At 25.6% G+C, this 72,089-nt stretch overlaps 7 protein-coding genes and 1 pseudogene across 13 annotated transcripts; 7 read left to right on the forward strand and 1 right to left on the reverse strand.

Moving 5' to 3' along the window:
- The first annotated feature begins 750 nt into the window (after positions 1-750).
- On the forward strand, positions 751-4,715 carry LOC112598515 (annotated as a pseudogene).
- A 2,771-nt stretch (positions 4,716-7,486) lies between these two features.
- On the forward strand, positions 7,487-15,299 carry LOC112596769 (facilitated trehalose transporter Tret1-like). 2 transcript variants are annotated; one of them, XM_025342562.1, is made up of 8 exons: positions 7,487-7,604; positions 9,137-9,220; positions 10,301-10,445; positions 12,958-13,346; positions 13,646-13,817; positions 14,133-14,311; positions 14,439-14,704; positions 14,788-15,299. In XM_025342562.1, the coding sequence occupies exons 2-8, from the start codon at positions 9,149-9,151 to the stop codon at positions 15,002-15,004; spliced, it is 1,440 nt and encodes a 479-aa protein (XP_025198347.1). In that variant the 5' UTR covers positions 7,487-7,604; positions 9,137-9,148; the 3' UTR covers positions 15,005-15,299. The 2 variants fall into 2 exon arrangements, with proteins under 2 accessions (XP_025198347.1, XP_025198339.1); XM_025342554.1 differs by lacking the exon at positions 7,487-7,604 and adding an exon at positions 8,159-8,178.
- Positions 15,300-17,394: 2,095 nt separating this feature from the next.
- LOC112597808 (prostatic acid phosphatase-like) lies at positions 17,395-22,611 on the reverse strand. Its single transcript, XM_025344033.1, has 7 exons — positions 22,196-22,611; positions 21,979-22,077; positions 18,562-18,801; positions 18,298-18,483; positions 18,030-18,153; positions 17,764-17,969; positions 17,395-17,665 (listed from the first exon to the last, which is right to left on the reverse strand). Exons 1-7 carry the CDS (start codon positions 22,355-22,357, stop codon positions 17,477-17,479), a joined length of 1,206 nt encoding a protein of 401 aa, XP_025199818.1. The 5' UTR covers positions 22,358-22,611; the 3' UTR covers positions 17,395-17,476.
- A 3,108-nt stretch (positions 22,612-25,719) lies between these two features.
- On the forward strand, positions 25,720-33,059 carry LOC112591619 (facilitated trehalose transporter Tret1-like). 3 transcript variants are annotated; one of them, XM_025335488.1, is made up of 9 exons: positions 25,720-25,838; positions 27,440-27,528; positions 28,745-28,834; positions 29,097-29,241; positions 29,762-30,150; positions 31,492-31,645; positions 31,774-31,964; positions 32,086-32,351; positions 32,785-33,059. In XM_025335488.1, the coding sequence occupies exons 3-9, from the start codon at positions 28,784-28,786 to the stop codon at positions 32,999-33,001; spliced, it is 1,413 nt and encodes a 470-aa protein (XP_025191273.1). In that variant the 5' UTR covers positions 25,720-25,838; positions 27,440-27,528; positions 28,745-28,783; the 3' UTR covers positions 33,002-33,059. The 3 variants fall into 3 exon arrangements, with proteins under 3 accessions (XP_025191273.1, XP_025191282.1, XP_025191290.1); XM_025335497.1 differs by lacking the exon at positions 25,720-25,838 and adding an exon at positions 27,092-27,233; XM_025335505.1 differs by lacking the exon at positions 25,720-25,838 and adding an exon at positions 27,092-27,216.
- Positions 33,060-34,986: 1,927 nt separating this feature from the next.
- On the forward strand, positions 34,987-41,993 carry LOC112591219 (facilitated trehalose transporter Tret1-2 homolog). The gene is made up of 6 exons (XM_025334974.1): positions 34,987-35,309; positions 38,246-38,800; positions 40,078-40,318; positions 40,481-40,686; positions 40,855-41,120; positions 41,223-41,993. The coding sequence occupies exons 1-6, from the start codon at positions 35,223-35,225 to the stop codon at positions 41,476-41,478; spliced, it is 1,611 nt and encodes a 536-aa protein (XP_025190759.1). The 5' UTR covers positions 34,987-35,222; the 3' UTR covers positions 41,479-41,993.
- Positions 41,994-43,637: 1,644 nt separating this feature from the next.
- Positions 43,638-51,243, forward strand: LOC112603854 (pancreatic triacylglycerol lipase-like). The gene is made up of 8 exons (XM_025352647.1): positions 43,638-44,475; positions 46,892-47,310; positions 48,325-48,574; positions 48,728-48,999; positions 49,070-49,220; positions 49,609-49,738; positions 49,915-50,100; positions 51,072-51,243. Exons 1-8 carry the CDS (start codon positions 44,355-44,357, stop codon positions 51,139-51,141), a joined length of 1,599 nt encoding a protein of 532 aa, XP_025208432.1. The 5' UTR covers positions 43,638-44,354; the 3' UTR covers positions 51,142-51,243.
- A 2,973-nt stretch (positions 51,244-54,216) lies between these two features.
- On the forward strand, positions 54,217-59,447 carry LOC112591840 (TATA box-binding protein-associated factor RNA polymerase I subunit B). The gene is made up of 10 exons (XM_025335780.1): positions 54,217-54,391; positions 54,785-55,089; positions 55,355-55,517; positions 55,576-55,691; positions 55,756-55,983; positions 56,075-56,295; positions 56,410-56,593; positions 56,862-57,049; positions 57,356-57,587; positions 58,958-59,447. The coding sequence occupies exons 1-10, from the start codon at positions 54,299-54,301 to the stop codon at positions 59,445-59,447; spliced, it is 2,220 nt and encodes a 739-aa protein (XP_025191565.1). The 5' UTR covers positions 54,217-54,298.
- Positions 59,448-61,448: 2,001 nt separating this feature from the next.
- LOC112591552 (MATH and LRR domain-containing protein PFE0570w-like) lies at positions 61,449-69,820 on the forward strand. 4 transcript variants are annotated; one of them, XR_003114513.1, is made up of 9 exons: positions 61,449-61,569; positions 61,681-61,785; positions 61,866-62,023; positions 62,421-62,548; positions 63,196-63,347; positions 65,734-65,808; positions 65,881-68,784; positions 68,858-68,972; positions 69,694-69,820. XR_003114513.1 is itself a non-coding variant. In XM_025335406.1 (7 exons), exons 2-7 carry the CDS (start codon positions 61,901-61,903, stop codon positions 69,717-69,719), a joined length of 3,408 nt encoding a protein of 1,135 aa, XP_025191191.1. In that variant the 5' UTR covers positions 61,582-61,785; positions 61,866-61,900; the 3' UTR covers positions 69,720-69,820. The 4 variants fall into 4 exon arrangements, 1 of the variants encoding a protein (XP_025191191.1); XR_003114514.1 differs by lacking the exon at positions 61,681-61,785; XR_003114512.1 differs by lacking the exon at positions 61,449-61,569 and having other exon boundaries at positions 61,582-61,785.
- Positions 69,821-72,089: the final 2,269 nt, after the last annotated feature.

Raw genomic sequence — 72,089 nt, forward strand, 5'->3', positions numbered from 1 at the left:
TCTCATCTATCACTTCGGAAACGCAGCGGCAATCGACGGTGTTCGGAAAAACCCAACGAAACGCAGAGGCGTCGACATCGATTCTCGGTTGTTATTTTTGTCAGTGGTGATTGTTCTTGACGGTTTGTACCTTTTGATTCTGTTGATACTCCCTTGATTGGTTTTGATTAACTTTCGTCTAGTTTTGTATTAATAATCCAAGATGTGTTGTTTTAGTTCATACTTATATTCAGTGTTGTTAAGTCCATAACAAACATTACGATGTAAATAATCATTTATTATTATTACCGAATGTCCGCATGGTTATCATGAATAAATCGATTGAGTAAGTTTTCACATAATGTGACTTATCGCAACAGTGAATTCCGCTGATCAGACCTGTGCCATTACCGGACAAACGTGATTCAACATTAACCAATATTTACGTTGTATATAATAGTAATAGATAATACTTACAGTACTTAATCACGTGATAGCTGATAAAAATAGTAATGTTGTTTTAACAATTTAAATATGTTTGTAAATAATTATATGATCAAAAAACGTATTTTAAACCAATGCAAATTGAATTATACTCCCATAAACTGATTCGATTAAACGTGTTAACATTATAATTAACATTCCATAAGTTTATTTCAAACAATACTATTTTCAATTAAAAACTCCATTTTAAAGATTAATGAATTACATTTTTAATATTTAACACAAGTTCCTATTTAACAATATATATTATATTTTTAACTACAAAATATGTCGTTAAATACTTGTATGTCAGTTTACTAAATATGTTTATTAATGGTAGAAAAGAACGCATTCATATTATGTGAACTTGACCTGAACGAGTTCAATTTTCAAGAAATGAACTTTAACGTGAACTAAGTTTTTATTTATTATGATCTTGAGCGTTTTCGGTTCGTTTATTGATCATTTAATTTTCATGAAACATATTATATTTATAACGTTTAATACTCTTTAGTCTTTGGTCTTTATCATGGCTATAGTCGTTTATTAATAACACAAAAACATAGACAAATCCATAGACCTTTTACTTAGTTTAAGGTCTATAGACAAATCATACTTAAACAATAATTTCTATTTTCACATCTAAATTTTAATTTTATATTATTAATTATAGTTCGGGTCACAAAAACTAGCCTCTGACCGCCACTAACCATACTCTGTTTCAAATAAAAAGGCATCAGACGGTGGACGAAAACTGGCCGAAACTTACGTATGTCTCCCCATTACCAACAGTTTCTGCCGTCATCCGTTCCGGCTGCAGTTCATAGATACCTATTGGCTATTCACTATTTACTAATTATTATTTAGTACTATTTAGTATTAACCTATTTGGCTATTTATTTTATTTATTAAAATAATTAAATGCCAAGCAATAATGATACTGTCGATATTGATGACTATACAGAAATTGAATGTGATTCATTTCGTGGTTATTCGATATATTTCAATTTAAAATCGAAAAAAAAAATCAAATAATTCAGTTGATTTATATTTCGTATATTTTCAATATAGTTCAAGAAGTTAACTTAATAGTGCATTTTTTAACACATTTTCTTTAGTAACTTTTTATGATTCTTGATAATAACATAAACTAGTTCACTTTAAAAACTATCAATTACTTCATATTTATTAATGTCTTAAATTTGAATTTGAACTAATTCATTTTTAAAAACTTCCCATCACTGGTGTCGATATATTTGAAAATACGCTTTATAAACTAGAAAATTATTTACTGATCGACATAAGTACACTGAATATAAATAATCTAAAATATAGTAAGAAAGTAATGTAATGAAACTTACAGAGTATAACTAAAATTATTTAACCATATTATTTGTTTAAAAAAAAAAAAAAGTACTTACAAACAAAATATGCAAAAGTGAGTTGAATACATTAAATATAATAATACTCTATTTAGTAGAATAATTACTAAAAATATTTCATCATTATTAATTTATTATTAAATAGTATTTAATTTTAATTAATTTCAAATTTCATCAATACAAAACATTTTCATTTTTAATTCTAACAAGCACTTTAACATAACTACTACTTTTTCTTAAAATATTTTAAAATAAATTATTTATTTAATTGATAATTATTCTTCATTCGTAGAGCTAAAAAATAGCGCAAAACAATACGGAAGAAAGTAATAATTGTAAACATGTAAATCAACATTAGCTCAAGTAATTTTTTTCAATTTATTCAAATCACGCTACTAAGATTAGTGATTTGAAAAAAAATAGTAGACATATATCATTTAATATATTTAGTAAGTAGATATAATAATAAATTACATTTAAACGATGTACCATTTGTGATTATAGTCCTAGACAATGCCAGAAACATATGGATATTACAAATTGAACTAGGTATACAAATTCTAACATCCACTATATAGTTATAGGTGTCCTTAGAAAATAATGCATCTAGAAACAAAAATAATTATTTTACTATAACAAGCGAAGAAGCATCTTGGTGCGGTAAGCATATCAGCACTACTGAAAATAAATACACAAAATGTATTTTCGGTTATTGCCTAAATAATAAATAAGTATATTAAATTTTAAAATTATTAAACACTGAACAACATTTCAGGTAGTTTGTCATATTAGTTCATACCTTTAAGAAATGTTTTATCGTCGCTTTTACTGGGCCGTCTTGGTCACAAGAAATGTAGGATACTGACAAATATATCACACCTAGTAGCTCAAATTATGTTGTATTTTGCTAAAAACATAGAATTCTATATGTCTGTTCAATTCTAATGACACTAAGTGTAGGGTTGCTGAGCCCCCCGAGTCGGGGTATGCCAGTGAAGTGTATGAGCCGAAAAGAAATACCTTGACATCGGCAATGACCATATTTTATTATACGTGAACTATAATATTGACCATGATGTATAACTATACATTGTATAGTATTACTATGTAAATGTAATGAAAATGACGGTGCTAGGACCACAGTATTTCTAATTTTGAACATTGTTAAATTATTAACAATAATTAAATACGCAATTGATATTGCTAACCACTCAATAACAAATAATAAAAAATTATATGTTTTAAACGCCAGATTCTCCGATATGATTATTTACCAAAGGAAAACATTTAAAAGCACATCGAAACCTCAACAAATTGAGAGCAAAATGTTTGTATGATTAATGTGAAAACGAATTCCAAAAAATAGTTAGATACAATATGCCCACTAATGATGACGAACCGCGTAATATTATTATGTTATTACATAGATTATTTTTTTCTAAAACAGCAAATTTAACAAGTCGTTACATTTTTTTAATAGATCACAAAAAGAAAATACAAATATTTGGAAACAAATTGTCGAGCCTGAAATACTAAGACCTTTTCATCTAATGATGATATACTTCTTCTACCTACATGAATTTAATGTCTGTATTACCATTTATGTCATATTTAGTACCAATACTTAATAAATTTGCTACACCTGTTAACGCCGAATGGAAAATAGTAAGTTATTTACAAACTACTTAGTTTATGGTATTTGAGTTTATTGTATTTTGATTTTACTCGAAAACATTATTAAAATGTATTTATTTATTTTTAAATAATTTTAATTGTATTTTCAGTCATTTGCAATGTTCCTTGCTATAATAAGAAGTTTAGTGGCAGTTTTTCTAATACGTACCCTAGGCAAATGATTTCTTACATTATTTACGTTGTCGGTTTGCTCCATTTGCTATATTCTTATCGGATTAGTTTGTGTTTATTAGAAAAATGCAAAACTAATAACCTCTTGGACAGTACCTACTTTTACCTTTTCTTTCTACAATTTTAATTTCATCAATTGGAATAACGCCAATTGCATGGATACTTATTTCTGAAGTATTTACTGCAAAGTGAAGTTAAAATGTTTATATTTTAAATAAAATGTTATCTTTATTTAATAGTTTTATACTTAATAATAACTTAGAATTTAAAAAACCATTATTAAGAATGTATTTGTATACCTTAATGAATTTTTAAATTGAATCTTAATAAATAACAATGCATATTTAATTGCTTATTTAAGTATTTTATAAAACTATAATAACTATAATGGAACATAACCAAACTTTACTTTTAATATTTAATAAATTGTTTTCTTGATAATTATTAAAATTAAATATCATCAAAATATTATTTAAAAAGTTTTAAGTATAAGTTGTTATTATAAATATTATATTATTATTATTTTTATGTATTACGTTCTTTAACAATTTATCTATTATTTTACATGTAATATTTTATTTAATTGAACTATAATTTTTGTATGAATGTCTAAGTTTACAATAGGTACTATACAAATTGCGCTACTACTTAAAATTAGGTAATTCAATTTTTATTTAAGTATTGACAATTTAAAATGTCTAGTATTAAGTAATATTATTTAGAAAATATTTAATTTAAATTTTATTTAGTTTAGTTTTTTATTATCAATCTTTAAAATATATTACATTTTTTATTTTGATTTCAGATGTAGATACATTTTATGTAACATTAATACAGCATCATTTTATGTAATCACCTTCTTTATGACAAAATATTATCTAGATTATTCTAATTTAGTGGACTTTTATAACGTATTTACTATAAATGGTATTTTTGGTTTATTTGGCTGTATATATTTTTGTTTGCCAGAAACCAAAAAATAAAATATTACAAAAAATTATTGATTTTTTTAATAGATTTTAACATTCAAATATACAGAATATTTTTTTAGTTCATAAATTTATTGATTTTATCATGATATTTTTTACTTTTTTTGTAGAAGAGTACATTATAAGTTTGATGATTAATACTTTGATTTCAAATAATGGGGATGGTTTTGGATATCAAATTGGATCTAGTTCGTGCTTGAATTAAATTTGTCTAATATTTTTTTTTGGGAAAAACAAATAAAATATTAAGGAAAATAGGAATCTTGAACTAATCCAATTTATGACAGAATAAATTTTACTTTTTTTTGTGTAACTCAAAAATGAATAATTATAGATACTTAAATTTTTTGTTAAATGTTTATATTTTCGTTTTTTAATTACGATAAAATTATCAAAATATTATTAATTTGTGATAGTTAAGTTAAATTTTATAAGATTCCGGAAAGCTCATACATTATATAGCAAATGTTGGCCGAGTGCTTAAAATAACCTCTAATAACTTATAAACACTATATACCTATAAATAATTACGTATTACTATAATAGCAAAATATAGCATTGTACATTTTAGACATAAAAACGTTTCTAGTGGAGAGTTTGACACTGCTTTTGAAATGGAAAATTTAAAATTTTATATATCTATAATCGTTGTTGTTAAAATCTGCAAATAACTGTACACGCTAACTCAATTTTATGTTTTCCTCTAATATTGTACAAGACATAGATAATATTAACAAACTTATGCTCTTTACAATGTGTAAATAATTTATAATTTAGTCATCTAAAACTTACTAATTATGATTAGGTAATTAAAAAAAAATAGTTTTTACTTTATTTTAGTAAATTTTTTTCGTAAAAATACATAAATGTAATCCGGTATAATTTTAAATCGCATTGCTATTATTATAAATTTATCTTTATGTAGTGGCAGCTATCATGCACCTAAAAATGTGATTAAACACCCCTTTCATAATAATTAAGATAAATGAGTTGGAACCGTTAGAGTCGGAAATTCAGACCCTAATATTAACTCATAAGACTCTTATTTTTTTTAACAAGCTGGTTTATAAAGCTAAGAGTTGAGAATAACTCATATGGTAGTGACTAGTGGATAATAAAATGTATTCATACATACTTAAACTTGGTGCATAGTATGTGTGAAGTGAATGCATTTTAAAACCCAAAAATTTTTAAATGAATAATTCTATAAAAATTAAGAACCATATTAAAATAAACTTAAAATGTTGGCAGGTTAAACAGTTCTTTATGAAATTAATATTTTTTGAGTTACCCGAAATGCTGGTAAGAGGTACAAATTCTTTTAAGCTTTTAATGTTACCATTAATGTGATTTATCACTTTAAATTAGCTTAAATGCACCACATAATCTCAGTAGATGATAATAAAAATTATCAATGGACAATTTATACAATTTTTTTTTTTTTTTTTTAATATTTATTAGATTATTTACAATCTTTAATGGTTTTTACAATAAGCATATTATGTGCAAAAAAAATTATATATAATATATAAACTATAAGACATGAATACGTGGAGAGTGGAGTCACTCAACAGTAACACTCATATACACAAAATGTTGTAATTAGACAATATTATACATATATATATATAATAATTTCTTTAATTTAATGAGCAAGGTTATGACACCAGCGCCTTTTTAGTGGATTTCCGTGGATTTCCGTGGATATTAGGTAAGTTAAGTTCAGCAATAAGTGGATTAGGATGGTTTGCTAGTTGACAGCGGAAATTATACAATAATTTAAATATTAAATATCAATAAAGTGATCTATATAATTCTTGTATATTTAAGTTGGCTTTTATCACGGTTTTTTTTTCATTGGTTTTTATAAATATTAATTACTATTGTGCTTATAAACAAATAGACTTGAGTTCATAATCAATGATTTATATATTACATTATTAGGTGGTTTATTTCAAAATATTATTAATGTTGCAAGTATATATATTATATTTGTATTATATTAACTTAGATATTTTACTTGTCGTTTTAAAATTCACTTTTACTTCAACATTTTTTTTTTTTTTTAGTTTCTGGATTAACTGACATTAATTAAATAATTAAATAGATGGGTAAATATAGTGAATAAAAATAACTTATTATTTTCTTAAGAAACATTTTATTTATAACATAATGTTTGCTATGTGTGTGTACATAAAGACAAAGCATAATATTGTATAGTATATGTTAAGTTATAGACATTAACATAATTAGTATAACGTTCAATAATTAATAAAATGTATCTTAAATAGTTGTTTTTAATTGAGACGCATATTTGTTTATTTTTGTATTTCTAAAACGTTAAATACGAAAACAAAATTTGCTACCTACTGCAGTATAAATAAGATACTATTTTTATATAACTCGATAGAATTTTGTAATGATGTGCTCCAAGCAATCATAATTAAATATTTATATAATAAAATAAATAATTATGACCTTTAGCTATAAGTAATTTATCAATATGACAAAAATCAAATATTTAATTACTGTATAACCTTTAGCTATAAGTCATCTATTAATATAATCATGTAAAACAATAAAATTACCTATAGTCGGATCAAACACACACACAGGACATCCGATATAAGAGGGCCGGTCCAGGTATAGTGCTCTTCCCGTCTTTTTGTGTAAATGATCATAAGTGAGTGTAAAAGACTAAGCAGATCAGATATACAAAAAGACGTAAGTGTTAAAATAAATTTATGTTAAAGTCAAATGTATTAAATAGTTCATGTATTAAAGAAAATTTATAATAAAAATAATAAGTGTATTTAAATGAAAAAAGTCTTATAATTATTCAACGTGCACTAGTCACCTTATTCACAACAGCATTAACAAAGAAGTCATTGCCAAGAGAAGAAAGGTAATGTAATGATTTATAATTGATCTAAAGGTGTATAGTCAATAACCCCTGATAAATATTACCCCTTCATTAACCTTGACTTTCTAAATCATTACAATTTCATAACTGATTTTAATCAATAATACATATGTTGCAATTTAGTATTTATTTTACACAATTTTAAAATTAAATGAGGCATCAACAATAGATACTCGAATATCAAAAATATAATTTTAACGATATTAATCTAATTAACAAATATAACATTTAAAATATTATAAATATTACGATAAGATTTTACCTTCTAAAACACTTAATAATAATTACTGTGAAAAAACGTGTACCTGTTTAGTGTGAATTGAGTGATAATCACATGCACATAAACTAGAGCAATTACATAAAAGAATAAACTTATAGGAATACATTTTTGTTTGACGATAATATTTTCTTATAAATATTCCAAAAATTAAAAATTTGAAAGTATAATATTTTTTGTATTTTATAGTGTTCATTTAAAATCAATATGATTAATTAATTAATTAATTAATTGTTTTTTATTGCTTTTAAAAGAAAAACATTAATTATAAGTAAAAGGGTAAATATGAATATTATTTTATATGTTATACATTTTAGTCTCATAATTAGTTACTGCATTTTAATTAATAGTTATTTTATTTCTTTTTACGAATAATAAAATAAGAATAAAATTAATTACTTGAAGATTCTTATTATTTATATGATGAAAAACATTTTTTAGACTTCACTTAATTATGCCAAAGTTAAAGAATTTAGGTACTTAGAAAATATATACAATACATAATTACTCATTAGATCGTTCATTTTTCTAATTTATATTTAATTTAATATAATATCCATCGGATTTTTTAAATGAATTATTTTATATTTTAATAACCTATGCCTCTACTGAAAGAAAATATTAAAGACGAATCTTTATTTTAGTCATTTTGTTAAAATATTTCTAAAAAACCACATATATTTTAAAAATATAAGGATTAAAATAAATTATTAATCTATTTGTGGAGTATTAAAACATAAATTTATATATTGGAATTTTTATAATGAATGTAGATTTTAAATATGTGTGCATTATCTAAAAAAAACACATAATTTTAAAAGCAGTAACAACACTTGTTTTAGTATACTATCTTATCATATAAAGAGAAAAATGTAATTAAGGTATAAGAAAGCTGTGATGGAATCACAATATTGGTTTATATTGGTTATACCTTGTATCTGGAAATATAAAATTTTCGTTTCATAGATTAAATTGGAAACAGTAGTTTCAATTAATTTATAGTTTAAAAAGATTATTGTTTTAAATGTGTTTATAATTTTTTCTTTTAGGGAGCATCAGCTATTTATTTTTTTTTTTTTTTTTACTTATATAGTTATAGTTTAAATTTTCTTTTTTTATTTAAATAAGCATTTTATTGTTTTTTTTTCATTTAAATGAATATTAAAATATCAATGATTATAAGGTTTAATTAGCTGATATTACTAAAAAAAATTATTCTATCAAATTTATTTTACAGAAAAATCAAAATATGACTAATCTAAAAAAAGAAATGGAGTCAAATATTAACTATGAATACAGCTTTAAATCCATTTTCGCTCAAGTAAGTTATCTTTTAAACATTTATAAAAGATGAATAACTAAGACGCAATTAATTTATATAGTGATGTTATTATATGGTTGTAATTTTTATTTAGATTCATACGATTTTTTTAAGTTAGACAGATATATTGTTATTTGTGCTTAACATTTAAAAAATGATAACTCTTATTTATATCTTACAAAACGTATTTACTTACAGTATCAATTCCATGTATAATAGGATTATTATACCACTTGTATAACGTTGATCCGACAAAATCGTATACTCGTGTTATTAATAAATATTAATACATAAGCCAATAATTTTTTTTTTAATATGTTGACTAACAGTACTTATGGTACTAAGTTATATTTTGATTTACGTATATTAAAACACTGATTTTAATATTTTGACTATTGTAACTTCATTTAACTTTGTATATGGTTTAATGATTTAATATATATTTCCAAGTATGAGAAAAAAACAAATTTGAACTTTGAAAACGTTTAATGTTATATAGGTAGTAGATACCGTAACATCTTGGAAAAAATAATAATTTAAAAAGTACTTAAAAGTGGTACAAATGGGTTATGATTCTTCATAATCAGTAATATATTTCTAAAATATACATTGAAATGAAATTACCATTACACTGACGATTATTTTATGTAAGTTACATAAAACACCTTCTAATTAAATATGTGTATTAAATTTATTTATGCTATGCTGTTTTCCAGGAAGAAAGTGTACGGTTTATTGGCCGCATAAATTTGTTATAATATCACACAAAATCTAATAATAATTTACTATTCACATTAAAGTCAAAGATATAAATGTATTCTGGGTATACTACTCGTATAACTAGTGTTTTCATTCTTGCCGTATTAAAAATATATATATATATGTACTAATATTTAAAACGAGTGCACTTATTTGTGGACTTCACTAATAACTTGCGAGTAAATAATATGTACATTATAGTTGATACGAAAAAAATACAACCCGTTTTAATATTACTATGTATAATTATTATGTAGAATGTAGATGTAACTTTTAATGATGGCATTTCAACATTAAACTCACCATTGTATTGTATTGCAGAGTTTGGCATTGGCTGGACCGTGTTTCATACAGATTGGGATCGGTATAGAACTCACATGTTCTACAATAATTATTGGAGCCTTAGCGAACGATAAGAACAACAGTGGTTTGCAACCCTTAACGGATGAACAAGCGTCTTGGTTTGGTAAGACGACCTATTCTTATACGAAATTATTTGAATTTAACATGTCTATTACATTGTGTTTAATAACAATAAATTCATGATAATAGTTAGAAGGTCGATCTTAGTACAAAACGTCAGTGAAATGTGAATAATATAATAAATCAGTGGTTGGTCTTTATAAGTTTTACTTTTACACGCAACCCTAAACCTGAAATTCTTGCAAACGGGTAGACGTGTTTCATAAAACCGAAAGTGATGAGGCTCGTATATACTCGTATTTATATATAAGGACTCATTTCACTGGAATATTAACAAACCTTACGCAGTAATGAATGGAGACTCGAAAATATTTACAAACGGGCAACGATAATGACAAGAAAAAACGGTCGGTGATTACCTTTTCATTTAACGAATTATTAAAAAAAAATATATCATAGTTATCCGCTCGAGATTACTCACAGACTAACTTTAAAACTGGATTTTCACTACACCGTGTCGTATTATTTTCGAAATTTAAGTAACACGTTAGGCACCTAAAATTTGAATGTATTCGAGTTTATAAGAAACGGTGTAATGAAAGCTCTATTTAACTTAAACTTTATGAACTGATGCAAATTCTATCACCCAGATCTTGGTATAAATACATCGATCGTAATTCTCACATTGGTTGCGGTATATACACTAAAAGGTAACGGTGATATTTTCTGTTATTAATTAGTCAAGCTGTTAATTACTACGTTTCTACTGTAAACTCGTACCATTTGAATCTCAATTGAGTCATTTTCGCATCGTTGTCTCCGAGTGCATATAAAGAAACGATTGACCTAATGTAATATAACGAAATTCCGACAGAACAAGTCTTATACCAATATTTTCAATTTCTACATATACTGTTCGATGGAACATTTCACTGATTTTCCGATAATTACGAGAAGATGTTAGATGCACATAATGTCATCTATATTATTTATAAGTTCTTTTTTAGGGCGGACAGTTATTATGCTGCAGTGTACTACTAAGATCGTCACGGTGTAATAAAACAAATTGTATTTGTGTAATATTATAATATGAGTGCACTTTAATACATTTTTAAAACTTAAGTTAAATCTCTGCGAAAAAATCACATACTAACACGCTATAATATGCTGATTTTTAGAATCGTGTATAAATGTGAAGTATTAATTATTATTGTGGATTAACGTCATTTCGTTTATTGTATTAATATATTTAAATATGTCTATAATATAATAAAACGTTTATAAAATCCAACTTAAATCTCAGTGAAATAGTCACGTAATGATTATGCTTCGTTCATTAATATTTAGCGGATTTATAGTATATAATGGGATTTAATAAAGTGTAGTATTTAGTATGTTTATATAACATCAATTTTATTTCATAATATGATAAAATTGTATATAATTAAAACCACTCAAGGATTAACGCTAAACCATATATATTATAATTTTGGTTAACCGACGTATCTACACTAGATAGCTATAGTTAATAGAGTACTCGAAAACCAATTACTCAAAAACGTATTCAGAATATTTGGTGCTAATTTTTTTCTCACCCTTCTCTGTGTTAGTATCAATTTTCGACATAAAAAATCAAATTTATAAATAAAAACAAATTAATTCTGAAAAATAAACTGTTTTTTACAAAATTTCATAAAGCAATAGTAATTAATACATGATATTAAATATATTTTATATCATATTTAACGATATTAAATATAAAATATTAGTAATGGATAGGGCTCGGAAGTTGTAGGAGTTAAAAAAGGCAAAATATGCATTAAAATGATGATAAATGTGCAAAATAATTATTCTGAATTGTAAAAAAAAAAATACATCAGATGTTAATAAATTAATAAAATAATAATATGCATAAAATTTGTTTATAATTGAAACAAATTTATCACTGGTCGGAATTTTGACATCTTATTGAGCTAAAAATATAATTAAAAATATTTTTTCAGCATTTTTGAAATTACGATAAATTTGTTGAAAATTTTGAGTTTTATATACAATATTAATTGAATTATACAGATTATGAAGAAAAAATCAATATTTTTAGAAAAATATGAAATATGCATAATATACGTATAAAATCAATCAATGAAATATGCACTTTTTTTAGCTAAATTACAAAATATGTATTTTCAATTTTCAATTTTTTAACTCTCCGTTATACAGTTCAGATTTCTAACTGGTCTGCTATAAATTAAGAGCATAGGTACAAAACAATATGCAATTCCTACAACTTATACGTTGTAAGTATTTAATTTCTAGTGATTACAAAATAAATGTAGGTATATCATGATAACGGTGAATAACTAAGATGTGTATTAATGTAAATATTATACAAATTTAATAATTATATGAAAATACTAGCTATATATTTTTTTTAAAGTATACCATCCCAAAAGTCTTGCCATCGCAATTGTACACGTCTTCCGCAACTAATCCCGTCTCGCGCATTACATTTAAAACACGTAGTACCCACTCACTCACGCTCGGTATCTTTTCAGGTAGTCTTCTGTTCTTGTTTACACCATTGGGCAGCGCACTATCTTCGTTAACGTTGGGCTGGTTCGGTCACAAAACGTGCATGATAATAACCAATATACCGTTCATAGCGTCGCAGATCATATTCTTCTACGCCAACAGCGTCGAGACGTTATATGCTTGTTCAATGCTGATGGGGCTTAGCGTCGGATACTCAGGCGGCCCGTCTTCCGCCTACATCGGTGAAGTGTGTGAGCCCAAACTGAGGGGCACGCTCATGTCAGCGACGAACGTCTTCTACTATGTTGGCTCGTTGCTGTTCACGTTGATATACGCGATAACATTGGAATGGAGGCTGACCGTGCTCATTGGCATGTCGATCCCAATCGCGACCGTCGCTTTATTGTTTATGGTTAGATGAATATTTAATAATATTACGACTTACTAATATAATATTATGATTGTGATTGATGTGATCTAAATACTAGGTTCCTTTTGATTCCATGCAAAAAAAAATGTGTTTTTACCACTAGTTTTGAAAAATTTAGATTTTAATTTTCATTAGTGGTTATACGTATATCATGATATAGAACCAAATAAACACGTTTAGAAATATATCTTCAACAATTTTTTTTTATGAGAAAAATTATTATTTTTCACCTCACCGAATAATAATTATATTGTTTATAAGCATTTAATCTTACATTTTAGACGCCACAATCTCCAATGTGGTTGTTGACCAAAGGTGAATCTTTAAAGGCACAGCGGACGCTTGCAAAATTAAGGGGATGGCCGTCGCAAGAAACGTGTGCAAGCAAAGAGTTCAGAGAAATGATAGCTTATACGTCTTCTGTGATACACGACAACGACGACATTGAGACAGGTAGGTATCTCTTTATTATATTATTATAGGTACCTATATAGTTTAAAAACCAGGACGAGATAACTATATATGCAAATATTTAAAACAGGCAGTCGGGTTATTCGCATAAGCAATATAATAAATGTGTTAAGTACTTAAGTTCATAAGTTTAACTAATGCTCGTTAAATACGTATTAAAGCTGAGATGATTCAGTATCAAAAAAGTAATTTTATTCATCTTAAGAAAAATTAATAATTTTTGATTTTTTTTTTTTTCATTTGAGATACTAAATTATACAGATATGTATTAAGTATATTTATATTATTGTTTTCTAGATCAGAATGATGAAACAAGTTCTTGGGGACAACTCCTTCAGCCTGAAGTTTACAGACCGTTCCGTCTATTGCTAGTTTACATCTTTTTTGCGAATTTATTGTCTGGAATACAGTACGGGCCATATTTAGTATCAGTATTTAATGAATTTGGCGCACCCGTTAACATCGAGTTTACATTAGTAAGTAACATTAAGTACCTATATTATTTAAAATACAAGTATTAAAGAAACATGAAAACCATATGTCATTTTACTGATATATATTTATTATTTTTATAACATATTTTGATTATTTACAATGTTATAGGCGTTTTCGGTGTTTTTATCAACAATTGGTGGAATTATGACAATATTTTTGATAAGTAAACTCGGCAAACGATTCCTTACGTTTTCGACGTTATCAATTTGCTCAATTTGTTACATATTAATCGGAGTAATCGGTGTGTATTGGACTAACTCAAAACCTACTACTTCTTGGTTGGTATTAATACTCTTTCTAACTACTACTTTCGCATCATCGCTTGGGATAATGCCTATTGCATGGGTACTTCTAACCGAAATATTTCCAATGAAGTAAGTGTACAAAACAAAAAAATATTATTTTTATTTGATTTGGTTTTAATTCAAAATATTTCATTTTTTTTAATCAATTTCAGGAGCAGAAACATAACCTGTAGCGTAGGTGCATCAATGGGTTACTTAATATCTTTTTTCATGATCAAGTATTATCTTGAATTGTCCAATTTTGTGAACTTTTACAATACTTTTACTTTATTTGGAATTTCGGGTTTAGTTGGTACTGTATATTTCTATTTTTATCTACCAGAAACTGAAAATAAAACATTACAAGAAATATCTGAATTTTTTAAATAGAATGTTTATTATTATGATTTAATTACGAATGAAATGTACTGCATCAATAAACTCAACAAGGAAGGTAGTTGAAAATAAAAGCAAGCTACAAGAGACTTGATAACGCTATATCCGAACTAATTACATTTATGTTTCTTGTAAGAGATCGTGATTTCTGCACTGTTGGTATTTACACTTGAGTGGTCTAGGCCTAACGTTTAAATTAAATTGAATTCTTAATAAACCACAGTAATACAGTTTGTATTAATTAAGTTATTATTTATTCATTATACCCAGTTATAACTAATAATATGTGTTCATCAAATATCTTGTTAACATAATATATGACTGGAAAAAAATAAATATTTAATTTAGCGCATAAATGAATAATTACCTACATACTTTTATGTAAGCAATATTTATATTATATTGTGTCCAACGCATATTTTCTGAAAATACCTAAATGTTTATTATTATTTATTATTCATGTAATTATTAGTATTATTATAGTATTATTTAATACTTTGGTCTCAATCGTTAGTATTATCTTTGAAGACGTATTTATTGTTACTAACTAATATAGTATTATAAACTAAAATAATAGTATTCGTCATGCTTAATATAAAATCATTTTGTAAAATCAATAATTTAAATCTTAAACACTTTAATGTCTTTCTAAACATTTCTAAAATATAATTTATTTATCTAGATTTATCCATGCCATAATATAAGAGTTATTCATTGTTTAGTATAATTATATATTTATATGTTACTGTTTATAAATTTTATTTACATTTCACAAGTTTTTTGTACAAAAAATGTAAATAAATAAATATCAAAAAAAAAAAGTGTACTTTTATATTTTAAATAATTTTGATTGTCACCTATTATTTTTATCAAACTAAAATAATTTTGTATTGAATGGAAATCTAACAGTGGCGAGTATGTATATTCACACAAATACAATATTTACTTTTCTCTTCATTACATATATGACTTAACAATAAAATTTTAGACACATTGAATAAAATTACACACGACAAAACACCAATATTAGTGAAGAAACTAAAATGCAATTAAAAACTATCAGGCGGATGATTATATATACATAAGAAGCCATAACTATATTAAAATCAGTCGAACACGCAATTTCCAATAATGAGGTTGGAGACAAACTATTTCATAATATATTCAATGAATCGGTTAGGGCGAGTCATACTAATTTATAGTTCAACAGATTTTTTTTCTGTACTACAAATGCCCAATAAAAACGAGTGGCTTACAAGTGGGTTGATGGTCATTTTCATACCATAGGAAGCAACTAAAAAATAAACAAAGCCGTACGTCATACTGTACACCACTTTTTTCACTCATATCAAGTCATTGAAATAGAACAACAAAAAAGTTACAAATAACTGCTTTTACAGTCGCACACAAAAAAATAAAAATATTTTTTCAAACGAGATCGATATTATTTTAATATTTTACGTAAATAATAAGTGGGTCAATATTATGTTTAATGAAAAAACTAGCTATATGAAAATACACGTTTAATTGTATTCAACGGTTCTATAAATAATACACAACTACTTGGATTAGTTGTTCGCATTTTCATAATAATTGTCGTGGAACTGTATTGGAACCTTCGTGGAGCAAACCAATGGTCATCGAACTCTCAACTTAAACACATGCTAGGCAAGGTAAGAACTTTTTATTGCTGTTATACTATACTAAACAAAAATTATAAATTCGGAATAAAAGATACTTTGAATTTAAATGCTGATTTTTTTCTACAGTTTCACTAAAGCTCACTTAAATATTATGAGTTGTAGTTATTGAATTAAACGATTAATTGGATAGTTTTATTTATTTGTGCTATTATGCTCACGTAGATTTTAAAAATTAAATTAAATGGATAAAATATCTCAACAAGTAATATCAAAAATAGTTTATTTATTGATATATCTAATGTGTGTTCAGTCGATAAAAACTAATAATTAAACATAATGTATAAAAATAATAAATATTATAATCGTGCATAATATAATACTGAAGACTTAAAAAATTTGCTCAACTTGAATTCTTAAAATACATAACAATCACTATAAAATTTCGCACACATACGGATACGATACTCTTATTTTAGATTTTTAGCATATGTTGTTGTTATTTTAAATAACGATAAAAATAACTTCTAAAAGAAGATTATTTTTTTTTTTTGTGTATACATTATAAAATTGAGATTATTTCATATAAAGACAGTCATTAAGTGCAAACGTAAAGTATAATTATCAAAAGGCAAACTTGTAAACCTCCATTCAAATTATAGGTATATTAATTCCTCTTCTCGAACAATAAAAATAAATATCATTTTTGTTTAAATAGAACAAATGAAAAAAAAAGTTATCACATATTTAATATTTTAGCTGGTAATTCTTATTAAATTTTTCAAGAATGTGTAATATTATAAATTAATCTATTCTAATTGTGATTTTATGGACCACGATCAATAAATGTTAAGCTCGAAAATTTGGGATTATCAGTCTTACACTCTTCACTCAAATTTGATGGTATAACGTTCACAGTTAAGTTCATGATATGTTCCACAGTACATAAATCGTCTTTACAATTGGGTATTTGTAAGTGATAAGGCTCTGTCGACGATTCGTTACGCAAAAACACCTAGACAATATGAAAATAAATGTATGTGATATTCAAACACAAAAATTTGCTATTAAACATAGATAAGAATAAAAAATTTAATTAATTTCATTAAATACCTTAAAGTAGAAATTTCCTCTCTTTGATTCATGTAACTCAAGTAATGCTAACATATTATACGTAGGTATTTGCTCATCCCAAATACCCAAAGCAATTAAAAGATTAGATATAGTTGAATCGTGACCAGCATAAGCATATAATTGATGTGTAGATAGTTGATTTATTTTATTTTTACTGTTTTCCAGTATTTGTTTTAATAACGGACCTTAAAAAGTCTGATTCAACATATTTTTTGTATATTTTATCTATAGTTATACAAACATACCTCCCTTGAGCTTTTTCATTTCATTATTGTATGCGTTTAGTATAAAACTTCTAGATGTCACTTTAGCCAATTTCGTTGGATATACTTTGGATGTCCAACTTGGGAGGGCAACACCATAGTCTGCCTTGAGTAGAAAAATAAATATCATTAATAAATTAGACTTATATTTTATAATTTAAGAACCATAAGTACAATAACCCAAAATTTATAATATTGTGTTAACATGTAAAGTATAATTCCAAAATATATCTATTAAGTAGGTACTTACCTCAGCTTTTAGCGTACTATAAATCGATTGTACATCGTCAGGATCTTCAATAGCCAGTCCAGTATGATTGGACAGATAACCATATAAGTCACTATAAGTATTAAGCTCTTCGACAACTTCGGCGGAACTCATTACTTTTTGTCTTTCTTCGTGGTACTTGGGACAGTCTATTCGCACTAACAACAACTGTAGCACACACATATGTGTACTACTAACAGTAGAAACGCAGAAATTAATTAAGCAAATTTAATACTAAAATATTACTCGGTCGTCATTCAGAGGTTCAGAATGTATCGGAATAGGTTGCCAATCTAAATATTTATTCCATTTCTGTACACCAACTGGCTTGTACATGGCAGACGCAACTAGCTGAGCGCTCATTTTGGTCCTATCAACGTCAGTACTTCTAAATGTAACTTTTTTCGAAGAGTAAAGAACATCCAAAAATCCAGAATAACGCTTTCGGATAAATTTTCCGAGCTCGTATTGTTTGCGTTTACCATTCTAAAAATTATTCACAAAAATATTTAATTTTATAATTATGCATTTATAATTTAAATTTTACTTGTTCAATTAAATTAAAAATAATTATAAAATTAAGGATAATTCAGTACCACGAGTGTTTTTGTTTCAATACTAAATTATTAATTTGAATGATTTGGTATCTTTTTTCTCTCTCTGACAAAACAACAAATACATAATACACACACTGTATTATTTATATATAGTATAATTTATAAGGCTGTAACACGATTGCGCCCGGCTTACTTTTTTTCATTCAAAAAACGTAACACGATTGAGCCCAATCAATTAGCACGATCGAGCACTTTTTATCTTTTTACGTGCACAAAACGCAACACGATTGCGCTCCAATATATATATATATATATGTGTATGTGTGTGTGTGTCCCTAATATATATATTATATATTACATAACATATACATATATTAACAATTTTCCAATACACTATTTAAAAATCGGACTTGGTTTTCCTTAAACTTAGTTTCCCAATATGTATAACCAGGATTTAAGTACATGAACTTGAATAATTGAGATAATATTTTGTTGTCAATTTATTGTTAACTTTTTATAAATCTATTTTTAAATCATTTGTTTATTTATTAATTATTTTTTAATCAAATTTTTTGTATTATTTTAATGTATTGCTACACACAATTATTTGTATATTTGCAACTTTTTTTTAGTCTACTTTATTATATGCTGGCAAGTTTTGCAACTTTGTTTATTTTGACGATATTTCATAATTTATTATTTAAATAAAAATTAAAAATGCGTAAAAATATAAACTAATAACAAAAATATGCACTAAAAATTAATAAATTGTATTCATCCTAAATAATGATACTCGTACGCAATTCAGAAACACTGATATATATTCGCAAATCGTCTTGCGTTTTTTGAACGGAAAAAGGTAAATCGGGCACAATCGTGTTGCGCCGAATTTATAAGTGGTTCAGATAATTTTTATTAAAACCTAACGATTGAGACATTTTTTATCCCGTCACACACACCTAATGGGTAATTCGATCGAAAATAATCAAGTACTATGTTCACCTTTAGTTTTCAATTTTAAAAGCAATATCTACCTATTTAAAAAAAATATATTAAAGTTTTAAGAAATTTTGTATCATAAAAATAAATTATATATTTTATATTTATGATTAAAATATTAAAAATGTTGATTTTTTTTTCATATTTTCTTGTTTATTAACTAAAAAATGATTGTGAATTAATTCATGGCCATTCAATGATCTGCTTTATAAACAAGTTTATGAATCATAAAATAATATAGTGTAGTTCATAACCTAAGAAACATTGTTTTTATAATTTATTTAAATCTCACATTATATTTACTAATATATTTATTGTATTCCTAAATTATTGAAAATATTAAAATTAAATCGTTAATTTTTGTTTATTTATTCTATTTATGGCGATCTAAAATTATAGTTTATTAAGAGACAATTATTTATCAAAAAAATTATCTCAATATTTACTGAACTGGGCCAATGAACATGGATTAGAAATTAATTTTTCAAAATGTCATACTTTATCGTCTATTACACTTAACAAAATTTTAACTATTTAGTACTTAACTTAATCTATGGAAATCTTAAATTATCATTGGACGATAAGGTAAGTAATAACTTAGTGATTTTTGTATCTTGTTTGATCGTGAGTTGAATTTTTACTCTAATTTAGGTTAATTAGTTGTATAAGACACTAAAATGTTTTGTTTTCTAAGAAGAATACGTATACGTTAAAATAATGAACTACTATAAAATGTTTATATTGCACTTACGAAGCATTTTTTTTTAAGTATGGAGCTGTAGTGTGGGGTCCTATAAACTTTATGTGGTAAGTATAAACTTGGTGTGTTTAGCAAAGTTTGCAGTGTTTAAATAATATAAACATTGTTATAGATATCTTTATGATTATTTTCCAGTTATGAACCGGTTTGATTTAATTATATTAGTTTATAGAAGGCTAGACGCTAATTTAACCTTTCTCGAATGTCTAACTGGTGTCTAATCATTATTGACTCTTCAATATTATACTGTCTCAAGTAAACCAAAGTTCCATTCTTCCATATCTTCCTATCGCACACAGTTACATACTGATTGTTTATATCTAAATGCAATTCTATTTATGTAAGGATCAACAAATTATTGGAATGATGCTTACAGCTAATGAGGATCAATCAATTATTTAAGCATAGTTAATGGCTATTTATATATTATACATGTATAGTATATAATAAAAAATTACATTATTTTTATTATTATCTATTAGTTTGCTACAAGTTACAACGTTTGTTATAAAAACATTAAATAAATAAATATTAAAATAACTAATGTGCAAAGTGTATACGTAACTATAATATTTTTAATCTATTATTTTGTTGTTCTTTTTTAAAAAATCAATTATTAATAACTATTATCATTTGCCTATAAACTTTTATTTTATTATGTCGATCATCTAATTAAACATATGTATTATTTTAGTAAAATATAAATTTAATGCCTAATAAAATTTTTTGAAAATATTTGAATATGATAACATTGATAACGCAATATCTATGAATTATTGGTTATAAATTATAAACATTAAAAATAAATTATTAACTATTTCAATAAATAATTTATATAGGTAGTCTTAGTCTATATTTGTTATTGCGATATGATAATACATCATACCAAAATATATATATACCTTATTGTGTTATATAATAAAGAACTTATTATTATTGTTAAATACTTAAAAATTTTGTTAGATCATTTGGAAAATATGACTAAATAAATTTTTACTATAGTTTACTCACAATACATATTAAAATGTTACTGGTGTTAGTAAACAATTTTCACTATCGTATGAGAAAACTAAAAAAAAAAAAATCGATCTTTATAAAATGTAACCGAAATTAACTACTCTAGTGAGCTTAATACTATGATATCACAAGGAATAACATAAAATTATAAAGATCCTCTCAAATCTGTCGTCTTTCCACTTTTCCCATTCATACATGTAATAATAATCTCTACTCAGCTGCGTCAATCGAATATACCAAAATTGATCAACAAAAAACGATCGTGCTAATCATAACAACATCGTTAATATTCTTAAGATTTTAAAAAATACAATAATAATGTTCACTTGCATTTGTCAGTTGACCCCACCCGAATGGCTCCCACGAAGAATTTGTGTATGGATCTAGAGGATACGTGTCGGCAGGCGTCCGTTCTCCGTGCCTAAACACCTGTAAACGATTTCAAAATGAGTTTTCACGTTTATATTTTTTTAACAGATGCAAACATCACAGCTAGTAAGATAATATTATCATAGTTATATAGAATTATTATTATTAGCTTACGCACCGCGTGGACCAGTCTCAAAGTTTTTGAATTGGATTTGTTTCCCATGTGTCCGTGTACAACTGCATAATCATTGTACATTGCAACAACTACAGCGGGACACGTCGAGGATATCAGAACCGAAACGCATAGCACTAAAACGTTGTTGCTTTTAACCGCGTACATAATGTTCTATGTGCGCGTGCCGCGTAGAATAAAAACAGTCGTTTAAAACGTTTATGCATAAAGAAACAAACAACAATGAAAAAAACCAAAAACTGTTATATAGTATAGTGCTCACTCATTGTAAGTTCGATTTTTCTGAACGGCGCCATATAAACAGCTGACCGTCTGAACGATAGCGTAACAACAAACTGTGCACAGGCGCTTTAGGCGGTAGAATTATATTGCATAATATGTGTTTAATATAATCACACTACAGCAGTTGTTTATTATTATTACCGAACTATACTGAATAAGTGGTCACTGGACCATGTGGTCCGTTTGCCCGATGGAAGGAGTTGGCGGCGGGCCGTGGTGGTTTATACGTCGTACGTCATTGTCGACATTCACTATACCTACCTATTAAAATATTATTATTATTTACAATACGCACAACACTATACGTGTTTGTACCCACCTTCATAATATTAAACCTTGGTCAGATGTTTTTCTGTCGGGTCGGGTCATCGTCAATTTTCACTCATCATTAAATAAATCAAAAACATTAAACACTCTCGCCATAGTTCATTTTTTGAATTCTTAAAACATGAAAATGGTTCACATTTTATTAATTACATTTTTTTACATTTTATTCGTAATAATTACGGTCGTGATTAATAGAAGAGATTATATTATTATTACACAATATGTTGCAAAAAAAAATATTATTTTGACACAACCGTTTTAAAAATTTAGTCTGCTATAGGAAATTGTTGTCCATGAATTTAAACAGACGTTCGTACCAATTCGACACTTAAAATTGTATGTTGCTTAATGATTAAAGTACAGCATATATTATGATATTTATAAAATCCCTCTATATTGTAATCAAATTGATTTTCATATATTATATTTATATATAGGTATAATTTTTTTTAAAGAATTTTTGGCAGCAATTTAGAAAAACTTAATATCTATGAATTACAAAAAAAAAAAAAAATGAATAATAGAAGATTAAAAATATACATGATACGATATAAATAATAATTATTTATAAGTACTTTAGTATCAAATTACATAAAAATTTAATAGTATATTATAATTTACTAAAATGTAATAGATCAATCGTGGGCTACTAAATCATGTTTAAGAGACAATTAACTTACTATTAATTCATTCAAATTTAATGTTTGATTACGCAACCCGAAAAGAGACACTTAAATTTGTTGAGTAAATCATTATGTGCTATTTTAATTTAATTACATTAATGACAGTAGATTAAAAATAAAATATAAAATAAATAAGTGCCCGAGATCAAAACTACAATTAATACAATTTTTTTAAATATTATATATTTACGGATTCGACGAATCAAATGTCCAAGCAATTTAATATTGAGAGGCTAACCGATTTATTATTTTATCAACATAAAATCTATTTTATTAAGTTTAAGACCGCATTTTTCACTTCCATAATACAAATAATATAGATAGAAATAAATAAAAATGCATATAAATATTATAATTCAAATACAATTTTAATCGTCAGTTCATATTATTAAATAGGTATAATAAGATTTAAAACCTTAGAGCATAATAATACAAGGTGATTATTTTAAAAGTAAACTATTTTTCTAGAAAAGTATTTATGTTATTGGTAGTACCTAATTTTTATATACCTTGAAGTAAATTAGTTATAAGCATTATAAGTTTATATAAGCAGAGTAATGAACCAAAATAATGCAAGGTACGTATTTTACAACTCATCTAAACTATCTTAACTTTAAGAATGTATAACTAGTAAATAATTAATTACTCTAATTTATTAATTAGAATTCTTAGAAAAATATTCTATTTAGGAATATAAAATAAACAAGTATGTTTACATTCAAAAAAGTAAAAAGTAAAACAATACCGTTAAAAAAGAGTAAAAAATATTATTTTTAAATGACTAAAAATTATGTAACAAAAATATTTCTAAAATTTTTGACAACATCTCAGACAATGAAAATTTTCTTCTAAAAAATCACCTTGTATAACTGATAATTGTATTCATATACCTATGTATACATTCTTATCTGAAATTTGCGTGTTCCATTTTATTAATTTTAAAGAATGAATTAGATAAATAAATTAAAAATTATATTCTTATATGAATGAATGTACCTATAAACTGTTTTATAAATGGAATATAATTAATTTTGATTAAGTCTGTTTCATAATACACCTTATTTCGATCAGTTGATATTAATAATGAATGTATAGATGTTTTTAGCAATCGTTTACAATCATTTTAATCGTAACTTTATTTTAATCAAATCACTACAATAATTATAGTACAATACACGTATTTAAAATAGGTGATAGGTACGAATCTACACATAAATTATGATGTCGATTTTAAATTGATTTGAAAATGCTGTGATTGGTGTTTAACTTAATTTCGAAGCTAAACAAATGTATCTATAGTTACGTGTTTTTTTTTTAAATAATACAAATTTATTTTTCATCATATTTTATAATCCATACAATCTATTAAATACATTCTGACGCAGAATCATACTATACGTCAGAGTAATATTATCATTGATATAGTATTATGCCTACAATTTACCTTATTTACGCAAATCATAATAAATTATAAACATTAAGTTTATTACGATTATTTTAAAGAAATAAGTCACTACGCACAAATAAATTGTTAAAAATATGTTGATGAAAATTAAATAATTTTTAATTAATAGATATTGTTTCGTAAATACGTCATATATATATTTTTTAGTTACAATATTAAAATAAAACAATATATTAATATTTAAGACTTATTTTTATGCTTAACTGTTGTAGTTCAATTTTATTTATGACCTTAACAGATAAATTTCAGTATAAATCGTAGTTTCAAAATATCTATCGTTTTCATACTAATTTGTTTGTTCTCGATTCAGAATCTTAACAATACGTTCCAAATGCTTGATTACTTTACCATTTATGTGAATGCATCAGTAGATACTATAAAATAATTATCTATTAAAAAATTTATTTTGTAATTTAGTCGTATTATTTAATCTAAAAATTAAGTTTCAGTAATTTATTTAAATTACAAAATTTAAAATTATTTTCATTAAATTCAAAATATTTGATAGAAAACTAAAAAAAAAAAAAAAACCCCAGTAAAAACTTTTTACGATTTTATTTTATTTAACATTTTATATCTTTTAAATTAATACACCCTCTACTCTTTATACTATAATTTATGTTAAAAATGTTGTAGTTAAAAAAACACGAATAACATATTTATAATTCACGCATTACTGATTGGTTATCAATGGGGAGCCTACAACTAATCATTATAGTTATATTCTAATATTAGATGATAAGATTAAACTCAATTTAATAGAAGAAACACTCAATTGTAAAATGATCTACGCACTATTAAATCAGAGGAAGTTGAATGGTTCACGTTTGCATATCTTCTAAGATTACTTATGGAGTTGAATGGATATTAGGTGAGTTTTCAAATAATGTATCAATTAAATACTTTATACGCGTAATAATTATTGATGTTATATAATGTATAAATCTACGGATTTATAACTAAAAAAATTTAAAAAAAAAAAAAAATTAAAATTTAGAATATTTTTTTAATAAAAACAATAATCCTAACAGTAACTATATTAATTTAAGTTACTTTAATTGATTAATTTAAAAAAAAAGTTACTCTTAAAACAATATTGTTTATGCTATTACATGTCTTGAAACTGAAATCGTATTTTAATTTAGAAGACATAATTACTAACAAAAATTTTAAAACTATAAACTATTATTTGTATTGTGCCAAATATTTAAGTATAATAATTTAATAACAATATACGTATGTATGTATATAATTTAATCTAAAATTATTTATTTAAGTTAAAATTAGTTATTTAAACTATTATCATACTTTAATGGTATTTATTTACAAACGTACATTTAAACAATATGTACCTGGTACAATAGGTAGAAATACAAGGTATGAAATTATTAAATTACGCATTGATTTAATGTAGATTTAGTTAATAATTTGTAACCGTTAATCAAACTTACATAAAGCTAATTATATTCATGCACATTGTACATAGTACGTATAAATGGTAACCGCATTGATTACATATTAATTTGAATTTATACAATAAATACCTATCTACTTATACATGATAATAGAAATACATAAAGAAATGTTTCGTATTTTAAAATTGAATATTAAGGATATATTAAGTATAATTAAAATCTAAAAATGTAAGTAACAAAATGTAACATAATATAGCACTTACTAAAATGTTAATTTTCTTTTACATATTATATAATGTAACAAGTAAAATTAAAAGACAACATGATTTAAATAAAAAAAACCAAAAGCAATTAATAAATGATGTCTTTAATCTATATAGGTAATTCTTAGAAAATATCAATACTTATTGCTGATTTAAAAATAAAAATGTATGAAAACTGATAACATCGTGTGTTCACATTAACATGTATTTTAAATAAATATAATTCAATTGTGTTAATGAACTCCAAAATCTCTATCAAATACTTAAATTATCTCACTCAAATAAAGATGAGATGATTATTTTTCTAGAGATTCCTCTGAATAAGATTGATAACGTTACAAATTATTAAAAATATTATAATTTTACTACATGTGATTTGGACGTGGTAATTGTTTTAATCATAATTTAGTTAATGGTATAGTTAGTGTTAGTCATAAAACATACAACTACAATATCAGAGTATAATAATTAATAATTCAAGAAGTGGCAAAATCGCAAATAAATATTATTTTCCTAGTTTAAAATCGTACGAGAACGTCGCTTAAAACCTTCAACATTTTTTACCTGCCAGGTATTTAGTTTAGTAAGGTATAGCAATTAGATGCAATATATTAAAATATATTTTAGATTATATTATGATAATAAATTAGTATCTTTTACGAATTGTAAATGAATAGATTCACTATTAAATTAAATTTATCGATTCATTTTCTGTAACAAAATTCTATTAAGATAACTACTTAGGTTGTTCAATACTACAAATAATTGTATTAATATTAATTTTTTTTTTATAGCTAGAAATATATCAGCTGTCAAAGAATGGAATTCACATAAAGCTATTTATTTAGTTTTAAAATTGTGGCGGAACATAGAAATATACAAGGTTAGTTGAATAATGGTAAACTTACTATTTTACTTTATTAATTCAATATATTTTATTGAGAGGACGTCATGCATGAGTACGACATACAAAAGTGTATTCTCTATTTTATTGATGCAAAACATTCCATAACTTACACTCAGTAGTTCAATTTCATGTTTATAGCTTAAATATTTGAATAAATTGATTTTGATTTACTATCAAACTTAATGATAAGAACACAATTCTCAATCAACTTCTATTGGTTTTTATGATCTATTAATTTTTAAACAAGATATAGTATAGTTAATACTATTAACTCGCTTAAATATATTTATATTGTACAAATCAACTGTTCTTTATCTTAAGTTTAATAATAAGTTAATTTATTCTAATATTAAGTCTAAGAACATAAAATTGAAACTGTTGAACTCAAATTTGTTCCGTTGTTTATGTATGAATTAAAGACAACATAGCGGGGTAACGTCCTCTTAAAATATAACATTAACTATTCAAATAACAAAATATTTATCCAAAACTAAAAAGCAATAATTATGAAATACATATTATTCAATATTGAGATTAAAGAAAAATTATAAAAATATAAGATACCTATATTTGAAGAGGGTGATTTTTATAATATTTTATTGTATTTAGATGTTTAAAAAAAAAAGCATTATATTAATGTACACTACATAACTTTTATCTCGATGATATTTATATTTCTGACCTACAAAATGAATTATTTATTGCTATAAATTAATATAGGACAATAACAATTTTAGTAGTAAGAGCTAAAATAATAAATATAAGATTATTAGAAACACTCTAAAGTGGTATTTAAACAAGCTATCTTTGTATATTAAAAGAATCCTACATTCATTTTATTATTGCTTCTTTATAAGAAAATATCATTATGTAGGTACCTACATAAACCCTATGACTGCTATCAGGACTACGTTTAAGCAGAAGAGTGATCTATCTAAGATAATATTATTTTATATTTCTAATTTACATTTTTAACTCTCATAGAAACATTTTATAGTCTTATAAAAATAGATAATAAAACGTATTTAAATAGCATAAAATTAAATATTAAGGGTAATTAACTTTATTACCCAAATTATAGATCAAATAATAAAATTGACTAAAAATTATTAGATTAAAGAAATATTTTTACAATAACTATTATTTTAAAATTGTTATAATAATAAGTTATTCTTTCATGTTTTTTCTGTAGTTTTAATTCATCGAAAACAAAAGAAATATAGTCCATGGAATGGAGTCTAATAGTAACTATAAATACGGTATTAAATCCACTTTTTCTCAAGTAAGTTATTTTTATTACTATAAATTAAACTAAACTATGCTTTACAGATAGTTTAATTTTTAATTATTAAAAAAAAAAAAAAAATACTATTCATATTTTACTTAACTATTTGAGTAAAAACAATTTCTAACAATATTTTTAAATTGTTTGAGTATACTTAAAAAATATAACTTGGATGATTTAACATACAAAAAGTATTATACTATTTCTATTATTTATTTTAAAAAATAAATTCCGTTATCAGTATTGATTTTTATTACAGTGTTTAGCATTAGTTGGAGCTGGATTCTTACAAGTCGGAGTCGGCACACAACTGATTTGTTCAACAGTCATCATAGGAGCATTATCAAACCGTTCAAATGAAAATGAATGGCTAACTATGTCCATTGAACAGATGTCTTGGTTCGGTGAGTATGAATATATTTATTTACTACTTAGTTTACTATATCTAGATACTCACACCTAAAACAAACGAATGCTCCGAATGCAATTGATATCTACCTCATCTTGCCAACATTTTTCAACACGCACGTCTGTGTTCAAATATTTCATAGAAACTAAAGTGGTTTAAATTTTTACGCACATTTACCTGATATAATTTGAATGTCTGTAATGTCGTAATAAATAGCAAACAACTTTAAAAGAAAAACACAAATACAACAATTTTATTTATTTATTCAGTTCTGTGAGAAAAATCTAACAATAGGCGATTAGTGTGATAATTTTCCTAAGCCATATTTAAAAAATATTTTACATAAAAAAAAAAAAAAATAATAATAATAATAAATAACTTAACGGTGCGAGGAAAATGCGTCGAAACTCTCGTTTTTGGCGACAAGGAGGACGAAACCGCTTCAGTAGGCATTACATATCTAACCACTCTAACCATCATCTACCCAACATTGACCGCGCGTGTGTCCATCGCAGGAAGTCTACTGTATCTGTGCACGCCTGTGGGCAGCATAATCTCGTCGCTGATGCTGGATCGACTCGGCCACAAGAACTGCATGATAATCACCAATATACCGTACCTGGTGTCTCAGATCATGTTTTTCTACGCTGAAAATGTGGAGACCATGTACGCGTGTTCGATAATTATGGGTTTGGGCGTGGGCTTCTCGGGCGGCCCGTTTTCCGCGTACATCGGCGAAGTGTGCGAACCGAAGCTCAGGGGCGCCCTGATGTCGGCCACGAACGTGTTCTTCTTCTGCGGTTCGCTGCTGTTCACCACCATTTACGCCATCACCAGACGTTGGAGGTTGACCGTGCTCATCAACATGGCGATACCGGTCATAACCATTGCGATTTTGTGCGTGGTAGGTAATTATATATTATGAGTTATGACGGTACGTGTACACGCCATTCCTGTGTGTACTCTTGTAAAATATAGATGAGCGGTTATACCGAGGTAGGTAAAATAATCGATACCAAAACTTTAGACTCGTTTCAGATGAATTATTATTCAAATAGGTAGATTACGTGTTTGTAAACGTGTTTTCATATTTTTTCATTTTCCTGAAAAATTCATTGTATTATATAAACTCTAACCACAGATAATAAAAGTTTATAAACGTTTAAAATGTCTGTGTGTCGCGTCCATATCACGTAATTGTGCGCGTTTCGCGAAATAGAAATGCTTTTTTTCCAATTCGCGTAATTCCGCTATACGGACAACATTTCGTGAAATGGATGCATAAGCTACACATAACGGAACTAGTTCCGTCATGTAGACAAACATTTAGCGTGACATTTATAATTATATGTATAGATATATCAAAACTATATTATGAATTGCAGTGCTCTGTGTGAAATTAATTACCTCGTGTAAGATACTTAAATCAGAGTAGCTATTATTTCTATAATATTTCCGGTATTTTAGATTATATAAATTATATTTTTTACTTACAATAGTGATCTTTTAATATAATATAAAATTATCACCGTAATACCTATCTAACGTTTACGTCTACTTATTGAATATCTAACCAACTCGCGTTGGTGTTTTCAATTCAGAAACTCATCCATTTTGTGAAATTTTATCTAAATAGCAGAATTACATGAAGTGAAAAAAAAGTGTTTCCATTTCGTGAAATGGATATAAACTTTGACCATTTCGCGAAATGCACAATTACGCGATATAGATGCGACATAGGTTACCTAACCTATACGGATTATCTGTACAAATGATCTAACCCTAAAAATGTTGTATTTAATAGCTTACACCGAAATCCAAAAACCTGAACATACTAATTAAACGCCACTATCAAAAATTAATTTGCATAAACAAACATATTTTATATTATGGAGTATTGAATAAGTATTATTTTACAGTATATTTAAAACATGCATATAAAAATAACATATTTCGTTTGAATAAAACATCGAAAAATAAAAATTTATACGAAACAACAATGCGAATGTTGAGAAAAATTTAAATTAATAATATTATTAAACATAACACTTAAAAACAAATATTCGAATACGCATTGTACCTACTGTTTATTCGAATATGACTTTGTATTGGATACACAAAAAAGTGTTATTGAAAAATCCGTGCGATACATTATGTTTATAACATATATATTATACCATCAACCGTAGCCCGAAGATAAACCACTCATCGATTGCAACAATAATAATTATTGTTTTATACGCAGAGTCCAGATTCTCCGATGTGGTTACTGTCCAAGGGCAAGAAAGAAAAAGCGCAACAGACGCTAGGCAAATTACGAGGATGGGTGACACACGATAAGTGTTCCGCCGAATTTCATGAAATGGTAGTGTTCGTGTCAACAAATAAAAACTCGTCGAGTAATTTTATTTATTTATTCATTCATTTATTTATTTATTTTTTTTTTTTTTTTTATCCGCACTAAACTACTAGCGCGTGTTGTTCATAATAATTTTTTAATAATTATTACTTTTGTCGTTCGATACAGATAATAAAAACGGCAAAAATGATTCGGACAGTTCTTGGAAACAACTGTTTCAGCCCGATGTTCTTAGACCTTTTCGATTATTGCTGATATATTTCTTTTTTTCAAATTTATTATCTGGAGTTCCATTTGGACCGTATCTTGTGGAAGTATTTTTAACATTTGGCGCCAACGTTGACGTTCAATGGACCGTAGTAAGTAACTCAAGAACCAAGTTATACATTATTATTCGCATTTAAAAAAATTGTAATTGATATCTGTCCGTTTATTTACATTATTTAGTGTATTTATTAATTGTATTTATTTATTAAATAGGCTTTCTCGTTGTGTATAGCTATAGTTGGAGGAATATTAACTATTTTCTTGGTGAACAAACTTGGAAAACGATTCCTCACTTTAACGACGTTATCAATTTGTTCTATTTGTTATATATCGATTGGGTTGATTGGTGCTTATTGGACGGATTCAAGCCAAATAAAATCTTGGTTATTACTAGTATTTTTCTTTATTAGTACGTTCGTAGCATCGTTCGGCATAATGCCTATTGGATGGATACTTCTTACTGAAATATTCCCCATAAAGTGAGTACAAAGCAAATGCCACTTTAAATTTAACACATAGATACGATTTAACAATAATAGTACATCGCCATAATTAATCTGTTTTTATTAATATAAAATTAAATCATAATTGGCAAGTACTTAAAACTAAGAAAAATAAACAATTCTCGTGTAAATCTACGTATCAATAACATTTTAAAAGTAATATTTACCTACTCTAAAGATTATAATAATAAATTGTAATACAATTGTTTATGTAAATAGCATACACAGTTTATAAAACAAATAAATTAATAACTGTGTTAATATAATACTGAAATGATTTATTGTTATAATATATAATATTAAATGTGTATCTATAGACAAAAAAGACATCTTGTAATAAATATGTCAACAAGAAAGAAATTTCGCAGTAATCAATATTCTGTAAATAATAATATAACACTTGTTTCAGGAGTAGAAACATAACCTGTAGTATTTGTTCAACGCTGTCTTTTATTCTTACTTTTTTCATGACCAAGTATTATCCAAATGTCGTTGATTTAGTGGATTTCTACAATACATTTACTATATTTGGATTTGGAGGTTTGATCGGTTGTGTTTATTTCTATTTCTGTCTACCTGAAACTGAAAACAAGACATTGCAAGAAATATCTGAATTTTTCAAATAAATTAAAAAACTTTAATTTTGAATAAAATTATTCTATAAGACGACCGTAATAATGTATTGTGAAGTAAATAGTTTATAAGTTTCAAATCTAGTTATTTTTTTTATCAGTGCATCATATATTAATTTATGTAAATAAAACTAACAAAAATCAACCATTATAATAATAATATCATATTATTCCTATAGTGAACTAATCACCAAAATGTAATGGTGTATTGACACATCAACATAATATTATGTAGTTCAGACTTGATATTTTTTTAATTGTTTCAACTATTAGATATTAATGTAATTATTGATACTATTAAATTGTTCTAACAATAATTGTGTTCCTTGATATTTTAATATTATGATATATGTTATTTTTTATATTATTTTAAAATTAAAATATTCAATGACAAAAATTTCAAAATATTTTATCTTATTACCAATTTAAATACCTTGGACTTAAAATGAACGAGGTTTTAACTTTTTTTGATTTATTCTAAATATGTAGGATACATTTAAAAAAAATATTATATAATTTAAATGTTACAATATTATAAATTTTTATCTATGTTTAAAATATTGATTTTAATTACAATCAATAAAATAACTGTACAGTATATACTTAACAAGATATAGATAGTACAAAATAGTAATTTTGTAAAAAAATTTAAACCCTTCTGTTTAAAGCCCACTTAATAAATTATACTTTGTAGTCATAATTTTTATCTTATTTTAGTTGATATACAATTATTGGAACTCTTTTGTTAAATTTTATAATGTTCATATTGCTTTTTATTTTTTTGTTTGTTATTATTGTTGTAATATTTGTAATAAGTGTATAATAAATTATTTTACTTATTTTTGTATAGACTAGTCAATGTTATACTTTAATAATTAGTGAAGTTTAAAAAAACATTATATATAATAGACGTTCTTATTTTAAAAATTGTTTTAAGTATGAAATATGTTTAATAAGTTGTACATACCGATTATAAGTACTTTATTTGTAAATGTGTATGATAATTTTCCATTAATTTTATTCACTTTAGTTAGTTTGAAAATTATAATTATTTTTATTGTTACTATAATCAGCATTTAACACGTTTGTTACATTTATATTGATACTTAACCTTTTACTTATATTTTATATTTAATAGTCAGTACTCAGTACTGTATAATCTTAGTCGTACATCTAATTACATAATATTTCATCAATAAGACAATTTATGAGTATATGATTTATACGTCGACGCCTTGCATAATATAATATATCCTGTAATCCTGCCTCGTTTGTACTTATTTTTATAATTTAAGGAATACCTAAGAATTCAAATTTTTGTAACAAACTTATAAAATAACACTATTAGTTTCATCACAAAAATATTTGCATTTCAAGTATTATCTAATTATAATTTATTATATGGTTTACCTATGCATCCACATTACATACACATGAGACATAACTTTTGGTTGAAAACAAACTCATTAAAAATAATTTAATATTTAATTATTTCAAGAAATACTGTTTTCTTAGCAATAGTATGAGAATTCTAAGCTTATTAGGCTAAAAATGATTGAAGAAGTGATATGGTAACATGATATAGACAATAAGAAACAAAAAAAAAAAATAAAACAATTTATTGAAAAATGAATTAAAAATTAAAAAATTATTTTTCAAATATAAACCTAATATTATTTCAAAAACATGTGTTTTAGAAATAATACATATTAAGCTAGAAGTGCATAACGTGTAGAACTGTAGACATTAAACAAATCCTATCCGCGATAAAGTCGTGTAACGTTTAATTCCGGAAATAATTTTGAGGAAGTAGTAGAACTCGTTAACATTTTCTTAGAACCGATACCATGTAACAGATACGGTAAAAAACTCCTCACTCTTTTTGTTATTACTTTTTATTTTATTTTTTTTATTTGTTGTGGAACGTCTATTACATGAGCAGATACCAAATATCCCGACGACGGTCCTTGACTATCACCCGAAACGCCTTGACCGTCCACTCGGTGCTGCGACACGGAGTCAAAACGTATGCGTAGTAAGTTACGACTTAACACCGGGTACACAAATACACGACATACATGCACCATGTACACATCATTGCAGTGGTAAATAACTACTCTTTTCGTTGTGTCTTGGCTTTTATCCGATCGTTAAATTCGTTATTTATTATCGCGAATAATAATAATATTTTGCACTATTGTTTGTTATTATTCCGATGATGGCCGAACTTAAATCGTCAAAACTAGACGCAGAAAATGTCAGGAACATGGAGTACAATTTGTTTAAATCATCATTAGCTCAAGTATGTAATTTACTTATTTATTATTTATTTTTCTTTTAACAATTATACATTTTAACTGGTACACTTTGGAAAACTGAGATTGTTATCCTTATGATAATTATTATAATATGACTATTAAACTAATTTTATTCAGAACTAACTTTTTTTCATTCTAAAGTCTGAGTGATATCACTAAAAACGTGTTTACATTGATTTATATAATTACTTTTATACAAAGAACTAAATTTGAAAGTTATTTAAATAAAGCATATATACCGTACATAAGCAATTAGTAAGTATATACTTTTTATGTTTCATTTATCATCACAAAATAATAGTTACTTTTAAATTAATATTTATTAAGTTCAAAAGTTTAAATTTGTTACTTAGTAAATTTATTTATTTGTATTATTTACTTTAAAATATAATCTTCCTATATATTATTGAGATTATTATTTTTTTCATTATTTCTATATTAATATATTTATTTTTATTTGTGTTTTAAATAATTAACTTCCAATTTCTTACAATATATACCAATTGACTCTATAAATATGCACTTTTGAATTATTTCTTATAATATTATTCATACATTTTGAACTTATTAAAATTTTTGAATAAAATACTATGAGTCTTATAGCTTTGTAATTATTTTAATAAAAATATGTGGAAAGTATAATATTAGTAATTATCTATTGTTGAAGTTCGTTTTTAATGACACTAACAGTATTTAGGTAAGTGAAAAAAAATTTTTAAATAATTTTAGTAGTGTTTTTTTTTTTTTTAAATAATTTTACTGTATATTTATACGTAATTATCAATAATATTATACAATTATATAAAACTATTAAATACAATCAAATTTAGATAGCAATATAAATATTTTTATTTTCGACCAATTAGTTTTTCCAATTAATTTAATCTATAAAATACACATAGTGCACGAATTAACATAACTTAAACACAAACGTATTACATAATCGTTTAAAATATTTACCAGTTTAGTATCTATACATATGTATACATATTATATTATTTAAAAGTTAAAACTTCAAATAAAATGTAAGTTTGTGAGTTGGACTCGGAGAATTTAATGGATTTACCATAATTATAGCTCTACAATGACTCATGATACCTAATAGTCATAATAAATGTAATAATAAAATCTCCCAAATAAATCCAAAAATTATCAGAGAAAAGTTTTGAATTTCACTAAAATTTAAAATTAGTATCAGCCTTACTCTAAATAAAAATTATTATATTTTTGAACTAAGACAATAAACTTTTATAAATAGTAAGTTCTTTTGCTACAATATTCAAACTTATCAAACTCATAAAATTGAACGATTAAAGAACGTTATTGAAGTAGAAAGCCGGAACAACTCACATCAAACATATTATCAAGGATCTTTGATGTATTAAAATAATAAGAAACTAGATTGACGTCGACCTCATGGTGTGCGCATACGCGAATGCCATTGATACACAATCGTGTTGATTATTTAATATTCGTTTGTACCTACATACGTACTAGCGTACTATTATAGTCGTCAACGCAAAATGCCTATTTCAAATGAACATATTGATATAGGTACTAATATTAATCTATACGTCATTTCACGAAAAAAATAAACGCACAAGAATAAAAAAAAAAAAATCATTATTAAGTATTTCAATGGCAATTAATTGGTTTGTTGTAGTATGATAGTATGATTAATGACCGTGTTTGTATATAGTAGTAATCGTAAATCCATAAGGTCATAAAAAATAAAACTAAAAATATTTTATTCGATTTTAAGGACGAAATAATTATGTTTTAATTAATCTTAATATCGATAAAATAAGCATCACCTAAAGATTTTGACAATCTTGATAAACATAATGATATTAGAGATTTTCAAAGAACGAAAGTTTACCCTCAGTCCACAGCATCAATTAAACTGAACAGTCATCCATTACTTTGTTCTTGTCTACATTTCAGAATTAATTTAGTATAATAATAATTGTTTGGCCAGCTTTCTCTAATTATTTCATTATTTATATGTACACAAAAGATAATATTATGATATGCAATACTATAGTGATTGTTCTAAATATTCTAATAATGAGAAAAGAATAGCCATATGCGGGATGTATAACCTTGTAGGGTGAGATCGCTCAGGGCAAAAGCTACTATTTGGCATTAAAAAAAATATATTAATAACACTTATTATTCAAGTACAACAATGACAATAACAATCGTATTGATTTTTATACGCATCACACGTTATTTGCACTACAATAATTTAAGTATTCTTGACAGTGTTTAAATTTAATAAACTATATCAATAAACCTCAAAAAAAAAAAAAAATGATAGTATAATTAATCATGAAAATTAAAAATCTATAAAGAAAAAAACGAATCGAGTAAAAAATGTAGGTAATACAGCCGGTTCAGTAACACAAATCAACAGATCGGATAGCGTATTAAGTTATAACGAGCATTAAGCGAACGAACAATAGATTTATAAAAGCACAATACGTTAAAAATAAAGTATTAAGTAAATTATTTGGGATCTTTTTCGGTATTTGCATTATCAAATAATTTCTATTGACTTTAATAAACTTTCACAAAAAAAAAAAAAAAAAACTCTAATTGTCTTTGGGCATTCGACGGTTTAATACTCGAACACAAGCGAACTGTTATTATCGACGCTACGAATTGAATGCATTTAAAACGCTCGACGAATGCAGCTCGATATAATATTATTATGATATAAAAAAGAGAAATCGCCCAAAAACGTAGAACAAATGTTTCCAAATCGAATCTATTGTCATATAATAATATAATATTCTATTTGGAAGCTGCGTTTTACGTACAATAAGCCATAGAACGGAAACGAAAACGTAACGCATTCGTTACAAACGCACTGCGACCCTAATAATAATAAAATCGTTATCGTTGGTGAACTGTGCAGATCGGTACGATCATCGTGCAGAACGTGATCATGTTGGGCTTCGGCATGTCGCTGGCCATACCGACGGTGGTCATCGGGTCGCTGATGTTGGACGACGACGGCGGCGGCGGCGGCGGTGGCGGCGCCGACGCCATGACCTTGACGGAAACGGAAGCGTCGTGGTACGGCAGCGTGCTGTTGGTGTGCCATCCGACGGGAGGCCTGCTGTCGGGCGTGCTGCAGGAGATCGTGGGCCGCAAGTGGTGCATGGCCCTGGTGAGCGTGCCGCAGCTGATCGGCTGGTACGTGCTGTGGCGGGCCGGCAACGCGTTCGATCTGTACGTGTCGTGCGTGGCCCTGGGCCTGAGCATGGGCCTGAGCGAGGCGCCAGTGCTGACGTACGTGGGCGAGACGGTCGAGCCCAGGCTCCGGGGCCCGCTGTCGTCGGTGTCCACGTTCACCATCATGCTCGGTTCTTTCGTCGCGTACCTCATGTCGACGGTCATGCCGTGGCGGACGGTCGCCATGATCAACATGGCCGTGCCCGTCGTCTCGTTCGCCGCCGTCGTGCTCCTGGTAAGCATGTTTTATTATATTATAACATAATTATGTGTTTTCGTTTCGCGTGATTGTTACGTGTTGGGGTTCAGGACTTGTTGCACTGAGCATTTTCGGAGCGCGTACGGGGGAACAATCGAAATATTATAGAAAAGGTAATATATTTTCGAAAACATGCAGCTAAGAGTACCTATATATGAAAACAATAGGGAAAACAATAGTGTGCATATGAAACATATACATTTAAACTATTAAACAGTATTTAAAACAGTATTGTAAGTAAGAAATAAGACTAAATTTGTTAAGTATGTGTTTATGTAATACACAAGTATATTACAAAATATACGAAAATATCCGGAGACAAACTTTGTGTTTAAATTCATCAAATAAATTTATATCTCACCTAAAATACTTTATAACCAATAACCATCATGAAAAACACACTAATGCGTGAAATTCAGATCCCTAAATATTATTATTATTATTTATCACAATATTGATATACACGTGTAACATATTACATGGCGATAATTTATAGGTATGAGGAAAAATAACTAGAATTATTGTTGAATCGTTAAAAACTGAACCCTTGACCAAAATGTATCAAATCATACATTTAAAACCCGGTGTAAATATATATACATAAATTGTAAGTTTAAACAGTTAGTTAACTTTTTATTTAAGAAAAATCGTAAAATTGATAGTTTACGACCAATTTAAAAAAAGGTGATGACCACTAATAACATAGGACTAAACCAGTTTATTACACCAAACTGGTCATCGTTTTACGAGTAACTTGGTCACACTTAATATTTTATACATTTTTCTAAAGTAAAAACTTAAATAACCTTAATCGCATTATAGAAGTTTTAGAATTTCTATTTAGTATTTACTTTGCATTCATGCAGTTTATTATATCAGTAAAAATTACAAACCGTGTAACAGTATTTTAAAACTTAAAATTTAATTTTTGTAAACTAAAAATTATCATGACGAACGTAATTTTACGGAGAAATCCCGTAGGGCGTAGACCTAAACAAAATAAATAAAACCTACAAAAACAATATAATTTTTTTTTTCTAAAATGAATAATACAAACATTGATACTATGTTGTATACTGAGTAAAAATGAGTGGGGTCGATTTTTAATATTTTTAAATTATTCCCGAAAACGTGAATACGTATTTGAATCAATGATTCACTTTGTGTATCATATTATATTACATTTCCGTCACCTTACTGTCCTTGCACACTATACTCGATACTCGTATAATATTTTCTATTTGTTTACATAGACACCTGAATCGCCGGTATGGCTGTTGTCGAGGAATAGGCCAACCGAGGCAAAAAAATCATTGGCCTATCTGAGAGGTTGCGTGAGCACGGCCGACGTGGAAGAAGAGTTTTCCGAACTTTCGATTTATGCAGGATTTAACAAATCTGTCGATCTCGAGCAATACGTCGACTGCGGACTAGACCAACGACGTCTATCGTACGTTAAGTACTTGCAGATCAACACCAACGACAATACCAATGGTAAGCATAGACGATAATATTATTATATAATGGGGCGAAGTCATCGTATGTCTGAAACGTGGTAGGAAAAATGGTGGAAGTCGAAGATACTCGAGGGTCTATGATTTTTTTAGATCCTGTGCAAAGCGATTTTATAATATTTATAAATTACGTTTTTTACAGCCGAAATCGACATTCTCGCCAATCAAAATCAAACTGGTTTTCTGGACACGCTGAAAAGTTTTTGGACGCCTGAACTCAACCGGCCGTTTTTATTCATAATGCTCTTTTTTTTCTTCTGGTCGTTCGCCACATTCATACCGGCCAAGCCGTACCTGATAGCTGTATTCAGCGAAATCGGTTTGCCGTGCACTGCTCAGTGGACACTGGTCTGTGATTCGTCATTGCGTTTAATAATTATTTAAACTTTTCATAAATTATATATATATTTTTTTTTATACATTAACAAACCATAGTGCGCCCTTTTCTTTTCTTTTTTTTTTTTTATACACAACATTTAAACGATTATATATTGTTAATTAATCGTATTTTTTTAGGTATATACTTCTATATTAACCTTAGTAGGAACTCTATTGAACGTGTTGACTGTTGCTAAGTTCGGCAAACGTCCTATCACATTGGTTTCGATGGCGCTCTGTGCTTTTTCAATGCTCGGAATCGGAATGTATATGGTTTCTACTACTTATTTCTCATTTTCGTCAACGTGGATACCAATGATATTGTTAAACGCCTTATTCTTCTTCTCTGGTTACGGTGTGTTTCCTATTCCATGGATGTTGGTCAGTGAAATATATCCAACAAAGTAAGTTTAGACATTTTCTAGTTATAATATAATAGTACACTTAATCGATAGTTATAAAAAAAGTAATTATACTATTTTAAATTTAACATGTTGTTTCTATAGGGGTCGCGGCATCGCAAGTGGACTAACTGCCGCGTTGGCGTTTCTGATGACATTCATTTTGACGAAATCATTTTTGGAAATGCAAGAATGGCTTACACTACCTGGGCTGTTCACCGTTTATGGATCGATTACATTAATCGGAACTCTCTACTTGTATGCGTGCATGCCCGAGACCGAAAACAAATCACTGCAAGATATCGAACACTTTTTCATCGGTGACTTGGACGATTTCGAGGACTGCGATAATCTAAGCTGATTTGTCGAAAAAAAACTACGTGCTAAAATATTCCTAATTTGTTTTTCGCAAAAATCAACATTGTTCACTATAATTTATATTAATTTAAATGTATTTATTTATTATTTATTGTTAACTTGAACGCCATCATATTATTTTTTTATTGCCATTATAAATATCATACGATGTTTTGAAATTTTTAATTATTGCAAAATAACTGGAAAGTTCTTTAATGTATAGCTGAAGCTTAATATGATCAATATGAAAAGTATTTATATTTTTTTAAGAGACATTTTACTCGTATTGTATTTATATTTTATACGAAGAACGACATTAAATTTTAAAAAAGCATTACTTATATAAATATTAATTAAATTGTAACATATGAACAAACAATTATCGGTAAAAAATACAATGCATAACCATTGCTATTCACGATGGTGTCGATAATTAGAACACAGGTTTATATATAATTTTAAGTATGTAAATAATAATAGATACCAATTTTGTCTTTACACATTGAGTATTCCAAACTTTACTATTTTTTCCAATTATCTACTTATAAAAGTAAAAATTCTATGAACAAATTTAAATCAAAACAGAAGATGGACAGATAAATAATTTGTTTACTTGGTAGTATTTTTATAAATTTACTTATAATGATCATTGAGTACTGACTAGGTATATAATTTTTTTCCATTTGAATTAGATTACTACTAATTACTATTATATATTATTGTACTAAACAAACTTTTTACGTCATGACTATTTTAAATCACTTGTAAACACTGTAAGTGACGACAAACTATATTTATGAATGACGTATTTACGAATAGAATTTTGAGTACGTGAATAGTCAAAACATATTATTAATTGATATAATTTTTTGAAATAATACTTTAAACATAATAATATAATAATGATTTAACAAATTGTTATTATTTCATGTATTGATATTTATATTTTAAAATAATTTAATATATACGCCATATAGCTCAATAAATGGAATTTGATTAACAAATTAGCTATATTTGTATGATATGTATAATATGTATAGTGTGTTCAAATATTCAAATATTAAAATAACACAAAATCAAAAACACATAGATATTTTGCATTAATTCATAACTTTATTAATATATTATAAATGCGTAACTAATAATTTCTTTTTTATAATACGTATGTAGCTAACACCAAACACTATAGTATAGCAATTGACAATGTAAGATAAGCTGCAACTTAAAGAAAATAAGTATGTTTTTAATAATACGAGTTTATTATCTTTACATCTTATAGTATGACGCTTTTAAATCAAAAAATACTTAATAACTAAAGAGGATCATACATTTATTTAATGTAACACAAATATAACTCTATAAAAAGTATATCGAAATAAAAGTGTCAATATATTAAAGTATTAAACATAATATAACAATAATTACCTAGATAGAGATAAGAAGATTAACATATAACAATTTTGAATTAACATAAATTGTTTTAAACAAAGCTGATATTGTCTAACTGATGTTATTTATGGTAAATACTAAATGTTTTAATTTGGGTTTTCTTTCTTAGTTTCCTATTTGTGACTGACGTAGATTTTTTAGATAAAATAATGCAATATTATGTAAAATTCCTATGAAATATCAACAAGTTCAATCGAATGAATCATTCAATCGTTCAAAGTCTAATAACATTATTCATTATTATTTAATTATTATTTATTATATTATTTATATGCATAACCACGATGCATTCTTAAAATTAGGTAACATAAACACGTAATGTAAATAGGACATATTATCATTAGATATAAAATAATCATGACCGAATCATCTATTAAAATAAACAAATGAAAAAAAAAAAAGTCCGAAATTTAGAAAAATAATTTTTACAAATTATATTTATTTCTCATGCACAATAATTATGAAGGTTTTTTAACCGTGGGTTGCATATTGCATAATAAGAAATCATATAGAGTCAACTGTACCGATTGCGATTTATTGATTGGCCGTACACAAAAAGTAATAATATTATTGTCGCAGTTTACGTATACTCGTAAGTTTATTTGGTATAAATATAACCATCTGCGATCAAACACGATTCAGTCATTTGATCACCGTTCGCCGAGCATGATGTTTAATAAAAACGAAAATACGTAATATTATTATCATTAAGTTCGTTTTAAATCTTAAATGGTTTTGTATTTGGTCAAGCGTGTCGCGTTTTCGTACGGAAATACGTTACTCTTTATCTATTAGAAAAAAAATAAAAAATAAATCGAATTCTCTCAATGTGCGTAATATGCAGGTATGCTCGCTAGTGTAGGTACAGAGTGTACACAATAATAAATTAGAGTGTTTCAGTGTCGTTTTCCTGACCTTTGCTCTTCAGTTGCACATCATAAAAATACATTTTCATATCTGCCACTGCTGCTCGCAATCGTATTTATTAATCGAAGCGCTACGCACAGAAACCCGCATTGTGTTCATATAAGGTCTTGCAGCGTCCGAAGCAGCACGTGCAGCTGATCGTCGTCAAAATCAAACAACCGTTTTTAAAACGACAACCACACGTGTGTGAAAACATAACATATGTCGTGATAAACAGTGTCTCTTAATATTTACTTATCATACAATCATAATATTAAACATTATATACGGCTGATACACTAATCGCGTTGTCTCCTTCGGGATTTCGACGGTGCGCACGCGTTACGGGCGCGATACGAGTGAGAATAAAATTTTAAAATACTCAGCTGTGTGCGTACATAATTCGACTGAATAATCAGTAATATCCACGCGCGATATCGTCCGTTTACGGACTTTTCAAATTCGCCGTCTATTTATCATAGTTTTTTTTTTTTTTTTAACTATCACAAATCGTACATTGTGATCATGTTTAACAACACAAGCAATCTACTGCTGCAGACCATGCTGTACTTGGCGCAGACAGACAATATCACATTCCCGTTGAACTACACCGCGGACGCGAACAACGTAATTTTGGAAGGCGACAGTGAGTACTCCTATAATCTAAAATTAGTTTCGATTCTATTCTAAAAGCCGTTATAGCGTTTACCATATTAACAGTATCACATCATTAAATTTAAAATACCTCTTTTTTCTTTTTCCTAGTTTAAATCGACGCCGCCGCGGGAACTGCTATCGCAATGCTTCAGCGAAAATTTAAAATACCTACCTTGTGAACTAATAACTTGCCTACTTTATAACCTACAACTAACATTATATCGATATATAGTAATTATCATCATTCATAGATAAAACGAATTCCATTTAGAATATATTATACAATATTGAATATTATAATAATTCATTACTTTCACAGTTTCACGATATACATTGCAACTACACCTATACCTTTGGTCACTTTTATCGACTGTAACGTTGAAATTATATGATATAGGTATTATTTTATATAATCGCTACATCCACATCCACCTTTCCAATATCTACAATAGCTTTGAGTATCTTGACTATCTTGTTTTTCTGTTAAATTATCATCCGAGACTACGCCAAAAAATACATAGAATACATTATGGAGAACATATCATTACTATTTCAATATTTACGAGTATAAAAGAAATAGCTTTTTTTCAGCCAATGCAACGGGGTACGCGTCCAGAACACAATTTTATTCATATTGTAGTAGGCACATGCGTAATTGTATAAGTGAATCAAATATTATAATTTATAACTAAACATTTCTACTTGCTAAGCTATAATCCGTTTTAACAGCACAATTACTCATATTATTATATCTATCTTAGTCTTCCGATTTCATTTCCATCGAATTGAACTAGCTTTGTATATAGTTAAATTGGTCAAATTACGATTTTTGACACTTCGTCAACTCCAAACGGCAACATTTTGGATATTATTAGATATTGCAAATATAACCGTACATAATTTAATATTTCAAAGTATACTAGGTCTAAATAGTTATTATATAAAACATTGAGGAATTAAAAACACATTTTTTAAAGCCCAATAACATTGATAATAATAATTGTTATGTATTATGTTACAATGCATTTTGCAATGTTATTTCGATAAATATTGTGATGTTATCATAAACTGTGGACCTATATAAATTAATGTGCGAAGTATATAATACTAGTTGCGAAAACTATATTTACCACGTGTTGATGCGACTCAGAGTCCACAGTGTAGCATGCCGGTTTTTATTGATTATGAAATTGATAATAATTATTGTTAATACTTATTAGTAATATTAATGTGTCGTATAGCATACACATACAAAGTTTAATTGACTAATTTAAGTATAATAACAAAATATACAACTTTTAACTCTACCATTTAATTAATTTAAATTATGCTGTAATTATTTTTATGCTACATACACATATTTTAATGAAATTTAGCATCAAATATCGAAAGTCATAACTGTCGTCTATCAGAATAACAAATTATTACTGTTAACTAAACCATTAACGTAGATTTGATCTAAAAAAAATGTATTCAAACGAATTTTTTTAATAATAGTCTATGGAATTATTTAAAAACCAAAAATTAAGCACAATTAGTTCATATATTTTGAATATCGAATATAATTAACGCCATCTTTCATTTTTAACGCATAGATTTTAGACTAAAATTTTCCCGGGCTATTGAATAGTATCAACTAACTTACTAAAAAGTCACAATATTAAAGTAAACAGTACTTTTCTATATCAAAAACTTAGCAATATTAATCATTATAAGAATTTGAATCGGTTGAATCGCCTAAAGTATCCAAATACAACATTATTAGTATTTCAGAGAAAATATAATATTTTATATGTTATTGATATAAATTGAATAATGTACCTATAGTTATTCGATTTAAAAACAAATCATAAATTACATCTTTTAGTCACGGGTACCTGTCATTTTAAATTAAATATTTTGGTTTACGAAGTGAAGTGGTACAGAGATACCCTGCAAAATTTTGATCTCGTACTTCGAAAATCATTTTGCATCAGGATATGAATTTAAAAACGTACCTATGTTATTGATCAAAAAAATAAAAAATTTAAACAATTAAAAAGATAAAAAAATATAGTTATTTAAAAAAAAAAATTATTTTATTTCAACTGGAAATAATGTAAGAAAAATATTTTCAATAACATTGATAGATGTTGAAATAATGAATATTCGGAAATAAAAAATCATCCTGTATATACATTATTAATTAATAAATTTTGATTATCATTGATCATAATCAATTAATATACTCTGAAAAAATATGAAATTAAAAAATGTGCCTTTAAAATTAAAAATCACAAAATACCTAACCTAACCTAGTTTACATAAACTTCAATAAACATGCAAATACAACAATTTCTGAGTCCTAAATTTATAATAAATAATAAGAATATTTACATCATGACTGTGTCTTGATCTTGTTGCAGACGTGGAGGTCAAGTGTTATGGCGAATATGGTTGTTTCTCAGTGGCCGGTCCATGGCAGGATGTTTCCTCCAGACCCGTGAACCTGTTTCCGGAACAACCAGAAAAGATCGCGCCGCGGTACTGCCTGTACACACGTAACAATCGGAACGTGTGCCAGTACCTGAACCACAAGGACCGCAATTCTGTGATCATGTCTAACGTGATCCCGACTTTGCCCACATACTTTATTACACATGGGTTTCTGGAAGGTGGTGATCGACCGTGGTTAAAGGAAATTTCTCGGCAAATCCTGCGACGGTACGACGCCAACGTAATTATCATCGACTGGGAACAGGGCTCTGGGTCACCATATACACAGGCTGTAGCCAACATACGGATGGTGGGCAGGATAACAGCACACCTTATAAACGTGATTCGAGTGAGTAAAGTTTATATACTTATGTATAGATAAATATTTTGTATATTATAATAAGTTATGTATAATTTATGGACTTGGTAAATTTAATATAATATAAGTCTCATACTAATATTTTAATTATTCATGAGGATAAAGTGCTAAGCTTCAATATTTATACCAGATATGTAATAAAAAATATTACTATGTCCTGTGCTTGATATTAAAAATCGAGAGGATGCAAAGCAAATGCCTTCTGGATATCTATGATAGAGTATCCATCATTCAGAGAAGACGAGAGAATAGCAACTTTATAAGTATATAACGTTGTATAATATTAAACTACGAGTATTAAGCACGCAGTACAATACAATTATACAAAATATACAAAATATAAAAATCAAATTTTATAAGTATTTTATATAATTCGGAAGGGCCGGTTGTGATGCATCTAAAACATCCGACGAAAAATTAATATTACTCGTTCCTAGTACGCTTGTATACCTATTAGTTATCATTTAAATTTATAAGTTTAAAGTTTTAGGTAGCCATCTACTAGAGTTATAGTACATTAACACCTATTGTTTACGCAATAATTGAAATTTATATTTATAAAACATTTATTAATTTGAGTTTCGATAAAACATGAATATATATAATATGCGCAAAATAATATTTGAAATTTTTTCTCCTTATCGTCGCTTTTTTGGGATTGTATTAAAAAAAACCATATTACCTTTAATTTTATATTCTACTACAGTAATATACAAAGGTTTTCCACAATCAGTTATAATCGTTTTGAATTAATTCAAATAACTAAATTTTATCGACCGATCTAATCATTTAGAACATTTCATTCGATGAAAAAAGATAAAAATTTAATTATCTGTTTAAAATGGATAAAATGTAATAATTAATAACCTCATTCATATTTAAATTCGATTAAAAACTTCGGTTTCACATTAACCACCTTTGTATATTATACTATTTAATAAATATACTACAGTATATTATACGTTATTATATTTTTATGTATAGACAGAACTCGGATTAAATGTTGCTAACGTTCATCTAATCGGTCACAGTTTAGGATCACATCTTTGTGGTTATGTAGGAAGTGTGTTGCAAACGAACTTTGGCGTCACAGTGGGTCGAATTACTGGTCTAGACCCGGCTGAGCCTCATTTCAGCCAGACCGACCCGATGGTGAGGTTAGATCCTTCGGACGCTATGTATGTGGATATAATACACACCGATTCCAGGCCATTTATTAAAGGAGGCGAATTAGGTACAATGTCCATTATTATATTATACATTATTGTTACAAATTACAATATTCTGTAAAATAACATTTTAATTATCTTTTTGTTATTATTTAATACTATTTTATGTATACTTCTAATAATAATTATGTGTCATGTTAATTCGTTGCTTGATGTAGGTCTGGGAATGAGTGTACCAATAGGACACTTAGATTTTTATCCAAATGGAGGTGAAAATCAACCCGGATGTAATCAGGGTATGATGAAGTATATTAACCGTGAAAACGGTAGTTTCTACCAAGGTATGAGAAGATTTCTAGCCTGCGATCATGTCAGAGCACACGAATATTTCAACGAATCTATAAACACAGTTTGCAACTTTGTAGCAATAGAATGCGATTCTTATGAAGAATTCTTAAATGGTGAATGTTTTTCGTGTTTGAGCGATACTGTATGTATATGGCATGTTATTAATAATAATATTATAAAACATATTTTCATCTAATTAATTAATGTTTAAGAACCCTGATGGTAAAATCTGTGCAGAAATGGGTATGCGATCGTTGGGCCATTGGAAAAAATATGCTCCTACCATTGCCAGTTCTCTTGATCCTAATACATCACCACATATACGTTTATACTCACTTACCAACGGAGACTCACCATTTTGCAGTAAGTATTAATGTTAAAAATTTACTTAGCTTTTTTTTTCATTAATTTTAAATAACAGGTACTTACATGTTACATAATATATACATAATAAACTTCAGTTAGGTCCTGACAATATGATCTTTGATAAATTAATAATTACCAACAATAATACTCTGTTTCTAGATTTTAAGAAAAAGTTCTAATTTAAAAACTCTTACTATAGTATTTTTCAAATGAATGTATTAAAAAAAAAAAACTCTTTAACTTACATTTATCGGCAATAAATTAAATTTATAACCAAGTATAGTTATCAAAATACAATTACTTTTTATTCTCGATGCGGCATAACTACTGGTGATTTATACTAAAAATTTAAGAAAATGTGTAATTATTCATATTTATATTTTAGCGTATTTGTACAAAGTAACATTGAATTTGGCAAATTCGCAATTAAGCAAAGACCATGGTGGTGAAGTAGGGCATTTTTTAGTGCAGCTCGAAGGAACCGATTCCAAGTCAAAACTTTTGAACGTATTCAAGTGAGTGTTTTCTTTGTAGTTTTTCTAACCACATAAGTATATTTTTATATTATATTTATAATACATGGATAACCTATACACTTTTTTCAACCTTCCTTACCAAAAAAAAAAAAAAAAATCCCCACTGATGGTAAAAACATTTTAATTAATAATTATGATTCTACACTCGAAAACAGAGAGCAACATTATAAACCAGGAAGTGTACATCGTCGAGTATTTGGATCTAATTATGTGGGTACCATCAAATCAGTACTGTTGGTTTGGAACCACTCGACCACAATGAACATACTAACCTGGAGATTCGAAGCGCCGGTCATTTATGTCGAATCGTTGACTATCGAAACATTCAATATTGGCCAAAAGTATGTTAACTCACTACCAATATAAACATTATTATTATTACTATTAATATTATAACTGAGAAAAATCCCATATAGAAATTTTAAAAAAATTAGCAAGGTGCGTTTTTGAAATTTAAAAATATATACTTCGAATTCCTTTATGAATTTCAAAAATTTACCCTATCTGAATAGCGAATACCTCCAAATAACGGACAAAATGTCAGTGACCAAGAGTGCCCGCTATTCAGAAATTAAACTTCATATCATTTATGTGTATAGTATTTAAAAAATTGCTGTTTGTTTTACTTTTTTAAGCAAAATATTTATCATTAGAATATTATATTCTGACAAATATATCAAAGAATCGCATTTCGCTGACCTATATTTGTTTTAATTGTACATTAAAAATAAACTGATACCTATACTGATAACTATATACAATTAATGATAATTTATATATATAATATATATGTTACCATACAGTGTATCAACTGTAATTCTTACAGTCAATAATTTTTAATTCAATTCAATAATTTTAAAATATGATTTTAAAAACTAATATTGTATCTATTAAAAAAAAAAAAACAATTGTAATAATTTATTAGTACAAATTAATTAATCTAAATCGCTGTTTTAATGGTTCTTAAAAATGTTGAGTGAAAATGTATTAAACTATTTAAATATATAAATACTTATTTTAAAACTTGAAATCTTAATTTTCATCATGCTATTTAATATAAGTAAATTCATTTTTTAGGCAGGAAATAAATAATAGACTTAAGAATATGTTTACCTTTTTTAATTATTAATACTTACATAGAATTTATTCGACAGGCGATACAAAATCAAACACTGTAGTCTGTAGAACATTTGTGTGTATGAAAATGTATAAAACTAATAACACAGATAATTTATTGCAAATTTCACTATGTACATTGTACCTACATAATAATATCATGCCAAGGTTATTAATATTCTTATTTTTTTTTTAGACTAAAACTATGTCCACCGAAATTAATAGCTTTGGAAGCCGGCCTATCGTTTAGAATGATTCCGTGTTAAGACTAACAACGCATGAAAAACAAAGATACGAATATTTAAAATCGTTTTTTTTATTCATATTTGGCTAGATTAAAAACGATTTTATTTATGTATAATATGAACTACAGTATAATATCATTAAACAATACCTATTTACCTATTTATTTTTATTCAAACATGATATTTTTAATTTTTTATCTTGTAAAATGTATAGTAACACGTTATGTTAATTTATTTAAGTTTAAGATATTCTCATTTTTACACATAATTGTACAATAAAGTTAATTCCTGATAAACTATTTATTTCTTAGATTTTACTCAATATTATTTTTTTACAAATTTTTGAGAATATGTTATGTATAATATCATTACGAGTGTATATTATTGTTTATTTATGTCATTATTTGTTATAATTTTTATAAATAAACTTTTTAACTAAACTTTGGAGTAATAATATTTGTCGTGAATAGCAAGTTAAATGGAATTTTAAAAAAAAAATCGATGTATAGTTTACTTCTAAAAATACACTTGTAACAAATTATAAAAAATATTTCAACAATGACCAAAAGATGACCAAAAAAATTGTTGAATAGATTTAAATAAAGCATGTGAATCATAATAATATGTGCCGTCATAAGTTTACGGGTGTGTACAGTTTGACATTTCTTCAGAAATGTTTGTTTGGAAACGTGAATATATGACAATAAAATATATATTTACATTTTACACTAATGAGCAGGGAACGGGCTTATATGCAAATGTTATTTACAATATGTATTGGAATGAACTTTCAGAAATCTAGTGAGAACGGTTTCCAATTTCGATCATTCTTGTTAAAATAACACTAAGTTTAATTTGCATATCTTAATACATAGGTATTTTTAGTTTTATAGTGCATATTTTTATTTTTAGCACATATATTGGTTTTGTTTTACATTTTTACGACCATAGCCACATAATATCAATAAATTATAAAATACCCATATCCAACACACATATATATATATAGATTATATTAATATAGATGAATTCATGTCATATAAACCTATATAGTTCAAGTAATCAACGGAAACCAATCAGCCAGTGTCGTACATTCATGCGTTCATTGTGTATAAAATTATGTGTAAAATCGTGCCGGTTTTTATTTAGTAACTTAAAAATACCAAAAGTAAAAACAACAATAGTTAGGAGTTACTTACAAACATATTATGTAAACGATCATAACTATAAAGAACTTATAATGAAGACAACGGAATACCTTTTTTTTAATAATTAAAATGAATACATATTATATACATAATACATATAACATATACCTACTTAATTTTAACATATTTTTGTTTGAATTTTTAATATATATTTGACGCTTTTAATCCGTTTCTTACTAATCAGTAGATAATAACTAAAGATCAACATTTAACAGATATACAATGACGAAAGTTTGGATCAGTATAAATTATTAAGATATGTTATTTAATTGTTCTTTGAATAGGTAACTAGTACAAGAGAATGGTTAAGGTAAATACACTGGAAGAAAACCTTACGAATATGTTATGTCCGGCTAGTGAATGATTTTCAGGCTTTTACTCGAAAACATGAAATCGGAAAAAATGTGAAGTATCTAGGATGTTTAGAGCCTAGTTATAGCCTATGCCTTACAGTATTATGATCAATATGACCAATGTCTTTTAGACAAAACCATACCTAGCAGTTAAATAATTTATGAGTAAAGTTATTCAATAATTAAATTTTATCAAAATCTATTTAGTCATATTTTTAAACCCAATAAATTATTAAGATTAAAAAAAATAAAAAGTGGTCTAAAACACCTATAATTAAAAGCATTTTCAAAAGAAAAAAAATTTATCAGCTTAATAAAAAAAAAAAAAAATAATGAAAAAACTTATTTTATTCCTATAGTTTTAAAAAGAGGGAGGGAAGTAAATAAACTAACTACTATACTACAGTTAAGAAGTCGACTGAAACTTGCACAAGTACACAAGAAAAGATACCCAAGATAAAACAAGTTTGAGAGCTGGTCAAATAGTTTTCTCGTACCGAATTTTTCTTATAGTCCACCACCGCATCTTTACAATAATATCTTTATATATCTCTATAGTTAATCTACGAAAACCAAAATTACCTAAAACTTATACGAACCACAGCTATTGCAAACACAGTGGTGCCAGAAGAATTTTGAGAGCATATGCAGCTTACAAAACTCTTGAAAATTATTCTCATCCTGGTAACCCATTCAACCTATTTTTATATTATGTAATTATAAAAAATTTACTTACTGGGCATAAAAATTATTCTCATAAAAAATATATTTAAATTTTAAAATAAACATTTTTTTAGAGTGGGTATTATCAAAAATTACATTCTATTTGGTGTTTATTAAAATATGAATCACGTTTAATAAAAGTAGGTACATTCCAATTAATGTTTAACAAACATTAAAATGTAATAATTGTTATTTCAATTGTTTTTTTTTTTTTTATTTAGGATTCCTAATTTGAACGGTCAATGATTATATTAGGTACTAAAATTAGTGCCTAGCCTATTAGGCTATTTGTCGGGAAACAAAAATCGTTGTTTTATCAGCCAGGTGTAAACCCAGTGTGAAGGAGAAATATCCTACAAACGTTTTTAAAAATTCTTGATTTCTCCGTAAACAGGTCGTTTAATAAAGTACTTACCTCCTACCTACATCTATTTTTAAAATAAGTGTTAGTGCTAATTGTATTAAATAAAAATATTTAATAAATTTAATAAAATGCCATTAGAACCTACTACTTATATAGATAATATGTGTTTTGATTTTTTAAATAATAGTTAACCTTTACGCTTTTTAGTTTGTTCTTAAATTTAGAGACTACGGTTATTGAAGATAGTATTATCTACAACTGTTGAACTGTCTAAGACTGTTATAATTGTAAATAATATAATCAATATAATCCTTATCAACAAATCCGTTTTTTTAAACGTGATAATTGATAAATGATAATATATATATAAAATATGTACATTGTACAATTAATATATTCAAAAATGTATTATGACTTATTAGTATTTGTTTTAATAGTATAAATTTCAAATAATGAAATATCGTAATTAAAGAAGACAAGTTTTCAAGTATTTTATATAATTATTCATTTATAATTAGAACTTTAACAAAATGCAAACAAATGAATGTTTTGTTTGTGGTTGTAACAATTTCACCGTTATTGATGGTGTATTTGTGTGTAATGAATGTGGAATACAGTCTCAAGTAAGCATATATAATTATTTAATTAATTTTTATTTTAAGGAAAATTCAAATATTTTATTAAATAGGTAATATAAAAGTAACTGTGTATTTAGAATTATTTATACTTAATATTATTTATTTTTTTTTTGTTGGCATAATTTTAAGTCATTATTTTCTGTGTTCAAAATTGGGTTTATTTAACCTGTAAGATACTTACTTCAATTATATTTATATTTAATAATATTTTAAAATCCTAATTAACAATTTATTTTAACTAAAAACAGTTGATAGGTAGTTTCAAATTTATTTTTCAATAAAATTTCTTCTTACAAAGATAAAGTAATAATTTTTTTTATTTTTTTTTTTTATTTGTTATATTATATTGATTACTTTATTTGTGTTTTAATTTTACAGAGTATTAGAGAAGAACACATAGACTTACATGAAAATGTTAATCTTAACTATGAAGATCCTACAAATATAGATCATGAAATAACAACAGGATCTCAACTAGAAAAAGCTAAAAAACTATTATCTTGGGAATGTTATAATTTTATACTTTTAGGACTTACTAATGAGATTATTGAACTTGGAGCTAAACCTACCTTAAAAGTGATAGTGTTACAACTATGGGTTCAATATTTGCAATGCATTGAAGTTGCGTTTACTTCAAAGAAATTTAAGAAACTTCCAAAATTAAATACATCAATAATTGATGTGTAAGATAATTAAAATAATTTTGATTAAAAATGTTGTCACTAATTTTGTTTTATGAATATTATTGAACGCCAAGAGTTGATTGATATTCAGATAACCATTATAGTATAAAATGCAGCAATATGATAAAAGTTTATTAGTAGACAGTTGTTCACAAAAAAAAAAAAACTAAAAATTACTATATCAGTTAGCATCAATTAATTTAAAGTGACAGTTATCTGAATATTGTTATAATAATAATATAACAATTATTAAAATTATTTCCAGTGACTGTGAAATTTTATACGGAGTTGAAAATCTGAAAAACAAAATTCTTAGTGCAAAAATTGGAGTAGCGAAAGAAAATAAAAAAAGAAGATGTTCCAATAAAAGAAAATCACTTACGTCTAGCATTAATTCTAGTATAACAGACATTAATAAACGAAATAGAGTAAATTATTAATTATTAATTAAATATTATAACCTAATTTAAAAAATTTAAATTACAGTTTAGCCGGAAATTAAAAAAATTAGACCACTCTACAAGAGATTCAAACAACGACTCAGTAGGATTATCAGATGATATTAGTTTATTGCAAAGAAGTAATAAGTCAAGTAAAATCAAGTAAGATATAGTATTATTATTTATAATATTGATATACACTTATTTAACAATGTTGTTATTTTAGAATTAAATTGACTAAAAGTATAAAAAAATCTCTAACTTCAATGCCATCAAAGACTAAAGATCTTACTCAAGAAGAATCATTAAAGCTTTTAAAAACTGGCAAAAAACAATGGAATAGTTTAAAAAAAAAAGAAAGAAAAAATGTTTTATCTATTAAAAAACTAATATCTATATTACAATTAGCTCTTATGATCAACAATGATGATATCTACCTATCTGATATACTTAGGTAAACTAATTAATATTATAAAACTTATAAATAGTAAAAAGTATAGCAGACAGCTGACCAAATATTTTAATAATTATTTTATTTTTATTAGATGGATTCATGAAGGACATTTGCATATAAATCGTGTTAACTTATTTTTACCAGAAAATTCAAAGCATGGTATTAACTTCAGTAGAATGGTGCCATGTTCATCAAGAAACTTTATAAATGAAGAATTCCACATGCTACTGAAGCATTTTAAATCTGATAAACTACCTAATATTGATTTTAAAAAATTACTGTTACGTTTTTGTGATGAACTTCAACTTCCAAGTAATTATTACTTTTTACAAATTATTTTTATTTATTTTATTATTGTACTGTATGTACTGTATATATATATATATATATATATATATATGTATATTTTTTTTTTTTGAAAATTAGATGATTTCACACATTTTGTTTGCAAACTCGTATCAATATCTCCTCCAAGTACTAAATGTAATCAAATATTACCAGACATAGAAGTTAAAGTAATGGCTTACATACTATTTGCTGCCAAATTTTTATTTTGTCTTGATGATAATGCAGAAAATTTATCCTCAGACTTTGCTGAAAAAATTAACCAGTATGTTATTTATTTATTTTTAAAATCATAGTTCTTTGATCAAGACCTATGCGGTTTTCTGTTGTCCCATTAAAAGTTAATAAAATTAATGTTATTTATTAGATTTTTCCAAATCCCAGGTAATAAAATAAAATTATCTTTTAATCGATATAAAAAATGTTGTAATTTATAAGCATTAAATGTATTAAGAAAAAAAAAATGCAGTCTTTATCATTTAAATACCTAATGTTTTTTTATATGCACATGTTTATTATATTTTTTATTTTAGGTCAAATATAGTTGATAAAAAATTGTTCAGCTGGAATGATTATGTACAATACATAGAATTTAGAAATTGTATTGTATCTAAATATAACTATTGTCTGCATGAACAATTGTATAAAAGCAATATACGCAACACTCAATTATTTATCAACGATTGGAATATTATGAAACCAACTTTACCTATAATAGAAGGTAATAGTTTTTTATATTCACTTAGGTCAGTAGTTCTCAAACTCTGTGTCATGAAGCTCTAAGGTTTCAGTTTCATCAAAATGATTTAGGACTTCTTGGATACTTTAAATTCAATATTATTATTTGCATAAAATAATTTTTATCATGAACTATCAATTTTTTTTTACTTTAAAATTAATATTCTTAGTTTTTAAATTTTTTTATACAACTTAAGTGCTCTATTAATACAAAAAAAAATTTTGAAAACTGCTGAATGAATATTGTATCATTTAAAATTTGTTTTCAATTACTTTTATTATTGAGTAGGAGACAAAATATGTAAAAGTTTTAGAGACAACACAGAATGTTTACTTCAATCGATACCTGATTTTGGAAGAAAGGAAAACTATAGAGAAATTCCTGCCTCAACTAAACCATTGTCATCAACTATAAAATGGATAATTGAATATCATTCAATAGAATTAAGCGATGAAGCAAAAAGAATACTAGAAAAAAATTTTACTCAAACTGATATCTTATACCTAACTAATGAAGAAAGGTATATATATAATAATATATCACATTAACTACATTGTATAATAATTCACTATAAACTAGACATAAAATTTTAAAATGCTTAATTTTTTTTAACTCTTATCAAATGATTAAAATACTTAAAAATTAATTTAATAAATCAATAATATGCTAATTTTCTCTTAAATATCATTTAGTAGCCCAGTATTTTTCCATTAAATTTATATATTTTTTATGCTACTCTCATCAGACCAATTTAAATTTAGTGAACGAAAAAAGACTATAGAATCTTTGAGTAAATCAAGTTTTAATGCGATTAATTGATTATAATAATATATTTGTTTATGGTGCCTATGATCTATCTCAATATTCAATTAATGCAGAAACTTTATTTTGTAAGGGATGCGGGGTGAGCGTAACACTACACACCCTCGGTATGTATTTTTACCAACTTTTTTTTTTTAAGTTCCTCTTTGGCCTGCAATAATAACGTAAAAGCACTGATATAAAAACAAATATTTTTATTTTTATAACTCCATTGTTTGTTATTAAATTAAAGTTGTTAAATTAAAATAGCAAGTGGAGAAGTATAGAAATAGAAATTAAATAAACTATGTATTGTTATATTGAGTAAGAATGCCCATAGAATAAATGTCCAGTTTTATTGAGTTATTTTTATTAGAAAAATATAAGTTAGATTAGGTAGGTTATTTTATTATTAAGACACTATTACTTATAAATTTATTTACCATGAGTAAACAAAATAAATACATTAAAAGTAATCATAATTAACAAAAATACTAACGATAGTAATATTTCTATATTAATATAAGTGTCATCTTAAATAAATTACACAAATATTTTATGAGTTTTAAATTTCTACAGAATGAATAGATCTAATTACAAAAAAAGATGATTCAGAGGCAGTAGCTATAAAAATAAATGTTAAAAGAAAGCAAAGGAGAGAAAGACTAAAAAATGGTGTTATAATATGATAGAATATGACAAGAGAATAGTGGGTTTAATTAAAGGAGAGGTGGGGAACAGAGCACTATGTTTAAAACAATAGTGGCCAACTATATATAGCTAGCAGAGAAGGCTAAGAAGAAGATAGAAAATATATTTACCCTTTCAAAATAAAATGCCTATAATTATGGCCTACTAATTATTTTAAATATCTGTAAAAATTCTGACACCAACTATAAAAAAATTAAAATTACCTCTCTGAATTAATAAGTGCACTTTTTTTTTAATTTCTTTAACCTTGAGCTTTTTAAATTATCTTATAGAACAATAATTTTATTCTTTAATTATCAAAATCATTATTTAAAAACTTGATGTATGAAATTTATTTTAATTTATGTTTCATATTTATAATAATTTTATTTATTACAGAATCTATGATTTAGCTGATCAGTGTAATGTACCTATAGAAGTCAACTTTAATATTCCATTACATTACACAAAACAAAATGATAAAGATTCCGATACTATAGGAACTCTACCGTATACTTCTCAAGTCAATGTGTATTTAGTAAATCAAGAAATGTATAAAAATAAACAGAATGAAACTACTAATAGTTCATATGAAGAGAAACCAAATACAATTTTCTTAGGAACTGGCTCAAATTATTGGTATATCCACATTAATAGACATTTTTTAAGAAAATCAAAACTTTCCAAAATAAATACAGTATTAAAAAAAAAATTACCATACTCATTTTTATGGTTTATGCGCCAATGCTGTAGGGTTTTAAATTGTAATATGTCTGATTTGTATTTGCAACTTATAAATTTAGAGAAAAAATTCTCTACATTTATGCAACCAAATGAAACATCTAACCAAACTGAATGTGAAGAAATGATTTCTAATATTACTTTGTAGGTTATTAATATAGTTTGATATATATTAAAAAAAATGTATAATTAATTATTTTCATTTGTATTATTTATAACTTAATGTTTTTTTAAATGAAAAAATATTTACACAGTGATTTTTTAATACTTAACTTATATAATAAAAACACAATTTTAATTCTATTACAATCTGTTACTTCTATAAAGTTCCTAGTGAAGCTATTTATTGTACTTGTAATTAACCCATCTAAAATCTAAATATATATTAATGTTCAATAAAGAATATGTTCCTAAAAAGATATTTTATAGTATTATAAATTTGAACCTGTAAGCTTTAATACTAATTATTATTAAATAAAAACAATGTGTTCAGGTGTATTTAATATAATAATAGTATATAAATTATTAGGTAGGTATTTGATTTTATCATTTGGTATTTTCCAAAAAAATTGCTATCCTTATATGTATAAAAGAACAGGTCTTTTTTATATTTTTTATTGAGACAACGCTATTAAACGTTTTTCCAATTTTTTTTCACGAGGTTGTACCAAATACTCCTACGAGTGATCTATTATTCGCAATTTAATTTTATTCGTCATTGACGTTATTTTGAAAAAACACAAACACAGGTGAAGCCAGGTAATTAAACTAGTATTTATTTTAATAAATGTATAAACTGCTAGGCTATTATGCCGCTATGTTAAATTAATATTTATTTTTTTTATATTATTACCTATTATTATATAATGGTATAAAATATATTCACTGTATAATTTAAAATATAAAAAGTCTAATTTACTGATTATGTATAAAAAATAAAGTTTGCAGATTTTAAATATTCCTTATTACCTATATATAATAATGATAAAAATGTTTTAATTATTTCTCAATTTTGTAATTACATTACAACTATATCATTAAGCTTAAAAAATTATAATTTAAGTCTTATATCTTATAGTATATTTTTTGAGTAAGACTTTCTAAGACCTCTATCTAGTATTCTAGTTTATTCTTATTTCTTAGTCTGTGCTATAAATTATTAGTTATTATTTTTTTATTTTACAAAAAGCTTTGAAATAATAATTGGTACCTAGTGGCTAGTGCACTTAGTGGCCAAATCTTAACGCCTATCTGTCTATGTTTGTGGCATTTGGTAGGACACAATGCCAATGTATCAATAGTGAATAGATTCTCAATATTCATGAATACTGAATAATCGGAATGATCGGAAACAAATCAAAGCACAGCTCATAACACGGTAGATGGTCAACCTAACCTTAGGTTTTAAGATCGTATTACGATCAGCGTATAATATCAAATATTCACAAACTGTAAACTGATGCCATATTTGATATTATATTAAATCTATTCTGAAATAGAATCATTGAGGTAAATTAACTTTATATAAATTATATATTAGTTGAAATAATTCACATATCTCGATGGATGGACATTTATTATTATTATTATTATTAAAATTATTATTCGGTCTTATAACTATAAGTAATAACACAGAATAGTCAGAATATGACAATCACAATAATAACAGGTATAAAATAAATATTAAACTAAATGTTATTATCTCTATCGACTATCTGTATTCTGTGTTTATTTTTGTACTCTAAACCGCTCTATCACAGATAATAATATTATATACAGTAAATTATATAATTGATATATATGTGTGTGTGTGTGTATGAGTGTGTATTTTTATAACACAATATAACGATTATATTTTATCGAGATAAAGAATACCTATTATTATTTATTATTTTACTCTTTTCGAATAAAAAGTTCTTTTTGTACCTATAATCACACCAGGGCACCAGTGACCAGGCTCACAAGTATAGATCGTTATGTATGACGTAGTAGTACAGTATTCTTTATCTCAGCGACGATGGTTATCTTTCCATGATAATATTTACCAACGAGTTATCTTACCAAAATTTGTTCAATATCATAAAATGTTAAAGAAGTAATAATAGTTAATACTAATAATTATTAATTTCAGATTGTTTAATGTGTACTAGTGTTTTAAATTTAAAATTTTAATATTTATTGTTTTCATAAATACATTACATTACTGTCATTTACATTTTAAGAAATGTTGCAAATTAATGGTAGGACGTAGAATGTCCATCAACTTTATTGTACGTATTTTGTGTGTCTGTGTTAAGAAATAGTCTTAGTAGAGTAATTAATTTCTGTTATATAAATGTTATGTTCGATTTTTTTGTTCTCAATTTACTATGTCTCTATAGTGACGTTAAATTGGTTTTTGACTCCTATTCTTATGTTATTGTTACGTACTGGACGCCTGTAAAATCTAAGAATCTTTGGATTTTAAACTAATCTAAGTTAACATTGTAATGACTAATTTAAATAATTTACTAGTAATATTTTAGTTTGTAATTGTGTTTTACATTAATTTGTTCAATGTTTATAGTGTTAGTTGAACATTCAAAAGCCTGAGATTCTACAATGGAACAGAAAAATGATATGTTATGTGTCGAAGATATTGTTTATATGCTACTTGAATCATTAAAGTCTAATGGCACATTTGATGAAATCCGTAGGCATTGTATTACTGATATTGATGCTAAGGTATAATGTATAAATTATTAAAATATTTTATAATGTTTGCTTTTTAACTTAGAATTTATAGCCTTATTATTAATATATTACTGCTTTAATTAAGTAATATCATAAAAATTGTTTTTCTAATTATTTTTAAATCATAAAATATTATTATAATTATTAATTAGTATAAAGTATACTTATATATTGATATTAGAATCACAAAAAAACCACTTAAGTACATTGTATTCTAATAAAATTAAATATTTGAATTGTTTTTATTTGTAAAATATGTATAATGGCTTATTAAATGTACAACTGTGCTGATTTAGTATACTTATATGATTTATTAACTAATTTTTATTTTATAAAATGATTATATGGCATTGATAATTATCTATTCTTCATTTTTTTTTTTTTATAGCCTACTTATCAAAACTGGAAACAGCGAATAGAATCAAATGTCAACAAATTTTTAAGTAAAGTTAAATATACTCCTGAATTAAATAAAAACACTGTTCGAGAACGACTTCGAAAACATTTACTTGATGGGTAAGTATTTATAATTTGAAATTGATATTTTTCATTTGTTCATTATTTTTGAAACAATTCATACTATTTAATGTTGAAAATAATCATTCTTTTTTTTTTTTTTAAATAAATTGTATTAATCAAAGTTACAATATATAAAATCATTAAAATAGTCTTATCAGTTAATTTGTTAAATGTTTGTTTAACATAATTAGCAGAGATGTGTGAAAAATTTTCAGAGTACATAAAGTTAACAAGAGTATACCTTACTAAGTACCTTTTTTTTTTTTAATTGTCTTACTGTGATCAACAATTACACTGATAAAATATTTATTTAAAAACATATTTTAAATTAAATATGCTTAAATTTTTATATTATTTTATTAAGTAATATATTTTTCAAAATAACAGAATGTAATTAATTATTTAAATAAATCAGTAAATCATTATTGTCCATAGAAACTAATTATTATAGTTTTTAAATAAGCTTTCATATAGTATCAGTAATTTACTGTCATCCCCTTCAAGAACACACTAATTAATGTTAATAAGTTACTTCTTTTTATTTATTAATGTTATTATATTGTATTATATTTACTTGCTTTTCACTAATTTATATACCTATTTAAGAAATAATATATACATTGTAAATAAATATGTATTTTAAGACGTGAGACTCAAGATATTGAAGAGGGAGCTGATAGAATACTTACTCAAGTTCTTGCGCCTCGTACACTAAGTATTTTTGAACCTAAAATAGCAATTGCTGTTGATGAATACTTGGGAATCAAAAAAGAGGCTCCTCCAATTGAACTTAATGGTATGTCTATCATTATATTTAATAATTTTTATACTAAATATAACTTATGGTTAAGTATAAAGACATGTTAGCCAAAGGACATATTTTCTTAGCCTGCCAATTTTCTTCCAAACATGAATATAAATTTAGCTATGACGAAATACATAAGTAATATTATAGATTATAATATAGTATAATTAAAGTATACACATTTCTTCTATACTCAGTCATTAGCTAATGTCTTAGTTCTCCACTTGTGTTAAATTTAATTGTTTCTCTATGTTATAAAAATGAAATAATATCAATCAATAAAAATTGAAGCATTATAACATACTTAGATAAAGTTATGGTACCTATATACTGTTAATGGACAAAATTGTATGCATATTTATATTCAAAATTATTATGATTGTAATGATAACTTAGTGATGTCTTGTTGTAAATTATAAATACTTTTTAACGTTTTCATGACAAATTGAAAATTACTGAATAGAATAAGAAATCTGGTTCCTTGTTAATATTTAACTTTATTTCTAGTTAATTTTTTATTATATTAAAAATTTCAAGAAGGTGATATACCCATAGTATGGTTAATATTTATTAGAGGTGCCAAATCTTATAAATTTAAGCAGATTGAAAACAATTATCTATACACCCACCCTTTACTAATTACCTCAATAATATAAGTTTAACATCTTGATTATCAAGCCATAATTATTTTTTAAGTACTGTATTCTAAAATAAATAAATTATTGTATGCGCTTTAAGGGGTTAAATATATATAAAAATTATTTAATCATTTCATGCAATTTTCAAACACTACAATTTATATATAATATTAGTCTAAGCAGTCTAAGCAAAGACTCATGTCATAGACATAGCCGTAAGTGAATTAATAATTTTTTTTTTTAAAGTTTGTGCATATAAGCAAATTGTAATTTTAATGTATCATTATTATTATCAGTATATACAATCATTATGAGATGTTCTTATAAAGCAATAAAAAAATATTAAAAATGCATGATTATAATTTTTTTTTAAGTGTTTGAAGTTTGTTTTAAATAAAATATACATTTGTTCTAACAGTTATTTTTATATTTACGGTTTCTATGCTGTATTTAACTTTGATTGGAGATCGCTGGTTTGGGTTAACTTTTCAGTTCTTTGTCAAGTGTAAAAAACATAGTTATAATAATTAGTAACTTACTCAATATTTTATCATAAACAGCCCACCCACCCACTTAATTCCAAAAAAAATAAGTGAATCTATTGCTTCATTTGACATACTATATATTTCGCGCCAAGACTTCTGTATTATAAATACATAGCATAGTGAATTTGTATTTAATTAGACTAATTTTATATTATTAGCTATTATATTATGATATTTGTAAAACTTAAAAGTAAGAACATTTTCTGTGTTTGTTCATTAGTTTTTTACAATATTTCAATTTTAAAATTGTTTTATTTACATAGGTACTCATATAACTATGATTATAAATTAAAATATTAAGAAAGCCAACATATGAACATGATAATATTTTTCCTTTTAAGTGTTATAATAGATCAATTCACCATAATATTAAATCTAATAACACAATATTAGTCCTGTTAAACATAGATCTTCTATGAGATGGAGACAATATATTTGGGTAAAACATCCTCTTAAGAGAATGTTGTACCTTAATGTCCTGTCTTCTTTTTATTCTAATGTACACCATACCAAATTTGAGTTCAGCAAAATCCGTTTTATGTTGTTTGCTTTTATAATAGAGTAAATTTACTTATTATTTACTTAAAGGTAAGAATATTATCTAAGGAATCATATAGGCTCTTATTAATATTTTATTTTAAACTGAGTTATAGCTATGTAAAATATTAAAACTTTAAAATGCTCATAACTCACTTTAAAATTAAAATGTCGATAAAAGCTTATCTAATGCCTTAGATAATATATTTATCATTAAGCTTGATAATAGGTCAATTGCCTCTAATATTAAAGCTAATAGTATAAAATGGATTCTGCTAAATACAAATTACCTATATTGCATGTTAGTAAAACAAACCCAACACATGCGATTACAACGTCCTCTTAAAAGTTGTTATTAATAATGATAAACATAAAATTTTAATCTTTTTACTTTTTATTATTATTTTTTCAAGGTTATTTTTATAATTTTGATTCCTTTAACATTAAGGTTTAAAAAAATCTAGTTTGGGATTTTAGTTTTGATATTTAGATAAAAAAAAAAAAAATTATAAATTGAATGTTATTTTGGTTTTTAAGCATTAATTATAAAAATAATAAATTGTTTTAATAAAACAATATTTAAATAAAACTGTAGTATCAATGTATTATTAATTAAAGAAATAATATATCTATATTAATCTAATGTGTTATTTTTAGGTTTAAAAGAATCTAGTATGAATTTGGTAAATGAATCTAACATTGAAAATAGTACTGTTTACAATCCCAAAATAGGCAAGTTAATTCTACTGTTATTAAATTAATTTTTACTTATGTAATTATAATAAAATTTATAACTTTATTTAGATTTTATCCCAAGTGCTGATAACATAGCTTGTGATAAAACACAAAAAGATGATAGAAAAGACTTAAGATCAGACAAAAAAGAAAAATCTTCTAGTCTTTGTAAGGAGCCCAAATCATTGAATGGTAATCGAACTGACGATGAAAATGATACTGAAGGATCTTTAAAACAAAAAAGTAGTCAACACAAAAATAAAACTTCTATATCTGACAAGTCTAAATCTTCCTCTGGTAATCATAAAAATAGTAAAAAAGATAATAGTTGTAAAGAAGTTGATAGATCTAAAGATATAGTTGACAAACCTAAAGATATCATTAATAAATCCAATGACTTTGTTGACAAATCTAAAGATGTTATTGAAAAATCTAAAGATGTTATTAAGCCTAAAGATGTTGACAAATCTAAAGATGTTAGTAAGCCTAAAGATATTGTTGACAAGTCTAAAGATGTTAGTAAGCCTAAAGATATTGTTGACAAGCCTAAAGATATTTTTGACAAATCTAAGGATATTATTAATAAGTCCAAAGATGTTAACGACAAATCTAAAGATATTAATGATAAATCTAAAGATATTGTTAATAAAGCTAAAGAAATAGTTGAAAAGTCCAAAGACAAATTATTGTTGTCAAAAAATTCTAATTCTTATAGTTCAAGTCATAAAAGTAACCGAACAGATACAAAAAGAACTAAACGTTCTGTTGAAGAGAAAAAAAAGTCGTCTAGTTTTTGTAAAGAGCCTAAATTATTAAACGGTAATCGAAGTGATGATGAAAGTAATGCAGGAGGATCTTCAAAACAAAAAAGTTCTATTCATAAAAATAAGAGTTCTTCATCTGACAAGACTAAGTCATCATCCAGTAATCATAAAAGTAGTAGAAAAGATAATACTAGTACAGACGTTGTTGATAAGTCTAAAGACAAGTCTTTGTCAAAGAAGTCTAGTAGTACTGATCTTGATAAGTCTAAAGACAAATCTTTATCAAAAAAATCTAGTAGTTCTGACATTGATAAGTCTAGAGACAAATCTTTGTCTAAGAAATCGAGTAGTTCTGATATTGATAAGTCTAAAGCCAAATCTTTGTCAAAGAAATTTAGTAGTTCTGACATTGATAAGTCTAAAGATAAATCTTTATCAAAAAAATCTAGTAGTTCTGACATTGATAAGTCTAGAGACAAATCTTTGTCTAAGAAATCAATTAGTTCTGACATTGATAAGTCTAAAGACAAATATTTGTCAAGAAATTCTAGTAGTTCTGATATAGATAAACCTAAAGAAAAATCTTTTTCAAAGAATCCTAATAGTATTGATGTTGATAAGTCTAAAAACAAATCTTCTTTGTCAAAAGATTCTACTTGCTCAAGCCATAAAAGCAACCGTAATGACTCTAAAAGGCTTAAAATTTCTCAACCGGAAAAAAATAAATTACCTTTAAATAATAAAAGTATTGAAGAAAATAGAACAGAAAACCCAGAAGAACCAGAGTGGAATGATTTTCTAAGTTCTAATATAACAAATGATGAACAAGATGCAGCTAATGTTTTATTATCAATGAGTACAATTTCTTATGAAAGTTCTCATAGTGAAATTATAACAGAAAATATAATTTTTGTAGAAAATTCTTCTTCTACTGCCGAAACTTTAGAAACATCTAAAATAGATAATGAATTAGAAGCTAAAGAAAATGTTGATCAACAGAAAATTCTACCATCTAATGATGATAGTGATGATATTAAAGAAAACTTTCGATTAAAATCAAATAATTTAGAACCATCACATATACTAAATACTGTAAAAAGTGTATCAAACATTAGCCATTTGTTTGATAAAGTATGTTCTGTTGATATTGAAAGATTACCATGTAATGATATAAAATTGCAACGTAACTCTGTAAATAATGTTGAAATAACTGAAAAATACCAAAAACCAGCTGAAATAGTAGTGGATGAAAAAGAATTAAAAATATTAAATGTTGAAATAAATTTGGATCAAAGTGAAAAAGAAAAAACTAGTGATATCTTAAAAGTACCAAAGCTAAAATTAAAACTATTACCAAATCAAATTGATTCTTTTAATAAATGTAAGAGAAAAAAACATCATAAAGATAAAGAATATAAAAAATTAAAACTTTCAAAATCATTTGATATTCCTAGTGAAATTAGTGTATCTGTTACTGATAGTGTATCAACAAATATAATGAATGAAAAATCTAATGATGTGGATGTAAAAATTAATGATTCAGCAAGTACCTCATTTAAACAAATATTACACAAGGAAATGGAAAATAATAGCGTAAAAGTATTAGATGATGACAAATCACATAACTCCTTCAAAGGATTTTCCGAAGTAGAAACTATCCCATGTAAAAACTATGGAATACTAAAAAACATAATCAAAACCTTACAAGAAAAGATGAATAATCATGATGTAATTAATGATGGGTTCAAAGGTTTTACCAGAGCAGAAACACGTCCATGTAAACATCGAAATATTGTTTATGCAGAGCTTAATAAGTTGAAAGATAGTATATCCAATATGGACTTTATTGGATTTTCTGAAAAAGAAACTGAAATGAGTATTGGACATAAATGTGTTTTACAACAACTAGAACTCGCACAAAAACAAAGCAATATAGATAATCATCAACAAAATTTGAAGTGTGGTGAAAATGGGAAAACGTTTAATGGAGTTGTTATGGCAGCATATTTATATAAAAGTGACGATGATAATAATGATACAACACCAAAAAAAATCTACCAGAAATCAATTAATGATAGTAAAAAAGATTGTCCTACTGTTAATAATAATAATCACAATCATAATAATTGGGTTGTTGAACAAGAAATGAAATATAAACTTTTACCTGTAAAAGTAAAACTTGAAAGATTAATGGAGTATGGATGTAATAGTGAGTATATCTACTGTTAAATAGAATTTCCCCATCTAGATTTACTATTTTCAATTGTAATGTATTTTTTCAGATACTAAACGTGTGTCTAACTCTCCACAGCTACCTATTTAATTATTAACAGTAAAAATAAAATTTATAATAAGAATCATGTTTTCAATTTTTTCTTCAAAAATATTTGAAAAAAGGTATGAAATATCTTTAAAAAAATAGTCATTATTTGTACAAATCAACCGTAATTAATAACTAATCTGACATTTTCATAATATTTAAAATTATTTATTTTATCTTGATAAAACATAAATAACTTAAATTAATTGAAGAAAATTAAAATAATATTTATGTGTTCAAAATCATAGACCTTTTAAATCATCTGTATAAATATTTCCTATGATTAAGAATATAAAAGTCTATTGTTATTCTAAATTCAGATTATTTGACTTTGAAATCGTTTATGGATGATATAAACATCATATTCACTGGATTGCCTCAATTTTCCATGCTATTTAAAACTGTTTATAATTCCTAGATAATTTATATGACTCAAGTCTTGTAACTATCAAAGTTAATTAATTCAAAGAGGAAATAAATATTCTGGTGCATTTGGTTCTATGCCTGACTATTAAATCCTATAAACTGCGGTTATACTGTAAATTAATGTTTATTTAGAAATTGGCTGATCAGTTTAAAAAAATCGTGAAATGGAAAAAATTCTACTTAAATTCTCTGTAATAGTTTTACCATACAACAGACAATGAATAGCCTAATCTGACCTGTTATCTTTATAAAATAGGAGCAAACATACTTATGAGTTAGAACTGCTAGAAATGCATAGTCTATAGATTATGGATCAAATTCAAAACTATTATTTCAATCTGTATATTGTTTTCTCTTTTTTTTTTTACTTAGGGTCAAAAAGAAGTGTACATGTTTAATATGCATTGTCAACAAACCGAACTCTGTATCTATTTAAAATACGATTGTGTAATTTTTTCCTACTTTTTCATTACAATCGACAAAAAATAAATTTATTATTGAAAATGTTACAACTTTAAATATAAATTTTGATGAAATAAATAATAAATTTAATAATTAAATAAAAACAAGATAAATAATATATGAAAATTTTTCATATCTATTCCTTCTCGCTCTTTATTTATTTAATTTTGATTCTTTGTATAATTTAATATGCTATCAAAATTGTAAATCGTTAAATAATAAAATATTTCTTTAATTTTTATTAATTCTTCTAATGAATAACAATTTTTTTTTTTTTATTGTAAAAATATTTAATTTAATTTATTATTATGTTAAATATTATACTATCTAATTATATCTAATTAAATTAAATAATAATAATTTTAAAATGATTATTTATCAAATGAAAATTAATTCTGTACACAGTACTTTTTAATCTTTTATTTTTAAGTTAATTACATTTTAAATAAATAAATATATGAACAATTTTTTAATTTTCTTAAATTATTTAATAATTATTTCTTCGTCATAAATTACACTAATTTTATTTAAGTTAACAATTAACTATTAAATACAAATATACAGTAAATATCAAGTACTTTAAAATAAAAATGTTCACTGCCTTTTAATAATTTAATAATAGCTATTGTCATGTAATATAATTGGATTCTCTTAGTAAATTTATTATTTTGATCTTCCTGACTATATAGTTATTATAATAAATTAAGTTAATTTTTATTCATTTTTTATACTTATGTACCTATGTAATATGTAATATATATAATATTATGTAAATTCTTATGAAATGTCAATTTATTTATTTATTTTAAAATAAAATATATGATTGATATTTGTACATATTATACAATATGTATTTACTATCCTTATAATATTTATACATTTTGTTAAATTTGTATTGTTACAAATAAAGTTTACTTTTTTTTTTTTTTAACTAAATATTTTGTTTGTATTTTACTCTTATCATCTTATTATTTATTAAATAATATTGTTATCAAATTAATTTTCTCTTCTCACTAAATTATAAAGTAACAATAACAATTAACATTGTTGGTTGACTATTTATTATCCATTGACCATTTTAAACTTCTAAAGATTTTTAATAATACAGGTCTCCTTCAAAAATCACTAAGAAAATTCTCTATGAGGTTTAAGTTTGAATATAAAATACAATTATCAATTATTATCATATTTATTTTGATGATTGATGTATGGTATGTACTTATAAATAATATAATAATATAATATAAGATATATTTATTATTACTATCATATTATGATAGTCACATTTTTTTAACATTTAATAAAATAATTAAAACTAAGAATATATGTGTAAGCTTAAAGTAAATTATACCATACTTATATAATTTCAGTACCTAATATCTAAGTATTTTGCAGGTAAAATGTGAATCTAGAATACCAACCAAAAAATGTTTTGCTAACAAACTATAGGTAATATTTTTACTTGATTTTATTCTGCTTAAAATTACATTATCATTAAATAATCAACTACTTAGTTCAAAATTAATTAATTTATGAATGTTAAAAATCCGCCACCTAATGTAATATTTAGTTTAAAATATTCCATTTAAATATTAGGTACGTAAATTTGGTACCTACCTAGTAGGTGAGGTTAAATCCTTATTTCGTGTGTATTTTTTTTTATTAATACACACAGAATTTTATTTTAAATGCATTTAGTATATTCCAATGGTTTCTATGTTATGGTGATCGATAATCATATATTTTGAATTTGAAGCATTTGCTTAACTCGTCCTGTTTTTTACGATATTACTACTTATGAAATCTTTTTTTTTAGAGCAGTAGATACAGATTTTTTTAGTTGTTTATGGAAATTATTAACACATATATTTTTTAAATTTTATACCATAACTGAATACGTTTAATAAAATTATGTATTAAATACACGTGAAATAAATATCCTATATAAATTCACAGATCTTTTAATTTAAATACATTCGTGAATAAAAAACATGGGATCGCGTGAATCTTAATTCACATTTAAATCTGAGAACTCTAAACTTAGATTAAAATACAACATCGAAAGTCATTACTCGATATTAATTTTATTTTTTTCGTTAACATAGTTTTTAATAAGGTAATTAAAATATGTAGGCAAATTGTTTCATCATATTTTAGTGTTTATTTTGTCACTATAAATATGACGGCTAATCGAAACGCTATTTTTGATTTAAAGCGAAATTTTATTTGTCCATGTACACAGTGAACATTACCAACCGATTTGAGATAGGCACTATCGAATAGACATACTTGATAATCTAGCAAAT

The sequence above is a fragment of the Melanaphis sacchari genome, unplaced genomic scaffold (genome assembly GCF_002803265.2).
Source record: "Melanaphis sacchari strain LSU unplaced genomic scaffold, SCAv2.0 Contig0_pilon_pilon, whole genome shotgun sequence".
In the NCBI taxonomy this organism is placed as follows: domain Eukaryota; kingdom Metazoa; phylum Arthropoda; class Insecta; order Hemiptera; family Aphididae; genus Melanaphis; species Melanaphis sacchari.

What these genes read in the sequence shown, in the direction of transcription:
- LOC112591840 (XM_025335780.1), top strand. Translation starts at nt 54,299, where the DNA reads ATGCAAACAAATGAATGTTTTGTTTGTGGTTGTAACAATTTCACCGTT. An exon ending in AATAAGTCAAGTAAAATCAA is followed by an intron (nt 55,692 to 55,755) that starts GTAAGATATAGT and finishes TTGTTATTTTAG; the next exon opens with AATTAAATTGACTAAAAGTA. An exon ending in AACTTTACCTATAATAGAAG is followed by an intron (nt 57,050 to 57,355) that starts GTAATAGTTTTT and finishes ATTATTGAGTAG; the next exon opens with GAGACAAAATATGTAAAAGT.
- LOC112591552 (XM_025335406.1), top strand. Translation starts at nt 61,901, where the DNA reads ATGGAACAGAAAAATGATATGTTATGTGTCGAAGATATTGTTTATATG. An exon ending in CGAAAACATTTACTTGATGG is followed by an intron (nt 62,549 to 63,195) that starts GTAAGTATTTAT and finishes ATGTATTTTAAG; the next exon opens with ACGTGAGACTCAAGATATTG. An exon ending in TGTTTACAATCCCAAAATAG is followed by an intron (nt 65,809 to 65,880) that starts GCAAGTTAATTC and finishes AACTTTATTTAG; the next exon opens with ATTTTATCCCAAGTGCTGAT.
- LOC112591619 (XM_025335488.1), top strand. Translation starts at nt 28,784, where the DNA reads ATGGAGTCTAATAGTAACTATAAATACGGTATTAAATCCACTTTTTCT. An exon ending in CCATTGCGATTTTGTGCGTG is followed by an intron (nt 30,151 to 31,491) that starts GTAGGTAATTAT and finishes TTTTATACGCAG; the next exon opens with AGTCCAGATTCTCCGATGTG. An exon ending in AACAAATAAAAACTCGTCGA is followed by an intron (nt 31,646 to 31,773) that starts GTAATTTTATTT and finishes CGTTCGATACAG; the next exon opens with ATAATAAAAACGGCAAAAAT.
- LOC112603854 (XM_025352647.1), top strand. Translation starts at nt 44,355, where the DNA reads ATGTTTAACAACACAAGCAATCTACTGCTGCAGACCATGCTGTACTTG. An exon ending in CGTAATTTTGGAAGGCGACA is followed by an intron (nt 44,476 to 46,891) that starts GTGAGTACTCCT and finishes ATCTTGTTGCAG; the next exon opens with ACGTGGAGGTCAAGTGTTAT. An exon ending in ACATTCAATATTGGCCAAAA is followed by an intron (nt 50,101 to 51,071) that starts GTATGTTAACTC and finishes TTTTTTTTTTAG; the next exon opens with ACTAAAACTATGTCCACCGA.
- LOC112597808 (XM_025344033.1), bottom strand. Translation starts at nt 22,357, where the DNA reads ATGTACGCGGTTAAAAGCAACAACGTTTTAGTGCTATGCGTTTCGGTT. An exon ending in GGTGGGGTCAACTGACAAAT is followed by an intron (nt 18,802 to 21,978) that starts GCAAGTGAACAT and finishes AATAATTTTTAG; the next exon opens with AATGGTAAACGCAAACAATA. An exon ending in AATGAAAAAGCTCAAGGGAG is followed by an intron (nt 17,970 to 18,029) that starts GTATGTTTGTAT and finishes AGACTTTTTAAG; the next exon opens with GTCCGTTATTAAAACAAATA.
- LOC112596769 (XM_025342562.1), top strand. Translation starts at nt 9,149, where the DNA reads ATGACTAATCTAAAAAAAGAAATGGAGTCAAATATTAACTATGAATAC. An exon ending in TTAAATCCATTTTCGCTCAA is followed by an intron (nt 9,221 to 10,300) that starts GTAAGTTATCTT and finishes ATTGTATTGCAG; the next exon opens with AGTTTGGCATTGGCTGGACC. An exon ending in TTAACATCGAGTTTACATTA is followed by an intron (nt 14,312 to 14,438) that starts GTAAGTAACATT and finishes ACAATGTTATAG; the next exon opens with GCGTTTTCGGTGTTTTTATC.
- LOC112591219 (XM_025334974.1), top strand. Translation starts at nt 35,223, where the DNA reads ATGATGGCCGAACTTAAATCGTCAAAACTAGACGCAGAAAATGTCAGG. An exon ending in TCGCCGCCGTCGTGCTCCTG is followed by an intron (nt 38,801 to 40,077) that starts GTAAGCATGTTT and finishes TTGTTTACATAG; the next exon opens with ACACCTGAATCGCCGGTATG. An exon ending in GCACTGCTCAGTGGACACTG is followed by an intron (nt 40,687 to 40,854) that starts GTCTGTGATTCG and finishes GTATTTTTTTAG; the next exon opens with GTATATACTTCTATATTAAC.